General features: G+C 44.5%; 5 protein-coding genes across 5 annotated transcripts; 3 read left to right on the top strand and 2 right to left on the bottom strand.

Moving 5' to 3' along the window:
* The first annotated feature begins 9,134 nt into the window (after window positions 1–9,134).
* On the top strand, window positions 9,135–10,082 carry LOC124672909 (uncharacterized protein At5g39865-like). The gene has a single exon (XM_047209064.1). It carries the CDS (start codon window positions 9,135–9,137, stop codon window positions 10,080–10,082), a length of 948 nt encoding a protein of 315 aa, XP_047065020.1.
* Window positions 10,083–16,377: 6,295 nt separating this feature from the next.
* Window positions 16,378–17,571, top strand: LOC124675643 (thiosulfate sulfurtransferase 18-like). Its single transcript, XM_047211705.1, has 5 exons — window positions 16,378–16,507; window positions 16,574–16,770; window positions 16,960–17,033; window positions 17,112–17,165; window positions 17,268–17,571. The coding sequence occupies exons 1-5, from the start codon at window positions 16,482–16,484 to the stop codon at window positions 17,406–17,408; spliced, it is 492 nt and encodes a 163-aa protein (XP_047067661.1). The 5' UTR covers window positions 16,378–16,481; the 3' UTR covers window positions 17,409–17,571.
* Window positions 17,572–18,548: 977 nt separating this feature from the next.
* Window positions 18,549–22,226, bottom strand: LOC124674483 (E3 ubiquitin-protein ligase DIS1-like). The gene is made up of 4 exons (XM_047210522.1): window positions 22,117–22,226; window positions 20,566–20,787; window positions 19,681–20,067; window positions 18,549–19,317 (listed from the first exon to the last, which is right to left on the bottom strand). Exons 2-4 carry the CDS (start codon window positions 20,761–20,763, stop codon window positions 18,997–18,999), a joined length of 906 nt encoding a protein of 301 aa, XP_047066478.1. The 5' UTR covers window positions 20,764–20,787; window positions 22,117–22,226; the 3' UTR covers window positions 18,549–18,996.
* A 19,663-nt stretch (window positions 22,227–41,889) lies between these two features.
* Window positions 41,890–44,184, bottom strand: LOC124678011 (F-box protein SKIP5). The gene is made up of 5 exons (XM_047213946.1): window positions 44,070–44,184; window positions 43,225–43,369; window positions 43,076–43,154; window positions 42,899–42,957; window positions 41,890–42,373 (listed from the first exon to the last, which is right to left on the bottom strand). The coding sequence occupies exons 1-5, from the start codon at window positions 44,182–44,184 to the stop codon at window positions 42,028–42,030; spliced, it is 744 nt and encodes a 247-aa protein (XP_047069902.1). The 3' UTR covers window positions 41,890–42,027.
* A 3,350-nt stretch (window positions 44,185–47,534) lies between these two features.
* LOC124677199 (putative disease resistance protein At1g50180) lies at window positions 47,535–51,132 on the top strand. Its single transcript, XM_047213198.1, has 4 exons — window positions 47,535–47,655; window positions 47,730–49,485; window positions 49,593–50,611; window positions 50,853–51,132. Exons 2-4 carry the CDS (start codon window positions 47,919–47,921, stop codon window positions 50,862–50,864), a joined length of 2,598 nt encoding a protein of 865 aa, XP_047069154.1. The 5' UTR covers window positions 47,535–47,655; window positions 47,730–47,918; the 3' UTR covers window positions 50,865–51,132.
* The last annotated feature ends 19,876 nt before the right edge of the window (window positions 51,133–71,008 follow it).

Raw genomic sequence — 71,008 nt, 5'->3', positions numbered from 1 at the left:
GAGTGATAAGATTGATGTTATTATGTCTATGCTTGTGAATGATAGGACTAATATTGATCCTAATAATGTTCCGTTAGCTTCATTGGTTGCACAAGAAGAACATGTTGATGTAAACTTCATTAAAAATAATAATTTCAACAACAATGCTTACCGGAACAATTCTAGTAACAACTATAGGCCATATCCTTATAATAATGGCAACGGCTATGGTAATTCTTATGGAAATTCTTACAACAATAATAGGAACTCACCCCCTGGACTTGAAGCCATGCTTAAAGAATTTATTGGTACACAAACTGCTTTTAACAAATCTGTTGAAGAAAAGCTTGGGAAAATTGATATACTTGCTTCTAAAGTCGATAGTCTTCGTTGTTGATGTTGATCTTTTGAAATCAAAAGTTTTGCCTAATGAGAATCATCATAATAAAATTGCTACTACAGCAAATGCCATTCAAGTTAGAATTAATGAGAATATAAGATTAATGGCTGAACTGCGTGCTAGGTGGGATAGAGAAGAAAATGAAAAACTAGCTAAAGAGAAGAATATAGCTAAAGTTTGGACTATTACCACCACTAGTAATGCTAATGCTACACATGTTGCTGCACCTCCTACTCATACTAATAAAAGAATTGGTGTTAGCAATGTTTCCACTTCTAATGCAAAGCGCGAAAAACGCACTGAAACTGCTAAAACTGCTGAAACTGCTCGTGATAAAGCTGCTGAAATTTTTTCCAACATTGGGGATGATGATCCCATTGCTTTAGATTATAATGGTTTGAATTTTGATGATTGCCACATCTCTGAAGTTATAAAGTTCTTGCAAAAACTTGCTAAAAGTCCTAATGCTAGTGCTATAAATTTGGCTTTCACGCATCATATTACAAATGCTCTCATAAAAGCTAGAGAAGAGAAACTAGAGCGTGAAGCCTCTATTCCTAAAAAGCTAGAGGATGGTTGGGAGCCCATCATTAAGATGAAGGTTAAAGATTTTGATTGTAATGCTTTATGTGATCTTGGTGCAAGTATTTCGTTATGCCGAAGAAAATTTATAATATGCTTGACTTGCCACCGCTGAAAAATTGTTATTTGGATGTTAATCTTGCTGATCATTCTACAAAGAAACCTTTGGGTAAAGTTGATAATGTTCGCATTACCGTTAACAATAATCTTGTTCCCGTTGATTTTGTTGTCTTGGATATTGAATGCAATGCATCTTGTCCAATTATATTGGGAAGACCTTTTCTTCGAACTCGTTGGTGCTATTATTGATATGAGGGAAGGTAATATAAAATATCAATTTCCTCTCAAGAAAGGTATGGAACACTTCCCTAGAAAGAGAATGAAGTTACCTTATGATTCTATCATTAGAACAAATTATGATGTTGATGCTTCATCTCTCGATGTTACTTGATACACACTTTCGCGCCTAGCTGAAAGGCGTTAAAGAAAAGCGCTTATGGGAGACAACCCATGTTTTTACCTACAGTACTTTGTTTTTATTTTGTGTCTTGGAAGTTGTTTACTACTGTAGCAACCTCTCCTTATCTTAGTTTTGAGTTTTGTTGTGCCAAGTTAAGCCGTTGATAGAAAAGTAAGTACTAGATTTGGATTACTGCGCAGTTCCAGATTTCTTTGCTGTCACGAATCTGAGCCCACTGCCCTGCAGGAAGCTCAGAAAATTATGCCAATTTACGTGCATGATCCTCAGATATGTACGCAACTTTCATTCAATTTGAGCATTTTCATTTGAGCAAGTCTGGTGCCATTTTAAAATTCGTCAATACGAACTGTTCTGTTTTGACAGATTCTGCCTTTTATTTCGCATTGCCTCTTTTCGCTATGTTGGATGAATTTCTTTGATCCACTAATGTCCAGTAGCATTATGCAATGTCCAGAAGTGTTAAGAATGATTGTGTCACCTCTGAATATATCAATTTATATTGTGCACTAACCCTCTAATGAGTTGTTTCGAGTTTGGTGTGGAGGAAGTTTTCAAGGGTCAAGAGAGGAGTATGATGCAACATGATCAAGGAGAGTGAAAGCTCTAAGCTTGGGGATGCACCCGGTGGTTCACCCCTGCATATATCAAGAAGACTCAAGCGTCTAAGCTTGGGGATGCCCAAGGCATCCCCTTCTTCATCAACAAATTATCGAGTTCCTCCCCCGAAACTACATTTTTATTCGGCCACATCTTATGTGCTTTTTCTTGGAGCGTCGGTTTGTTTTTGTTTTTGTTTTGTTTGAATAAAATGGATCCTAGCATTCACTTCATGGGAGAGATACACACTCCGCTGTAGCATATGGACAAATATGTCCTTGGTTTCTACTCATAGTATTCATGGCGAAGTTTCTCCTTCGTTAAATTGTTATATGGTTGGAATTGGAAAATGATACATGTAGTAATTGCTATAAATGTCTTGGGTAATGTGATACTTGGCAATTGTTGTGCTCATGTTTAAGCTCTTGCATCATATGCTTTGCACCTATTAATGAAGAAATACATAGAGCATGCTAAAATTTGGTTTGCATATTTGGTTTCTCTAAGGTCTAGATAATTTCTAGTATTGAGTTTGAACAACAAGGAAGACGGTGTAGAGTCTTATAATACTTTCAATATGTCTTTTATGTGAGTTTTGCTGCACCGGTTCATCCTTGTGTTTGTTTCTAAATAGCCTTGCTAGCCTAAACCTTGTATCGAGAGGGAATACTTCTCATGCATCCAAAATACTTGAGCCAACCACTATGCCATTTGTGTCCACCATACCTACCTACTACATGGTATTTTCCAGCCATTCCAAAGTAAATTGCTTGAGTGCTACCTTTAAAATTCCATCATTCACCTTTGCAATATATAGCTCATGGGACAAATAGCTTAAAAACTATTGTGGTACTGAATATGTAATTATGCACTTTATCTCTTATTAAGTTGCTTGTTGTGCGATAACCATGTTTACTGGGAACGCCATCAACTCATTGTTGAATTTCATGTGAGTTGCTATGCATGTTCGTCTTGTCCGAAGTAAGGGCGATCTACACTAAGTTGAATGGTTTGAGCATGCATATTGTGAGAGAAGAACATTGGGCCGCTAACTAAAGCCATGTTCCATGGTGGAAGTTTCAGTTTTGGACAAACATCCTCAAATCTCTAATGAGAAAAGAATTAATTGTTGTTGAATGCTTAAAGCATTAAAAGAGGAGTCCATTATCTCGTTGTCTATGTTGTCCCGGTATGGATGTCTAAGTTGAGAATAATCAAAAGCGAGAAATCCAAATGCGAGCTTTCTCCTTAGACCTTTGTACAGGCGGCATAGAGGTACCCCTTTGTGATACTTGGTTAAAGCATATGTATTGCGGTGATAATCCAGGTAGTCCAAGCTAATTAGGACAAGGTGCGAGCACTATTAGTACACTATGCATGAGGCTTGCAACTTATAAGATATATTTTACATGATGCATATGCTTTATTACTACCGTTGACAAAATTGTTTCATGTTTTCAAAATCAAAGCTCTAGCACAAATATAGCAATCGATGCTTTTCCTCTATGAGGACCATTCTTTTACTTTCAATGTTGGGTCGAGTTCACCTATTTCTCTCCACCTCAAGAAGCAAACACTTGTGTGAACTCGTGCATTGATTCCTACATACTTGCCTATTGCACTTATTATATTACTCTATGTTGACAATATCCATGAGATATACATGTTACAAGTTGAAAGCAACCGCTGAAACTTAATCTTCTTTTGTGTTGCTTCAATACCTTTACTTTGAATTATTGCTTTATGAGTTAACTCTTATGCAAGACTTATTGATGCTTGTCTTGAAGTGCTATTCATGAAAAGTCTTTGCTTTATGATTCACTTGTTTACTCATGTCATACATATTGTTTTGATCGCTGCATTCACTACATATGCTTTACAAATAGTATGATCAAGTTTATGATGGCATGTCACTCCGAAATTATCTTTGTTATCGTTTTACCTCGCTCGGGACGAGCAGAACTAAGCTTGGGGATGCCGATACGTCTCCAACGTATCGATAATTTCTTGTGTTCCATGCCACATTATTGATGTTATCTACATGTTTTATGCACACTTTATATCATATTCGTGCATTTTCCGGAACTAACCTATTAACAAGATGCCGAAGTGCCAGTTCTGTCGTTTTACGCTGTTTTTGGTTTCGAAATCCTAGTAAAGAAATATTCTCGGAATTGGACGAAATAAAAGCCCGGAGGCCTATTTTCTCACGAAGCTTCCGGAAGACCGAAGACGAGACGAAGAGGGGCCACGGGGGAGCCAAACCCTAGGGCGGCGCGGCCCCCCCTGGCCGCGCGCCCCCTTGGCCGCGCGGCCCCGTGGTGTGGGCCCCCCGTGCCGCCTCTCGACTTGCCCTTCCGCCTACAAATAGCCTCCGTGACGAAACCCCCGTACCGAGAGCCACGATACGGAAAACATTACCGAGACGCCGTCGCCGCCGATCCCATCTCGGGGGATCCTCGGAGATCGCCTCCGGCACCCTGCCGGAGAGGGGATTCATCTCCCGGAGGACTCTACGCCGCCATGGTCGCCTCCGGTGTGATGTGTGAGTAGTCTACCCCTGGACTATGGGTCCATAGCGGTAGCTAGATGGTTGTCTTCTCCCCATTGTGCTATCATTGCCGGATCTTGTGAGCTGCCTATCATGATCAAGATCATCTATATGTAATTCTATATGTTGCGTTTGTTGGGATCCGATGAATAGAGAATACTTGTTATGTTGATTATCAAAGTTATACATGTGTTGTTTATGATCTTGCATGCTCTCCGTTATTAGTAGATGCTCCGGCCAAGTAGATGCTTTTAACTCCAAGAGGGAGTACTTATGCTCGATAGTGGGTTCATGCCGCATTGACACCGGGACAGATGACGTAAAGTTCTAAGGTTGTGTTGTGTCTGTTGCCACTAGGGATAAAACATTGATGCTATGTCTAAGGATGTAGTTGTTGATTACATTACGCACCATACTTAATGCAATTGTCTGTTGCTTGCAACTTAATACTGGAGGGGTTCGGATGATAACCTGAAGGTGGACTTTTTAGGCATAGATGCAGTTGGATGGCGGTCTATGTACTTTGTCGTAATGCCCAATTAAATCTCACTATACTCATCATGATATGTATGTGCATTGTCATGCTCTCTTTATTTGTCAATTGCCCAACTGTAATTTGTTCACCCAACATGCTTGTTCGTCTTATGGGAGAGACACCTCTAGTGAACTGTGGACCCCGGTCCAATTCTCTTTACTCGAAATACAATTCTATCGCAATACTTGTTCTACTCGTTTTCTCTCGCAAACAATCATCTTCCACACAATACGGTTAATCCTTTGTTACGACAAGCCGGTGAGATTGACAACCTCACCGTTTCGTTGGGACAAAGTAGTTTGGTTGTGTTGTGCGGGTTCCACGTTGGCGCCGGAATCTCTGGTGTTGCGCCGCACTACATGCCGCCGCCATCAACCTTCAACGTGCTTCTTGGCTCCTCCTGGTTCGATAAACCTTGGTTTCTTTCTGAGGGAAAACTTGCTGCTGTGCTCATCATACCTTCCTCTTGGGGTTGCCCAACGAACGTGTGAAATACACGCCATCAACGAGCAGGAACTAAGCTTGGGGATGCTGATACGTCTCCGACGTATCGATAATTTCTTATGTTCCATGCCACATTATTGATGATATCTACATGTTTTATGCACACTTTATGTCATATTCGTGCATTTTCTCGGAACTAACCTATTAACAAGATGCCGAAGAGCCGCTTGTCGTTTTCTGCTGTTTTTGGTTCCGTAAATCCTAGTAACGAAATATTCTCGGAATTGGACGAAATCAACGGCCGGGGTCCTATTTTGCCACGAAGCTTCCGGAAGACCGAAGAGGAGTCGAAGTGGGGCCACGAGGCGCCGCCACACTAGGGCGGCGCGGCCCGGGCCCCGGCCGCGCCGACCTATGGTGTGGAGCCCTCGTGTGGCCCCCGCGTTGCCCTTCCGCCTACTTAAAGCCTCCGTCGCGAAACCCCCGATACCGAGAGCCACGATACGGAAAACCTTCCGCAGCCGCCGCCATCGCGAAGCCAAGATCTGGGGGACAGGAGTCTCTGTTCCGGCACGCCGCCGGGACGGGGAAGTGCCCCCGGAAGGCTCCTCCATCGACACCACCGCCATCTCCATCAACGCTGCTGTCTCCCATGAGGAGGAAGTAGTTCTCCATCGAGGATCGGGGTTGTACCGGTAGCTATGTGGTTCATCTCTCTCCTATGTACTTCAATACAATAATCTCATGAGCTGCCTTACATGATTGAGATTCATATGATGATGCTTGTAATCTAGATGTCATTATGCTAGTCAAGTGGGTTTTACTTATGTGATCTCCGGAGACTCCTTGTCCCACGTGTGTAAAGGTGACAGTGTGTGCACCGTGTGGGTCTCTTAGGCTATATTTCACGGAATACTTATTCACTCGTTATGAATGGCATAGTGAAGTGCTTATTTATATCTCTTTATGATTGCAATGTGTTTTGTATCACAATTTATCCATGTGCTACTCTAGTGATGTTATTAAAGTAGTTTTATTCCTCCCGCACGGTGTAATGGTGGCGATGTGTGCATCCGTGTTAGTACTTGGCGTAGGCTATGATTGTGATCTCTTGTAGATTATGAAGTTAACTATTGCTATGATGGTATTGATGTGATCTATTCCTCCTACATAGTGTGAAGGTGACATCGTGCATGCTCGTGTTAGTACTTGGTTTAGTCGTGTTGATCTTTCATGCACTCTAAGGTTATTTAAATATGAACATTGAATTGTGGAGCTTGTTAACTCCGGCATTGAGGGTTCGTGTAATCCTACGTAATGGTGTTCATCATCCAACAAAAGAGTGTAGAGTATGCATCTATCTATTCTGTTATGTGATCAAAGTTGAGAGTGTCCACTAGTGAAAGTCTATTCCCTAGGCCTTGTTCCTAAATACTGCTATCGCTGCTTGTTTACTCGTTTTATCGCGTTACTACTGCTGCGTTACTACTCGCTTGTTTACTCGTCCCGGGCAAAACACTTTTCTCGGTGCCGTTGCCACCGCTCATACTTATTTATACCACTCGTATTTCACTATCTCTTCGCCGAACTAGTGCACCTATTAGGTGTGTTGGGGACACAAGAGACTTCTTGCTTTGTGGTTGCGGGGTTGCATGAGAGGGATATCTTTGACCTCTTCCTCCCTGAGATCGATAAACCTTGGGTGATCCACTTAAGGGAAACTTGCTGCTGTTCTACAAACCTCTGCTCTTGGAGGCCCAACACTGTCTACAAGAATAGAAGCTCCCGTAGACATCAAGTGCTAGCAAGAAAGACCGAAGCCTTAGATTACAATCGATGTGATATGATCCATCCATACACAAAACCAAAGAAATGCAATCACTTGGCATCTTGGGTTCAGCCCGCGCCCGCACATACACACACTAGGGAAGGGAGAGAGAGATAGGAGAGAGAGAGGGAGAGGGAGGTAGGAAAAGAGTAAGGGGAACTCTCATTTGCAACTAGTTACACCCGCACCCCTTATTCGGATGTTACACTTCCAAGTTTTCAAAAAATGCGAAAAGAAATCTAGAACATATATTATGTTGTGCATTATTATGCGTGTGCGAAGTTTCATCAAAATATTTGAAAATGTGTAGACTGCACAAAAAAGACAAATAATATGTGAATAGTTATGGAACACTATTCACTTTGGTCTTTTCTTTTTCATAGGTCAGAGGAGAGAGAGAGTGAGATGGTGGGGAGGGAGAGATAGATAGAGAGGTTTGGGCCTCGGAGGAGTGATACACCCAATTCAGGCTAGGTAGGTTAATATAATAATAATAATAAATGTCTAAACAAAGCAGTTGCTTTGCCACATGCCATCTTACTTGTTGGTCTAGGGCTAGTCAATCTAAAACGCGAGGTCTGGTTTTTTTTTTTGGAACATCTTACCGAACAATTGTAGTGGTTAGACTGCTCATAGTGGAATTAACATAGCTAGTAACATCACACATCTCAAGGCATTTTGGTGACATGTCATGCGAATAAATGAAGAAAGAGAGTGAGGTGGTAACTAGCTATGTTACCATAACATCACACACTCCAAGGCAAAATGAGTCTATAACATAATAAATGACACAGTGCGTGACACCACATATAAGTTACTACTCCCTCCGTCCCAGTTCACAGGGCTTACGCGTATCCCTAGGTCGTAAATTTGACCATGATAATGCAACATATGTATTACAAAATATATATCATTAGAAAGCTTAGATGTTCTACTTTTTAATGATATAATTTTTGTATTATACAAATGATATTATGTGTTGACCAAATTGATAATCTAGAGATACGCGTAAGCCCTATGAACTGGGACGGAGGGAGTACCCACTATGAAGGTAGTAACCTAGACTAGTAACATGACATATGTTACTAGTCTAAGTTACTTCCCACTATGAGCAGCCTTATGTGGAACCAACGCTCCAATAATCATAGTATTGCGAAATTTGATCTTTCTGAAAAGCCGGCGGAATTTGCCGCTCCAATAGGTGATAACTTGATACTTGTCCATCTCAAGACTCGCCAGATCAGTTTCTTGGATTTAGTTCCTCGAAGGAGCTCATATGGTAGGATGTGGATACGTGTATTTATATGGATAAGTGTATGTACGCATTTGTGATCGTCTGCCTCTATGTTGTGTTTTGCAAAAAAAAAACTTAAACGCAACAAAGTGTTTTAGAAGTTGGCACGGCCTGGCCCGAGAAATGGTCGGGCTTGGCAGCCCATAGAGAAACGGCCATGTTTGGCAGTCCGTTCCAGGTTAAGACTTTTGAGAGCGTGTGTGTATGTGCGGGCGCGGGCCTATCGAGGTAGGTGTCGGCTTTATTGAGACTCTGCACTCTTCTGCACTGCAGCCAGTCCCGCCCGCCGCGCCGTCCTTAATTATTGCTCCTCCCACTCTTCAGTCTCTCAAAGTTGAAATTTTGAATCCTCGAGGCACGAACCCTCTCCCCCCACTCCCTTCTTCTTCTTCCTCCGTCCACCGCCACCACCCAGCTCCGAATCCTGATCGACTCCTCCGTCCATGGGGTGCGCCTCGTCGACGTTCCTCGAGGACGACGACCGCCGCATCATCGGCGTCTCCGCCTCCTCCTCCTCCCACATCGTCTCCCTCACCTCCTCCACCTACGGCATCCTCACCTACAACCCTACCTCCGACGCCCCTACATCCACACCTCCACCGCCACCACCGCCTCCCCCGCCCTCCAGGTCCAAGCCCAAGCCACCCGCCGACGCGCCGCCGGAGGACGAGCCGCAGCCGCAGCCGGAGGCGGAGGTCATCAACTCCTGGGAGCTCATGGCGGGCCTCCACGACCCCACCACGCCGGCCAAACCCAAGCCCACCGCCACCGCCTCCCCGCGCCGCCCCACCGCCGACGGCAAGCCCCCGCGCTGCATCCGCTTCCCGCTCCGCCCCATCGACGGCAACACCCCACGCCCCGCACCCACCCCCACCCCACCTGCCCCCCGCTGCCCGCCGGGCGGCGCGCACTGCGCGGTGCTCTACACCACCACCCTCCGGGCCCTCCGCGACACCTTCGAGGCCTGCAACGCGGCGCGCGCGGCGCTGCACGCGCACGGCGTCGCCTTCCGGGAGCGCGACCTCTCCATGGACCGCGGCTTCCGGGACGAGCTCCGCGCGCTGCTCCCGCTCCCGCTCCCCCTCACCCTCCCGCGCCTCTTCGTGCGGGGCCGGCACGTCGGCGGCGCGGAGGAGGTGCTGCGGATGGACGAGGAGGGCGCGCTGGGGCCGCTGCTCCACGGCCTCCCGCGCGCGCGCCCCGGGGGCCGGTGCTGCGACGGATGCGGCGGGATGCGGTTCCTCCCCTGCTTCGACTGCTCCGGCAGCCGCAAGGTCGTCGTCGCGGCGGCTGCTGGGGCGGTCGTCAAGGGGCGCAGGGAGAGGGGCGTGCTCTTGCGCTGCGGCGAGTGCAACGAGAACGGCCTCGTCCTCTGCCCCATCTGCTCCTGACTCGCGTTGCATCTGCTCTTCAGTTAGGTTCAGATTGGGGTTCAGATGATAGCTGGTTCTTGTAACAGCGAGTGACTCTGTCTGCTGGATCGATTGACTTGTGATCTTCTGTCATGATTCTTCCTTTGGAATGCTTGGCAGAGTCGAATAAACCGCATTGGATCGATATCATTCACGAATCCCTTCAGCTAGTTTCAGATTGATCTGAGCTAAGGTCATTTCTCAGATGCTTGTGTAATTGGGGGGGAACTCTAGTGGAGCAATTGGGTAATCATTTGGAAATCTTCTGTCTGTCTGAAGTTTTCTTTTGAAATGTCCCCAATTTGAATGGTTTGATCCACACTGGATACAGTGTCATTCACCAAGAAAAGATTTTGCCACATTGCAGACCAATGTTCAGAAAGGATGGTGTTCTGCAAATGTTGTGCACTCCAAAAAAAAAAAAAAAGCAAATGTTTTGCAAGTATTTTTAGATGTGCGCTGCAGAAAAGATATGGTCTACATGCCCGGGAGAAACCAGCTTCTGTCCTAACTTTTTTCCTTTTAAATGCTTGACACGAGTTGAATTAAACCTAAACAGATAGATTATCCTTCACGAGGGAGAGATCGCCAGGGTTGCTATTGCATCTGCTCTTCAGCTAGTTTCACAATGATCTGAGCTGAGATCAGTCAGGTGTATCTGTTTCTACCCTTTTCCAAACAAAGCAAAAAAATGTTTCTCATATGCTTCTGTAATGGGAACTCTGGTTGTAGGTTTTTTTTTCGATAAAGGGAATATATTAATATCAAGAGATAGCAATTACATCCAGCCTCTGCAACAACGCACCACCCAAATGACACTACGGATGCACACAGCCAAAAAAAGGAAAAGAAAACTAAGAAATAAAAGTCCCGCTACAGTATCTCGGGCCTAACAACAGCACTACATCCATCGCCATGATAACACCTGAATTACAGACTCTCCAAAAAACGACGCCTCCAAGAAGGGAACAGTGCTCAAACACCGTTGTCGCCCGATCAAAGATCTTAGGTTTTCAACCTGAAGATAGTCTCCACTCTCAAAACAATGCCTCCACCAAGGTCACTGTCAGACACAACCAGTTAAGGCCAGACCTTGGGTTTTCACCCTGAAAGGTAGGACTCGCGCTTCACATGTGTTGTCGCCCCACTTTCATACCGCTGCCGTGAAGCCCGGACACCAAGCAAGCCCCTCAACAGCGCGGAGACTTGAACCTCCCTTAGCTAGTCCTCCCCTCCGGCCTTCATGAAATTCTCTTCTTCCGACTTTCATCATGGATCCATAGTCACTTGATGTCAACACAGAAAAAGAGCTTCGCGCCGCTCCCTCCAGAACCAAACGGTCGGAATAAACACATGGGTGTGCACGACCGAATACCTTCGATCCAGCAAACTCCAGGCAAATCACTGTTACATTCGCCGGCGGAATCTTACGGAACTCAACCCTCCGGCCAGATCACGAGTCCAGGCCTCCGGTAGGTCCTCCTCTTCACGCAAGAGAGGCCCTAGGACCGCCGCCTTTATTCAGGTCGGACCCCCACGTCGGCGATCATCCCGGGCTGGCCAACCCAACCCTCCACCCGCGACACCATTGCCGGCTTCCATGCACCTCCATCTCACCGCCGGATGGCGGTGATAGATAAAAAAAATCCACCACCACCACCCGCAGGCCGACCCTCTCTGGCGAAGAAGAGGCCACCTCCTCCGTCGAACCCAAGGCTGCTGCCCCGGGCGCCCTCGTGTCGCGGAAGATGCCCGAGATCGCCTCCACGCACCGATAAGAGGCGGGGGTGGATGGCATGGCGCAGACCGAGGGCCTGGCCGCCGCCCACCACCAGCCCCTGCCGGAGTGCTGCGGGAAGCCGACGAGAGGAGGGAGACCGCAGCGCCGCCCATCCCAATCACGCCGGTCGGTCCGCCAGGGGACATCCGACGGGAGGAGGGCCGCCGCCGTCGTCGCCCATCCCACGCGCGTCTGCTCCGCCATGCATCGAGGAGGTGGGATCCGGCCCCGTTCTCCACGCAGCGACGAGGAAGGGCCCCCGACGCCGCCACGCCCCGAGGTACTTTGCCCCGACGGCGCTACTGGCGGCGGCGGCGGAGGAGGGAGGGGTGCGGGAGAGGTTAGGGTGTGTTGGTTGTAGGTAATGATGCTGAAACCTTCTGTCCATCTCAAATTTTCTTTTGAAATGGCTCGAGAGATTTGAATTGAACCGAACTAAATATAGTGTCTTTCACGAAGAAAAGATTACCATATTGCCAACAAATGTTGATGCGGTGCGGCGAGTGCAACGAGAACGGCCTAGTCTTCTGCCCCATCTGCTTTGGACTAATTCCATTCACCTCGCTCAACTCCATTGCATCTCCTCTTGGTGCCGTGAGAAACCCATCAGCCACCCCCGTGCGGCGGGGCCCCGCGCCGCACCGGGTGCCCCGCCGCCTCTCCTCCTCCTCTCCTCTTCGGTGCCTCTCCTCCCACCGCTGTTGCCGGATGCGTCACCGGGCAAAGCCCGTGTGGCGTGGCGGCGGCGGTGGAGATCCGCGGTCCCCATGGAGGCGCAGCGGCGGCGCCCGCTCCGGCCATCTGCGATCATCTGCAGGCGACGGAGGCGGCCTGGGATCCCGGGGGTCTTCCGGTGATGGGTGCGGCTTGGGGCAAGAGGGCCTGATCTGAGCCCAGATGGGTTTGGCCGGGCCATCCGCACCTCGACGACCTCGACGTTGGCAGGCGGCGGTGCTCCTGGGGTGGTCCTGCAGCATGAGGAATCATGGCGGTGGTGGTCTCCTCTTTCACCGGAGGGGATCGGCCAGTTTGTGGCTATTTTGGCGGTTCTCGTGATCCGGCAAATAGTCCCCGACGGCGAGGTGTGGCTGCCGGTGAAAGCCGGCCCTGATTTCGGTCATGGCGAACGATGGCGGCGCCTCTTCGTCGCTACCTTGTTGAAGGCATTGCCTCTGCAGTTTATGTTTTCTTCTTGCCTGGGCTGCTCCGGGGGAAACCCCAGACCCGGGTCTCCCGGATCGGCTGATGGCGGCGCGTAGCGTCGTTCTACCTGTTGGGGCATCGTTTTTGGAGCAGACAACGGATGGTGGTGGTGCTGAGGTGGTGCGGTGTGTTTCTGCTGTGTCGGCGTCGTCGAGTCGCGACAGCATACTTCCTGAAAGAATCTAATAAAGAAAAGTTGTGTGCATCCTTTGAATGGAAAGGCTGGAGCTATGCTCCCATTTCGAAACAAAAAAATAATTGCATCTGCTCTTCACTTAGTTTCAGATTGGGGTTCAGATGCTAGCTAGTTCTTGTAGCAGTGAGTGTTTCTGCTGGATCAATTGAATTGAGATCTTCTGTCATAATTTTTTGCTTTCAAATGCGTGGCACCGGCCAAATTAAACCGAATTGGATAGATTATCATTCACGAAGCAGAGATTTCCACGGTTGCCATTGCATTTGCTCTTCAGCTAGTTTCATGCTGATGTGAACTGAGGTCAGTCAGGTGTATCTGTTCATCAGATGCTTGTGTTATGGGAGCTCTGGTTGATCAACTGGGTAATCGTTTTGAAATCCTCTGTCTGTCTCATGTTCTCTTTTGAAATGCCTTGCACAATTTGAATTGAACCGATACAGTGCTGCTCTGAAGAAAGTATTTACCACATTGCCAACAAATGTTCAGAAATGATGATTATCGGATCTGAAAGAATGGTATGCGAAAATGGCGGTGTCCTCGAAATCTGCACCGATGTGAAAATCCAACCATCGTAGTGGCAAACAGGTGCTTAATTACTCCAAACAAAGATTGGCGTGACAATTAATAAATGAGATAGATGTGTATGAGTAGCATTGTAGGGATCCTTGTTTCCCATTTGCATTATTCATAGAAGCAGTTTCTTTCTGTTTTGACGGTTTACACAATCTTTCTTCCTAGTACTTCTAGACAAACTGAATAACAGCCCCACACAAAAAACACAGATCTGCCTCAAAATTTGTTGGTCTTTGTGCATCGTACTGGACTATGTTTTAGAGATAGCGTTCACATACTTCCTGGATTTCTACTGCAGTCGTCGAGGTACGAGAGCCAAATTGAGCTCTTCGGCAATAAAAGCTCCTAGTCGCCATCTCCTGAAAATTTTACGCGGATTGTGTTTTGTTCATCTTCTAGACCGACAAGTTTGGGGAAGTGAAAAGCCCTGTTGATGACCGTTGTCGAGGATCGTCTGTTCGTAACGTTGGACTGTTGGAGTCTTTTTCAACAACACTGAGATGATCCCTACTTAGTACCCCATGATCTATCCTAAATTATATTGCACATGATTTATAATCAAACTTAAAATTTATAAAGTTTGATCAAATATATATATAAAATATCAACATCTATAATATTAAATTTATATTGCGAGAAATATTTGACGATGATGTGCCCGCATTATAAATTTCATGATGTGCCTGCATTAGATATAGCAAAAATTAATATATTTGTCTATGCACATAATCAAACTCAACAAACTTGACTTTGACTAAAAATTATAGGGTGTGATTAGTTCTCAATTTACTGATGAGAACTGACTTAGCTATCCGTAGAATGACAACATCGAATCTTAGTTGCAATTCATGCTGCAACTCACTACTAGCACGGATTATGAAAAAATCTAACGATTTTGAGGCATTTTTCATAGTTACAATCTCACTTCCAAGTGAAAATTTTCAGTTGCAACTTGCAACACCACTTTCAACTGTTGCAACCTAACTTGCAACTCAAGAGCACAAGCCAACATGCAAATCCGACATTGGAAGAATCTATTGAGCACTAGCTTAGCAATTTCCAAAATTGTATGCAACATATTTTGGGATGGAGGGAGTAGTTTATATAGCTTCTTACTCTACTAATATAATACTTCCTCCATCTAAAAAAATATGTCTCAAATTTATCTAGATATGGATGTATCTCTAACTAAAATGCATTTAGATACATTCGTATCTAAACAAAAGTGAGACGCCTATTTTTAGACGGAGTGAGTAGAATTTATAGCAGATCGATTTTCATTCTATCCATGTTTGCATGTGGTTTTCTGAACTGAACCATGAGACTGAATCGGCAATTATCTTTCCTCTATTGGTCAAAAATAAGATGGAACATGGATAGGTATGTGAAGAGATACATTAGTTGCAACAAGTTTAAGTTCAAGCTGAAGCTTAGCCGTGTTCGCTCTTTTGATTTTTTTCTATAATTTTTTTTTGTTCCTTTTGGATACTCGAACGGCTGCGTGCATCCTAGTTATGCAAAGGCTATGTGTAATGCTTAAAGTTTTTGAGTAATAAAGCATCCTTTATCGGAAAAAAAAGAAGAAGATTCAACTTCTGGCAACTCTACAAGTCAAGCTTGGAGACGATCGATTCTTGTTCAGTTGGAAGTAATGTCATTGATGTCAAGTTCTTTTCATTTCTTCATTTCGCCTCGGAGGCTTAATTTGCATTTATTTTGTTGGGGTCTATAATAGAGCTCTCTCTTTCTCTCCACGCGATTCTAAATGGTATCGTGTTCCATTATCAGTGTTACAGCGGAACACACAAACCAACCATGTCAGTATTTGACGTGCTTCACACAACGCAAAAGGACAGTAAAGGGTTCTTGCACAAAGGTAACTCACCGCCTATTGCTAGCGTTCGTAGTAACTCTCTCTTAGTTTCGGTATAATTTGAACATCATTTTCTGGCGCTCAATTTCTCCAAGTGGGATGAAGAAATGATATGCTGTAACAGTAAGGATACACAGCCATGTCATGTATTCCCTCTAGGTAGGATGAGGATGATTGATTGCTTGATTCCTGCCACGAACTGGTCCAAACACGATGGGTGGATGGATGAACACACCATCACTACAGCTGGTCATTATGGTATGATATTAAAGCTCGTGATGAAAGTTTATAACTCTTCATAAATAGACCAATATCCGATGATTGAAAAAAGGCATATATTCTTTCCTATAAGGGTCTAGAGATCAATTATGCATGTTGGAGCATGATGCAATGGATGATATCATCCACATAGCACTGAGGTGATCTTCTTTGTCCAGAAACAACAATGACCAGAAAATGGCATGGAAGTGACTAGATAAATTGCTTTTTTTTTCCCACAATCTCATTCCATGCGATATACTACACAAATTGGATAGCTTCTTGGTGCTAGTTATCGTTTTGGTGTTGTACAGCCAGGTCACAACTGACATAGTGACATACACATATTAATGCATACAATTGATTGTTGAGCTACTACTAGTGAGCATACTATATGAAGGTAGCCTGCGCCGTGAGGATCAACGTAGTGCTCCCAAGTCCCAACACCCGAGGGACTGACTGATCAAGAGCACTAGCTTGCAGCAGCTCAAGATCATGGCGCCTCCTCCCGAAGAGATCAGGTTCTCCGTCGTCAGATCATCCATCCGTGGTAATCAACGCTTTGATTGATCTTAACTGATTTGCAGGTCGGAATCAGTGCCGGCACCAGCGCCGGCAGAGGTAGTGACGGTGGACGTGCTAACGGCGAGCGAGCTGAAGCAGCAGCCGCAGGAGGATGAGAAGCAGGTGTGGAAGTACCTGGATGTGAGGACGGAGGAGGAGATGGCCAAGGGTCACCTGCACAACTCGCTCAATGTGCCCTACATGTTCGTCACACCCCAAGGCATGTCATCCAAATTAATTAGCCTATTTCTTGAGCTTGTAACTAATTAATTCAGTTTAATTTAACACATCCATTTGCTACTACGTCTGTATGCGTCCGTGTACCTGGACGTGTAGCCGTCCAACTTGATCCCTAATTAAAGTTGATGAACTAAATAATAAGGTTAGCTAATGGGTGTTCCATCAGCAGGGACCCGGGAGAAGAACCCTTTGTTCGTGGAGCAGGTCGCCTCGCTCTTCACCACAGACCAACACATACTCATCGTACGTCGTCTTACACTACTGGAAAAGCATCTATACTTGTCTGAATTTCCATCCTATTTATCAATGGATGTTGAGCAGGGTTGCCAGAGCGGCAAGAGGTCGGAGCTAGCATGCGTTGATCTCCAAGCAGCAGTGAGTAGCCAGACCAACGATTAAACTGGTTGTGCTATGATCAAATTGTAAAAGACAAGAAAAAAATGAACTGACATGAATGAATACGATGGATGGATGCAGGGTTTCATGAATGTGAAGAACGTGGGAGGCGGCTACATAGCGTGGGTGCAAAACGGACTCCCAGTCGTAGAACCAGTCCCCACACCACCAACAACAGCACCACCAACACCAACACCAACACCGGCTGAATTTGCAACCTGAATGAAACTGTAAACTACTGGTAGTATTGATTCTTCAGCCACCGGTTAATAAGTGTGCTCTATCTGTACTGTGATCCTTACTTACTACTGTATGCAAGCCCAAGTGAATGAATAAAACATCCATGTAACAGAACAAGTGATATATATGCCACCCTTTTTATCTACTACTGCCTTCCAAATTTGCACCCAAGTTGTGAAAATCTACCTAACAGAAAATGTGATGTACTGATAGTCCGATATGCCAGCAAGTAGCAATGCTCACATGCATCTTCATGTTTCAAACGCTGAACAGATTCTTTAGTGTCAGTTGTCATTAGCTTGACTAATTTAAACGAAGAACAGATGTAAGTACTCAAGCTTGGAGTGATTAGTTCAATGTTTCGATCAATTTATTCATGAATCCCTCGAGTAATACAGTTCGATACAGCTCGATCCTCATCAAGAAAGGAACCAACTGTGCCAACTTGAAGTCATTTAAGGCCATAATTTGTTGTACTCAACTGTACTCATTAACTGTAACTTACTATACCTGGACCCTGTGTTGTAACCTAAAGCCACCTCTTCTGTTCTTTATGAAGATCACCTAAAGTAAAGAACAAGTCTTGAGTTTGTGGCTGATTAATTCTTGTCTAGTTCTTGCTTTTCCCTCCTCTTATCTTTACTTGCTTTAATCCATCTTATCTACTGTTTGATTTCTTCATGCACATATGGATCTTAAGGGTCCTTAATCATGTCGTCCTCTATAGCTGTTCTCTTCATGCAGTCGTTTGATTGATGTAGCACTCCCACACAGAGCGATCAATTCACCCAGGACATTTGATGTCTCAAAAGAGAGGAAAACTTTTGATTTATAGTTGACTGTGTTTTGCATGATCTTAGTAAACCTCCTTCCTTGCGTTTTTTCCTCTCCATTTTATATTAATGTAAGCCTGGTGAATAGTGATCAATTCATCCAGGAGAACTCTTGATGATCTCAAGAGAGAAAACGTCTTCTGATTGATGCAGCTAGAAGTTCATTATATTTTTTTTTTTTTGATGATCTAGTAAAGCTGCGCGGTTGTGGCCAACTGATGCACAAAAGAAAGAAAAATTCCAGTCCGAGCAGCCTCAGAAGCGGCGTCTCAATCACCAACACCAGGGATTCAAAGCAATCGGAGGGGCTGATATCATTAGAGTCTCATACGGAGGGGAGCTACATGATTTACATTCCACAATCACCAACAATATCTCACCCAAAACGGCGGCGCAGTGGCCAGCCAGCTCTTGTAAAAAGCAAAAACAGGAGATTTGCTTTCAGCTCTACCACATCACCACCTCGGTTCACATGACAACCAGCTCTACTACACCAGTACCACCTCAGTTCACATGACAACCAGTTCTACCACATCATCAGTACCACCTCGGTTCACTGAACAACCATCCATTAAACCATTTTGAACTACTACAAGCTCACTGGCATAAGACAAATCTACACACCATTACTTAGTCCTAATTAAGTCCTCGCACCGATTTGCTTACGCATTTAGCGCTTCGGTTTGTCTTGGATCGCCGGAATGAAGGAGCGCATCGTTTCAGCATGCAGTTACAATTCATTGTTCCTTCCAAATCCTCCCAGTGACCCGCAGTTTGAGCTCCTTCCTGTCGCCACCAGAGAAGCACAGGGCCATGTTCCGCTGGATGATGAGCCCGTCGTAGCTATCCCGAACTTTCCTGTGGCTATCTCTGATGCTTCGAGGGATACCTTGCCAGGTCATTTTACGATTAATGCCTCCAACCTCCAGGCTGTAGGTGTAGTTCTTAGCTTCAGCATCGTCTCCCATGAACCTGAGGAAGGCGATGTAGACAGGCGCCATCCCCAACTGGAAGGCCTCAAAGTGCAGGCAGAAGTACTGGCCAAAGCAGCTGAAAACCTGTACAAATATTCCAGAGTTAGTTACCATGGAGAAAAACAATAGACAGAAGCTGCAAAACAGTAGTTCAACAATGTTGAGCAATAAGCTGAAGCTAGCAACCAATCATGCACTGTCATGAGCAGCTTCAGCGCGCCATTAAGCACACGGGCACTTCGCGAACATAATCAGAAATCCATACTCATGTTGTCAAATACTATCATATATACTGTATAACTTTGCAGTGTCTGGGGTAATTGACAGAGGGTCATGAGTAGTAATGTACTATTATCCAAGGTAAATAAAATTTATAGGTCCAATCAATTTAATCTTAACTTTCTGTAGTGTTTCAGATCACAAAATACAGAGATAGGTGATAATTACCGTAAGCATCCATGTGGCGTTCTCAACTTCGTGAGGATTTGACTTGACGTAACGATGATTAAATGTGCTTCCACTGTGCATGTCAACCTTATGATCATCCTTCAAGTGATTCACTAGATATGGGATGTCACCAGCGACAGTGCATTCAGATCCCGCATATGGGCAAGTATAGGGTCTGTATTGGCACTGGGATTCATGTTTCAGCTTGCAATAATAGGGATATATTCCCAAGCATCCAAAGTTTTGGAACTTGCATGGAACTTCTAGAGACGCAGCAACCTTCTCCAGAGCAAGGCATCTTATGTTACCCAATTCACTCCTGCAAGTTGGGCAGCGATTATGAACCCTTGGCTTGCATCCAGAACATATGGTATGGCCATTGGAGCACTGCACATACAAATGTGACAAAATTGTTAAAGAACATGTGGACAAATTCATATTTGAATTTCTTTTCTGAGCTTAAGAGTATGTAGTGAAAATTCAAAATAATCAAAACAGTTATCAGGCCTCTCCTAGGAGAATCATTTGACAAGGAACAATCTGAACAACGTCGAAAATGAAAAAGAAGAGCATGGTGATGTCAAGTTCAAAATGTTATCAAGAGCTAAGCACAGGTGGTCTTGATGCATCGGATGGTTACCAGAAAGGAAGGGATGACACTTGTTAGCGGCAGCATGAAAGAGGATTTTATGATAAGTTACCAACAGAAAACATATATTAGCTCTGCCTAGGTTTAAGGTAAACCAGCATTTTCATGTTCTAGCATAATACCATGATAACATGTATACAGGCATACACATGACAAGTTAAAATCCTAGAATAATACCAGTATGATGCAACCAAGATGCTGCAGCTAAATGAAATCAGTTCAGTAAAAAGGCAAACCTGATGGATTGGAGGATACATGGCAACCAAACACACAGGGCATTCCAGTAGCTCACGCACATTGCTAGAAACTATCATATTTGGTTTCGGTGAATGGTTGATAAGATCACCGACAAGTTCGGCGACATCTAACATCTCATTCTTTGGAGGGTCAATAACTTCAGCATCGGTGTCATCAAGATAAGCAGCTGATGCCATGGTCAACCCTATAGATGCAGAATCCTGTTTGGAGGAAAAAAAGAAATTAAGGGGAAACATTAAGCTTGGAAGTAAATGAGAACGAGATACATTATTTTTTGAGGATAGAAATCCTTTTCATTCTCAGACATCATTTCTTTATCAAGTTAGCTCACTTTTATATAGATTATGTAAAGAAGATTATGACCTATGCAGAAATCATGAGCACATATATGGCTTGGAATTCAGAATAGGCTTGTGAGATTTGACCTGCAAGTCTTGTTAGATTAAAAGACTACACACTGAACAAATAAACATAAAATGTTTTTTCAGCAAAAGATTTAGTGGCTTTCAGTCATCAGTGCACTTTTGGTTCAACTTTTCTGGCCAGTTAATTGCTCTATTTTTTTCAGTTTCTGTCCATGTATGCCAATCAAATTCAATTACTGCTTACAAACTTTACTTTGCAAAAAAAAAAAGCCAGTGCCCAGCCGTAGCAGAAAACCACATCTGGTACCACATCCCCATTTCCAGAAACATATCAACTGAAAGTAGGGGAAATGTTGGTTTGGCAGCTAATCTTGCTATATCTGCTTCACATGAAAATAGCAAGTTTGCCAGAGGAGGAAACCGGAATGATGGCGTGGAAGAATATGGAAGAGGAAGGCCGAGAAGGTGGTGACATTCCCATGGACCTCCACCACACCTTGCATTGCACTCAAAGCCAACAAACCGCTGCATAAAGTTGCAACGGACAACCCAAACAAGAAGTGCTGGGGCAGTCCACCACACAAAGCATCTTTCCAACCCATGTAAGGAGATGCTCGCAGCATGCAGGAACTCTAATGATTGTCAATCAACGGAAGCCTGAATCTTTTGGTTTTTCTTTTTAGACTAGGAATCATGAGCCTTGGCAATGGGGAATGCAGAAACAGTACAGCGACCAAATCATGAGCCTAGAGCATTAGAGAGACAAATGCACGGGTCTAGAATCCAGATACAGCATGAACACACACACTACACCATTTTGTAACAGAACAGAACTTGGCGGACTGAACTTGAGCAAACTCCGGCAGATCAGCCGTACGAACGCCTGCGGTGAGAACCCGATAATGTACAACTAATTGACCGTCTCCCGAGCTGAAGTGCCCCACCAGGTAGATCAGCGACACGAATAAGCCCCGTCAGCCCCCGGCGCCGCAAAAATCCCCAAACTCGGACCTAAAACCCTAGCCGGCGGCCGGCAGCCACCACCCCCGCGCCAGGCATTCCCCATCTCGCGCGCGCATCCGAACCAGAAACCCGCACGCACACCTGCAAATCCCAGAGAAACCCAACCCCGCATCCAAGAAACAAGGAGAACAAGCGCTTTACCTCAGCAGGGATGGCAGGGACGGCGAGACGGCGGCGGCGATCGGAACGGGGAGGAGGGGCCAAGCAAGCCGGCGAGGAAGAGGGGATTTGACCTCGCTCGGATGGGATGGATTTGGCGTGATGTATACTGCGGCGGAGGGCTCGAGAGGGGAGGAGGCGAACGCGTTCGAATTAAAGCCTTCCTTTTTCCGTCTCTCTCTGCGGAGCCGAGCTTTGTGAAGAGAGTTTTCGTCCTCGGGGTTTGGAGGGAGAGGCGCTGTTTATATCTGGCCAAATCTCTGTTCATTAATACTAGTGATCTGAAGGCGCGTGGGCCCGCCGCCGGCCTGATCGCCAAGGGATCAACGGTCAAGAGGAGCAGTTACTCCTCCGTCTCCCTGCTGACCTACTGAATGAAGACTGAAATTAGACCGGGTGAGAGTTCAAAGCAAAAAAAGATGCGATTTTTATGTTTTGGAAGATATCAGTTGAGAAAGTTGAAAGAAGTCAAGCGGGAGGTGACAAAATACAGGGGTCGGAAAAGCAGGGAAAATAGCAATGCGTGTCCTCCGTGTGTGTTGTTCCTGTCGCCTCGGTCTCAGGCCTGCTCCGGTGACATGTCGGATGGCATCTGCCGGCCGGCGAGAAAAGAAGTTCCGAGTTCAACTTCTTTTTAAATGGTGGGAGTCAGCTTTGGCGCTTGCCAAAGAGACCACGCAGAGACCCAGCTTTAGCAGAGCAGCAGCAAAAAGAGAGGAGAGATTTGAACGCTCGAAGCTCGGCGAGCCGAGGATGAAAAACTCCATCAGAACAAAATCAATCAGCAGGAAGACAGTCAGATAGTAGATGTCGTTTACTATGTCGACTGAGCAACAGTAATTCTTGCTTGGGAGGGAGCCACCGTTGTTATGTTAGCAGAGCAGTACACGTGAATTTGTTTCACTGGTCCAGTGGGAGTGGGATTACCGACCGTTGAGGCCGGTTTGAATTGCTACCTGCCAACAACCTATTTAAGCTATTGATTGAATGACACACCCCGATAACTGCACCGGATCCAGCTAACCCTTCTTTTTTTTTACCTGGGTGGTTTACCTCATTTGAGCCGGCAGTAACAAGCAGAAAATCCATCAATCTCGAAAGGTTAAAAAACAATGAGGACAGTACAAGTGTGGGTTACCTTCTGTACTGTACGTTCCCCCGCTCCGGTACAAAGGCAAAGGACATAGATCGGTGTGTGATCAATCCCAGAGTAATTACACGCTTAAGTGTACTGGACAGTACTTAACGACCATGTCTTAACTAGGCACCGCTGCTTCAGACAGTTCGCGGTGTCACATCGACAGTCTGCAGTGCCAATTAAAGTATGTACTCCTCAGCATTTTGCCGTCAGCATTTTGCTTACTTTCACAATTTGGCTCGTCAGCCTTTTAGCTACGATACTGGATTAAAATACTAGCAGTGGAGCCTTTTTTTTTTTTGAAATTCATCCGGGCGTAAACCCGACAAAGCTGCATTAAAAAACTGGAGTATAAAGAGACCCAGAAAGATACGTAAAAATTACACAGGGGTCTAAGAAATGCAAAGAGGACCCTAAGGAAAACCAGAAAACGCGATCCAGTCCTCCGCCTTCCTCCTCCAGATCATGCTCGACCGACGGACTGCGACGTCATCTCCGGGGACGCACCACTTGGAGACGAAGCACAAGAGAGCTCCATCAGCCGGAGCAAAGCAGCGAGGGAGCGACAGCCATACTGTCATTCGGTCCAACGCCAAACAACATCGGAGAGGAGCTCCACAACAAAGTCGCCGCCGACGACAAGCAACTCCCGCAAGAAAGCCACCACCATGGGGCTTGAGCAAGCAAGAGAGAGAGCCGGCCGCGACCAATACAGCGTCATCAGCAAGAAGAAGAAGCAGAGCTGCGTGGCACCTTCCGCCTCCTCGCCTCCATGGCCGGCCAGGCCAAAAGAGACCAAGCAGCCCACCTCCCTCGCCACCATGGCCGGCCAAGGAGGCAAGGGGCCATCTTCTCTCCAGCTGACGACTCCTAGGCACCTTATCCAAGGGCGTAGTCGTCGACGAGCTCCAGACGAAGATCCACCATGGATCTGGATGGAGGTCGCCAGCGACGGGCCACCTGGTGCCGCGCCAGAGCACCAGAGAGGCAGTCAGCCCCTGCCACCTCCAGATCAAGCCTCTGCCAACCACTCTGACCGCTCCCCCTCACCACCAAGGTTGGCCAGCTGATGAAGAGGTGTGATGACCCAGCGTACCACTGCATGGTGTAGTACACAAGTCGTTGACATAACACAAGTGAAACACCGTTCCACTCATATTACATCTCTCAGAGTGGTACAACAGAAACATATGCGAGTCCAAGGTATGTCTATAGAAGTACACACGAACTGTTTACATAAGATCAACACAACCTCCTACTTTACAGTGAGGTAAAACTTCAAATAAAGCTCCAGAAGAACGGCTTGTAGTCTATCTTATTGCTAACTCAAGATTATGAGCTACTTGGCTTGCTATAGAAATCTAGCTACTTAGGTGCTAGGATTAGGAAAGGTTCCCTTCTATTACTCGACTAGGTTTCCATTATAGCCGATGCGTAAGTTGACTCCATTGACTTCTTTGATTGGATTCTTCATCTCGTTGCGGTTGACTCCTTTGTCTTCGAGTTCCACGATAGTTTCTCCTTCGGTGCCTTGCTCTAAGAAGGGGGTTCAAATGGGATAGAATGAGTACGAGCGTACTCGGCAAGTTCATATTAGGAAATATGTGTATCATGCACTAGCTACGCCCATAGACCGTAAAGTCATAGGCCAATGCAAGTTTTCATAATCATTTCTTAAAAAGGTTTATTTTATTCTGAAAACTATGCCCGTCGGCCTTCACAGAGTTGACTCGAACTTCATGGAGTTCCTTTCCCGCCGCGTTCGTAGTTCCCTTCCCGAACGAGGAGTGACAGCCACAATTTGATACACTCGCAGAGGTGCGTTACTTTTCCCACAAGAGATCTCACCCTTTTTGCCATCCGCAGGACTTGCCCCCGTTCACACTTCCTTTGGTGTGAGGCCGGGTATAAAGATCCAAGCCCACACCGCCTTCTCCGCGACCGCAAACCCACCCTTTTGTCCAACCGTACACCCCGGTAGACTTCCCGATAATACGGCTTTACTCACGGTGTACTCCGGACAATCCTTCATAGATCGTAGAGCCATCATCACTAATGGATGGGGATTTAAAAGGCTATCCCAACCTACGGCAGGTGCCTCCAACACCCCGCCGGCTCTACCAATCCGTTGGCGTGCGGAAGGGAAAAGATACGGCTGGCTTCCCTGCAGCCATTATAGATCTCATGGTCAACGCGGTTTGTACGGCGCTAGAATCACCGGACGGCATTGGTAATTAATCCTAGGGTGATATAACCCATGCAATGGAACCTCCACCATATCAACACATACCATGGTTCCATTGCCCACCACATAGTCATATTCATAATTGTAAAATAATACTTTGCTTTTCAATGCATGAGTGATAAGTATAGTACTTTGCATATAATTTGATAAAAATAATCAAATGACATGAGCAAGCGATGAACTTGCCTTTCTTGACTGCCAGATTATGCAGGCAAAAGCTTCGATACGTGAGAACTCCAAATGCTGAAATACCATCATCGTCCGTAAGGACAATGTTTAAAGAATCGGCAAAAATGCTATAATGCATAGTATGAGATGCAATCGTCCCGAGCGTAACCTAACCTCGATGATTTAGGATGTATGAGTTGTAAAGATTTCTTTAGGGTTGGTTGCACTTTTAGAATGGTTCTCAAACAAGGTTCTTATTAGGGTTTGGTTATATTAGCATCATAATCAAGTGATATAAGACATCATAACAATCATACACATAAAGAATAATGGTGGAATAATAGATAAAGAACAGCTTGTTAATTTTAAGTTCTACGTAACATGGTTGATGATTACTTATACTATACTTCAAAAGAATAACTTTTGAAGAACATGTTGTTGAAGTGATAATAGGTATTTCAAAGAAGGATTAGGGCTTCTAAGGTTTGATTGACATCCGTACTTCAAAAGAATAACTTTTGAAGAACAGAGTTAAATAAGGGTATGAACTACTATACATAGGAGCTATGTAACTCTAGGGTTTACTATTGGGTTCATTTAATTTCACTAATAGGAACTAGTTGGTTCTTAACTTGGAAGGGGTTTCTATATAACAAGTATTGGTAGGTTTATTGCTATGGTTTCTTCTAAGCATTATATCAAAGGATGGTTATTTAAGATGGTTCTATAAATTAGCTATTAGGGTTTACTATGGTTTCACAATTGCTTTACTAAATAATCTCTAATTGTTTCTAAGCTAAGAGGTTTATCATTTCCTAAGTAGGGTTGAGTGGAATAGGAGCATGGGTTGTGAATTACTACACAAGGTTGATACTAGGGTTCATCATTATAGTTCTACTAGGTTTTGATGGTTAAGGTTTATCCTAATGGTGTGGTATAATGGAGTGGTAATTAATGGTACTAATCCAATTAACAAGCTAGGGTTTATATTTAGGTGGCACTAGTGGATCATATAGGTTTTAAATTGGAATTAGAGACATGAAATGATGACTCATGTGACTTGGTTTATGCTAATGGATCATGAGTAAGCATTAATTGGCTACTTATCAAGGTTCTACAATTTAAGGTGAAGTTCACATGATCAGATGTGATAAGCAACTAGGGTTTTAGAGTTACTACTAAAGTGTAGTGATCACATGGGTTAAATCCTTAGGGTTTTAGGTTTGCAACTACTACGGATGAACACATGAAATAATGAGATCAATGTCTTACTTAAATTGAAACTAGGGTGTCTAAATTATGGCACAACTTCTAAAATGATAATTGGTAATAGAGTTGTGGTTACTAATTACTTTGAATCACAATTAGTAATGGTTTAACATTTTATTAAATTTTGACAAGATTTAATAATTAGAGTAACTCTTATTTAGGTTTAATTGAGAATTAGGGTTTAACAATTGTTATTAGGTTTAAAGTATTTAACTTGTTAACTTAAGAATGTTTAAGTAAATAAGTTTTGATTTACCAAAATAATATTGGCTTATAATATTTTCTTGAGTTATTACTATTTAAAGAAAAAAAAGAAAAATAGTAATTTGCAATTAGGGTTTATGAATTACCACTAATAATTAAGTTAATGCAAATATGGTAAATAAAATTAATCCTAACATTTTACTTAGTTACTGAATAGTTAAATTTTAGTTTTTACAACTTCACTAATTATTGAATTCAAATTGCATGTTAAATAATTGAAATGGCATAATTAATAGGGTTAAAAATAAGTGAATTTTATTTTGACACACATTTTTGTTTTATATTTTATTTGAGTAGAGTTTATTTTTGTGAGCATTTTGATATATTATTTGCATTTTTCTGAGTTAATATGAATTTTCTAGAATTTTTCAAAGTTTCAGATATTTACTGGTTTTTGAAATAAAGTAAAAATACTAAAGATACCCGGTACAGATCTAACCCTATGACTGACTAGTGGGGCCTTTGACCAGTCAACTGCCACGTGGGCAGAAGACCAGTCAAAGTTTCTGACGTGGCGGTGGACACGTCCCTCTCACCGTCGGCTCGACGCCGGCGACCAGACGAGGACGACGCCGCCGCTACAGGGCTTCCGCGGACACGCCGTTTGTACCGCTCGGACCAGGAGACGATGGTGAACCATCTGGTGGTGGCGGAATCGACTAAAGGTCGTCGGAAATACGTCGGAGAACATGCCCTGCGGTGGTGCACTCCGGCGAACTATTGATTGAGAGCTACAGAGAGATCTAGGAAGCGAAACTTGGTTCATCAGATGCGCGAGCTCACCGTGAAGATGATGGTGTGGTCGGCGACGTTGATGGCCGCCGGAGTTGGGCTTGATTTCGCCATTGCCGGCGATGCTCTGAGAAAGGGAACGATCAAATTCGTCCCGTACCTTGCTCCCCCGGACGATTGCTTGCACCCGCATGCTCTCCTCGACGATGCGCTCCTCCACGACCAAGCGGCAGCCTCCGGGGTGACTCCAGTCGACGGCACCGTGGTGGTCACCGGCGACCAGTGAATGGAAGATCGTGAGGAATAGGGGGCGTCTGAGAGATATTGGATGGGCGGCGTAGAACAAGGACTACACGGCGGTTCTCCCCTCCTATTTATAGACCATGGCTAGGTCGGGACCGTCGGCGCATCGCCGGAGACGGTGCGGATATGGCGACGAGGATGAACTCGAACCGGGCACGAATCTTGGCACATTTGGGATAGGCTCGGACGTGAGAGATATTGGAGAAGGTTCTGGGAATGTCCGACGACGTCCGAGGCGTCCTTATCGTCGTCGAGGACGTGGCTCCGAGCTCACCTCTGCTGCTGTCGACGCCGGGAAGAGAACGAAGACGATTTCCTCTCGCACGATCTTTAAAGCATCGAAACGGTAAGTGGTTTGGGTCGTTTCGTTCGTGGGCTGAGTTACTCGGTGGGCTTGGTGTTGGGCTTCGACCGGAGAGGTGCCTGGGCCGCGACGGTCCGGTAAGTTTCCCTCCTTTTCTCATTTCAAACTTTCTATTTTCCGTTTTTATTTTCTATTTGATATTTCTATTTGAATTCAGATCTGATTCTATTTTGTTTTGCAGGTTCAAAATTATTTGAATATCAACATAAATTGATAATAATGCTTATCGTATCATTTTGTTGTTTAAATAAACATTGAATTTTTGATTGGATTGATATGTTGTGAGGTTTAATTAACATAGAAATAGGTTTAGATTTTTATCTCAATTCTTTTTTTTATTTGAGAACCAAATCTATTTAAGTGGTTTGGAAATTTATTACTTGTGCATAATGAACACATGATTAGGTTGATCTAGTACTTAACAATATAATTTGTTCCCATAGTTATAATTATGGCTAGGGTTTAGCAAATGGTAAAGGAAATGTGATTGGTTCATGATTTTATGTGAATAATGGTTCTTAGGGTTTAAGAATTTGATGATGCTTCATTAATTGAAGTATAAAATAGGCATGAGGATTGGTTTGGGGTTAACTACTAGTGATATACTTATTATTTTATGTGATAGATGAGATCTAGTGATCCTATGGGGTTAACTTATCATTTATATCTACAAGGTATAATCATGCATTAGACAAGATCCACTCATTCCTCACTAATCCCTCTTTAATATTCCTCTCATCACACTCATCCTAGATTCTTAGGGTTTATAATTAATACCAAGTTGTGATGATTATAGAATTGGTTTGCTAAGGTATTGTTATTGAAATAGGGTTCTCACTTCTAAGATCAAATATTGACTTGAACAACTAGGATTAGTACTTCTCTAATATTCTTGTATGAACATGGCTATGGTTAGTATTATAACTTCTCTCACTTCTCAATGTCTTGGAATATCCTAAGGTCCTACTCAAGAGATGATGATATGATCCTTTAAATAGATGGTTTGCCTAGGAATTCTACCTTGGTATCTTCTGTAGCTTGTTCTTCAGGAAATCTGAATAAACCTGCATCTTATGGTATGCCTCCACCTCCTAGCTTCTTCATCTTGATCCTAGCTAATGCATGGAGTGGCTCTATGTGTGTGCTTCCTTGTTTCATGCTACAAGATGATGAAATGGATGAAGGGTATGGCTCTATTTATAGGCTTGGGCAAGCTCTAGTATCATGACACATAGGTGGTGACTCTTGTGTTGGTTAGATGAGTAAGGTGCTTGGTTGTCATGCCCTCATCCATAGCAATCCTTTGAGCATGAGGTGGCATAGCTTGGAAAGCAAGTCATGTAGATATTTTCATCACATGTGGCATGATCATTATCCTCTCATATGATTTATTTTTGGATAGCCAAGTGGCATTTGTTACTAAATATCTTGTGGATGGTTTTATTATTGTGGATGAGTCACTATATCATATTGATTGGATTTACATTATAATATTGGTAAAAAGTTAAAGTTGAAGGTTATTCCTCAATTTTGGATAGTTGGGTTTGATTTCACCAAGGCATGGTCATATGAGTTTCAAAATACTCATAGTTAGTTTGATTCAAATAGTTTGAACTATAATTCGTAATGTAAATGGATTTAGTTTTATGATATTCCATGTATTTAATAAGTTATGATTTAAATAAGAATGTGTGGCTTTTATGCACTTTAGACCCCGTGGTTTAACTTATTTATAAGTGAATTAATTTACACACAAAGGTAGTTGCTAACTTTTAAGTGTTAATAAGTTAGGGTTTGATTCTTAAAGAATGTGTTGTGGTAAATCTAATTCCATTTGATCTAATCCATAGATCAAATCATCTCTACCCAAAACAAGGTTTAGCAAAGATCACGAGTGAAGTTTATAGCGCTTGACTTGATGATCTACTTCAATTCCAAAGAAGTCAAGTGAAACTTCGACCATCGTGGGAAGTTTTATTTGAAAGCGCGAAAATTCCCCGGATTTTCTATGCATGAATGCAATGCACACTTTGGTGTTCTCTCATTTTGTTGCCTCTAAACCTGGGATATTACGGCCTCTCCCCTTAAATCGAACTTCGTCCCGAAGTTCGAACGCTCTCATGTTTCGAATGTTGAAATGTCTTGAACAGATCACCATCCTTCAACTCCATGGTGATCACACTAGATATAGTGAAATATATCCCTTGTCCAGATCCTTCCGGATTCTTCTGATATCTGGCACTGATACTTTCTTCAATTCTATGATTTCTTCCAACACTCTAAGCTTATAGGCTTACTATCCAAAAATTCTTGGATTAAGACATCTTATTGTGTTAATGGACTTTCCTAATGGTTGTGGTGACATCTTCCTATTTGGGTACTCAAAGCTTGGTTCTACCAATTGCACGGTAATCCAGCTGCGGTGTAATATGGCACTACGATTTACCAGCTGCGATACTCAAACCTTAATTTTAAAATATTTATTTAAGGTAGGGTATTGTTTTCCCTCACTACCAACGAAAGTAATGGTACTTGGTAAGGTATTACGATAGGCATGGTCCTGGTTGTTTAGTCCTACGAATGGATTAGACTCATTTAGTCCATCCAATCATGGCTTCTAGTTCATACTAGTTATCTTCCTTTTGGTTTCTTTAGGTTCCATGAAAGGAATCTTTCTAATAAAAAACAGTTTTGGTATGGTCAAACCCTTCAGTCTTTTGTTTTCTTAGGCTTTGATTGCCCTCCGATATCTTCTTCATCCAACTTCATTTTCTAATACTTACTTAAGTTCTCTTGGTTTTGAGTAATTACAATTACCCACTCAAGTTAAGGTCTAACCCTTACTTCCTCGAGATATGAACCTTGGCTTCTGGTCTGACATCCTCCTGAGAGTACTATTATATGGGTACTTCCCAACAACCTTATCAAAATAAGATCGGACTTCCTCTCAGTTCAGACCTTCTTCCTGGTCCATCATACTCCAAATATTATATCTTAATACTTCTCATTCAACCTTCCTCTCCCCCTTGGAGTTTACTAATGATCTTCCAACTTCCTTTCTTCTAATCATTAAACTCCAAGGTTAGAAGTTTAGTCTTGGTCTAACTTGTAGTTTGTACTTTTCTAGAGTCTCACGAAGAATTCTTTGTGGTGTATCCACTCAGTTGTGGGTATCCATTATGAATCCTCCAATTAAAAAAAAATTACCAGCTACGAGATACCAGCTGTGAAATACTAGTCATGCGAATCCCCCTTTCTTTTAGGTAAAGAAATGTTCAAGTCGTGGCTATCTGGTACCAGCTGCAGACTACCTAGTACCAGATGTAGCTTATTGGATACCAACTGTGGCTATGTTGTGGTTGTCAATATCTACCTACCAGCTGTGGCTACTTACATAGTTTTTGTTAAGATATACCTCACTTAACATTATTTCTCTTCATGGTTATCCTATATCAGCTGCGGTCTTATCATACCAGCTACGACTTCACTTGTCTATTTTCCTTCTTCCAGGGTTTGTTTTGCAAGGTAACCACTTGTTGACACTATGAAAATAGTATCGTAAGTGACTCTACTTGCAATCCCTACTTCCATAATGAATATGGCTCCATTACTACTGCTCCATAATCACTGTTTGTCCCACTTCAATGGTACTTCCATGTTGAAGTACCCCTTAATTGAGGATAAAAGTGAGTTTTAATTGATCCTTCCTTCAGATTGTTGTGGTTACTTCCCACACTTTACTTCCTTCTTCTAGTGAGCCTTCATCTGGTCTTCAAAATCTTCAGAATTCGTCACTTCCTTACACGAATACCTTTACCCTCTAGACCTATAACATCAAGTAATAAGTTGATATTGCAACATGCATTTGCATATCAAAGTCAAACTTCATGTATGGATCTAGTCAAACAATGAAAATCCAATAAAATCCAAGAAGATTCAGCTTTGTGTTTATAATACACATCCTTATATGCCTGAATATAAAAATTGGGTAAGACATCCCTAAACATCAGGATCAGATGTGTAGTATATCACACCACATAAGATAGGTTTAGGTCGTGATACTTAGCACGAATACGTGAATTTCTACTATTTGTCTCAACATTTATCTCCATTGAACATTTGCAATGAGACAACTTGAAACAAAATGGCCTGGGATAGTTGGAGTTAACCTAGTTTTCTTTGGAAGTACTAACAAAATAGTATACCATATATATGTGCGATTGAGGACTACTTCCTATAATACAATTAGTTCTAACATGAATACACTAAACACATGATTGTTTAGAATATACCACCTATAACTCTAGGATTTCTCTATGTGATATGCTCTAAATAAGCCTTCTTTAAATTAAGGACTATGGTTCTAACATACTTGGTACAGTTATTAGGATTTTAAGGCCTAAGCTTTCGAACTATTCCTTAAATCCTACTCCTTATCCTCCTTTTGCTATCATACTTATGATGGTCTACTCCATCACATCATGACTCTCAAGTGAATCATATATGATTACCAACTCTACCATGAAAAGTAGACTTATATACTCCTATCACTCTTCCTTACCTCCTATGATTGACTCATCATAGGTATACACTACCTCATATTACTTATCTACATTACTTAACCTCAGTCATTTTGCATTTTAAATGACTCTTACTTAACCATAATTGTATTGGTATACTTCTTCCAATAGGATATCTTCCTTATGGTTGTATCCTCTCTTTGGACTACCATGTGTTGTATACCAACTGGGGTCTACTACCACCCATTATCTTAAGCTTCAATGGTTTTCTAGTTATTTGGAATGAAGCAAGATAACTAACTAAGTTTACTTAAGAAAGATAGATAAGAACAATTGACTCAAGTGTGTCAGGATTATTCTCAAGTGAATACCCATCTCAAGTCAAAAGAATAGTTGATTTAACTAAGATACTTCCTATAGACACTACCAAACCTATAGGTCTCCTTTAAAGGGTTTTAATCCTAGGGTCAAAGCATTTGCTCTGATACCACTCGTGATGACCCAAACGTACCACCGCATGGTGTAGTACACAAGTCGTTGACATAACACAAGTGAAACACCGTTCCACTCATATTACATCTCTCGCAGTGGTACAACGAAAACATATGCGAGTCCAAGGTATGTCTATAGAAGTACACACGAACTGTTTACATAAGATCAACACAACCTCCTACTTTACAGTGAGGTAAAACTTCAAATAAAGCTCCAGAAGAACGGCTTGTAGTCTATCTTATTGCTAACTCAAGATTATGAGCTACTTGGCTTGCTATAGAAATCTAGCTACTTAGGTGCTAGGATTAGGGAAAGGTTCCCTTCTATTACTCGACTAGGTTTCCATTATAGCTGATGCAGAAGTTGACTCCATTGACTTCTTTGATTGGATTCTTCATCTCGTTGCAGTTGACTCCTTTGTCTTCGAGTTCCACAGTAGTTTCTCCTTCGGTGCCTTGCTCTAAGAAGGGGGTTCAAATGGGATAGAATGAGTACGAGCGTACTCAGCAAGTTCATATTAGGAAATATGTGTATCATGCACTAGCTACAGCCATAGACCAGAAAGTCATAGGCCAATGCAAGTTTTCATAATCATTTCTTAAAAAGGTTTATTTTATTCTGAAAACTATGCCCGTCAGTCTTCACAGGTTGACCAGAACTTCATGGAGTTCCTTTCCTGCCGCGTTCGTAGTTCCCTTCCCGGAACAGGGAGTGACAGCCACAATTTGATACACTCGCAGAGGTGCGTTACTTTTCCCACAAGAGATCTCACCCTTTTTGCCATCCGCAGGGACTTGCCCCCGTTCACACTTCCTTTGGTGTGAGGCCAGGTATAAAGATCCAAGCCCACACCGCCTTCTCCGCGACCGCAAACCCACCCTTTTGTCCAACCGTACACCCCCGCAGACTTCCCCGATAATACGGCTTTACTCACGGTGTACTCCGGACAATCCTTCATAGATCGTAGAGCCATCATCACTAATGGATGGGGATTTAAAAGGCTATCCCAACCTACGGCAGTGCTCTCCAACACCCCGCCGGCTCTACCAATCCGTTGGCGTGCGTAAGGGAAAAGATACGGCTGGCTTCCCGCAGCCATTATAGATCTCATGGTCAACGCGGTTTGTACGGCGCTAGAATCACCGGGACTGGCATTGGTAATTAATCCTAGGGTGATATAACCCATGCAATGGAACCTCCACCATATCAACACATACCATGGTTCCATTGCCCACCACATAGTCATATTCATAATTGTAAAATAATACTTTGCTTTTCAATGCATGAGTGATAAGTATAGTACTTTGCATATAATTTGATAAAAATAATCAAATGACATGAGCAAGCGATGAACTTGCCTTTCTTGACTCGCCAGATTATGCGGGCAAAAGCTTCGATACGTGAGAACTCCAAATGCTGAAATACCATCATCGTCCGGTAAGGACAATGTTTAAAGAACTGGCAAAAATGCTATAATGCATAGTATGAGATGCAATCGTCCCGAGCGTAACCTAACCTCGATGATTTAGGATGTATGAGTTGTAAAGATTTCTTTAGGGTTGGTTGCACTTTTAGAATGGTTCTCAAACAAGGTTCTTATTAGGGTTTGGTTATATTAGCATCATAATCAAGTGATATAAGACATCATAACAATCATACACATAAAGAATAATGGTGGAATAATAGATAAAGAACAGTTGTTAATTTTAAGTTCTACAGAACATGGTTGATGATTACTTATACTATACTTCAAAAGAATAACTTTTGAAGAACATGTTGTTGAAGTGATAATAGGTATTTCAAAGAAGGATTAGGGCTTCTAAGGTTTGATTGACATCTGTACTTCAAAAGAATAACTTTTGAAGAACAGGTTAAATAAGGGTATGAACTACTATACATAGGAGCTATGTAACTCTAGGGTTTACTATTGGGTTCATTTAATTTCACTAATAGGAACTAGTTGGTTCTTAACTTGGAAGGGGTTTCTATATAACAAGTATTGGTAGGTTTATTGCTATGGTTTCTTCTAAGCATTATATCAAAGGATGGTTATTTAAGATGGTTCTATAAATTAGCTATTAGGGTTTACTATGGTTTCACAATTGCTTTACTAAATAATCTCTAATTGTTTCTAAGCTAAGAGGTTTATCATTTCCTAAGTAGGGTTGAGTGGAATAGGAGCATGGGTTGTGAATTACTACACAAGGTTGATACTAGGGTTCATCATTATAGTTCTACTAGGTTTTGATGGTTAAGGTTTATCCTAATGGTGTGGTATAATGGAGTGGTAATTAATGGTACTAATCCAATTAACAAGCTAGGGTTTATATTTAGGTGGCACTAGTGGATCATATAGGTTTTAAATTGGAATTAGAGACATGAAATGATGACTCATGTGACTTGGTTTATGCTAATGGATCATGAGTAAGCATTAATTGGCTACTTATCAAGGTTCTACAATTTAAGGTGAAGTTCACATGATCAGATGTGATAAGCAACTAGGGTTTTAGAGTTACTACTAAAGTGTAGTGATCACATGGGTTAAATCCTTAGGGTTTTAGGTTTGCAACTACTACTGGATGAACACATGAAATAATGAGATCAATGTCTTACTTAAATTGAAACTAGGGTGTCTAAATTATGGCACAACTTCTAAAATGATAATTGGTAATAGAGTTGTGGTTACTAATTACTTTGAATCACAATTAGTAATGGTTTAACATTTTATTAAATTTTGACAAGATTTAATAATTAGAGTAACTCTTATTTAGGTTTAATTGAGAATTAGGGTTTAACAATTGTTATTAGGTTTAAAGTATTTAACTTGTTAACTTAAGAATGTTTAAGTAAATAAGTTTTGATTTACCAAAATAATATTGGCTTATAATATTTTCTTGAGTTATTACTATTTAAAGAAAAAAAAAAGAAAAATAGTAATTTGCAATTAGGGTTTATGAATTACCACTAATAATTAAGTTAATGCAAATATGGTAAATAAAATTAATCCTAACATTTTACTTAGTTACTGAATAGTTAAATTTTAGTTTTTACAACTTCACTAATTATTGAATTCAAATTGCATGTTAAATAATTGAAATGGCATAATTAATAGGGTTAAAAATAAGTGAATTTTATTTTGACACACATTTTTGTTTTATATTTTATTTGAGTAGAGTTTATTTTTGTGAGCATTTTGATATATTATTTGCATTTTTCTGAGTTAATATGAATTTTCTAGAATTTTTCAAAGTTTCGAGATATTTACTTGGTTTTTGAAATAAAGTAAAAATACTAAAGATACCCGGTACAGCATCTAACCCTATGATCGACTAGTGGGGCCTTTGACCAGTCAACTGCCACGTGGGCAGAAGACCAGTCAAAGTTTCTGACGTGGCGGTGGACACGTCCCTCTCACCGTCGGCTCGACGCCGGCGACCAGACGAGGACGACGCCGCCGCTACAGGGCTTCCGCGGACACGCCGTTTGTACCGCTCGGACCAGGAGACGATGGTGAACCATCTGGTGGTGGCGGAATCGACTAAAGGTCGTCGGAAATACGTCGGAGAACATGCCTCGCGGTGGTGCACTCCGGCGAACTATTGATTGAGAGCTACCAGAGAGATCTAGGAAGCGAAACTTGGTTCATCAGATGCGCGAGCTCACCGTGAAGATGATGGTGTGGTCGGCGACGTTGATGGCCGCCGGAGTTGGGCTTGATTTCGCCATTGCCGGCGATGCTCTGAGAAAGGGAACGATCAAATTCGTCCCGTACCTTGCTCCCCTGGACGATTGCTTGCACCCAGATGCTCTCCTCGACGATGCGCTCCTCCACGACCAAGCGGCAGCCTCCGGGGTGACTCCAGTCGACGGCACCGTGGTGGTCACCGGCGACCAGTGAATGGAAGATCGTGAGGAATAGGGGGCGTCTGAGAGATATTGGATGGGCGGCGTAGAACAAGGACTACACGGCGGTTCTCCCCTCCTATTTATAGACCATGGCTAGGTCAGAATCGTCGGCGCATCGCCGGAGACGGTGCGGATATGGCGACGAGGATGAACTCGAACTGGGCACGAATCTTGGCACATTTGGGATAGGCTCGGACGTGAGAGATATTGGAGAAGGTTCTGGAATGTCTGACGACGTCCAGGGCGTCCTTATCGTCGTCGAGGACGTGGCCTGAGCTCACCTCTGCGCTGTCGACGCCGGGGAAGAGAACGAAGACGATTTCCTCTCGCACGATCTTTAAAGCATCGAAACGGTAAGTGGTTTGGGTCGTTTCGTTCGTGGGCTGGGTTACTGGTGGGCTTGGTGTTGGGCTTCGACCGGAGAGGTGCTGGGCTGCGACGGTCCAGGTAAGTTTCCCTCCTTTTCTCATTTCAAACTTTCTATTTTCTGTTTTTATTTTCTATTTGATATTTCTATTTGAATTCAGATCTGATTCTATTTTGTTTTGCAGGTTCAAAATTATTTGAATATCAACATAAATTGATAATAATGCTTACTGTATCATTTTGTTGTTTAAATAAACATTGAATTTTTGATTGGATTGATATGTTGTGAGGTTTAATTAACATAGAAATAGGTTTAGATTTTTATCTCAATTCTTTTTTTTTATTTGAGAACCAAATCTATTTAAGTGGTTTGGAAATTTATTACTTGTGCATAATGAACACATGATTAGGTTGATCTAGTACTTAACAATATAATTTGTTCCCATAGTTATAATTATGGCTAGGGTTTAGCAAATGGTAAAGGAAATGTGATTGGTTCATGATTTTATGTGAATAATGGTTCTTAGGGTTTAAGAATTTGATGATGCTTCATTAATTGAAGTATAAAATAGGCATGAGGATTGGTTTGGGGTTAACTACTAGTGATATACTTATTATTTTATGTGATAGATGAGATCTAGTGATCCTATGGGGTTAACTTATCATTTATATCTACAAGGTATAATCATGCATTAGACAAGATCCACTCATTCCTCACTAATCCCTCTTTAATATTCCTCTCATCACACTCATCCTAGATTCTTAGGGTTTATAATTAATACCAAGTTGTGATGATTATAGAATTGGTTTGCTAAGGTATTGTTATTGAAATAGGGTTCTCACTTCTAAGATCAAATATTGACTTGAACAACTAGGATTAGTACTTCTCTAATATTCTTGTATGAACATGGCTATGGTTAGTATTATAACTTCTCTCACTTCTCAATGTCTTGGAATATCCTAAGGTCCTACTCAAGAGATGATGATATGATCCTTTAAATAGATGGTTTGCCTAGGAATTCTACCTTGGTATCTTCCGTAGCTTGTTCTTCGGGAAATCTGAATAAACTCTGCATCTTATGGTATGCCTCCACCTCCTAGCTTCTTCATCTTGATCCTAGCTAATGCATGGAGTGGCTCTATGTGTGTGCTTCCTTGTTTCATGCTACAAGATGATGAAATGGATGAAGGGTATGGCTCTATTTATAGGCTTGGGCAAGCTCTAGTATCATGACACATAGGTGGTGACTCTTGTGTTGGTTAGATGAGTAAGGTGCTTGGTTGTCATGCCCTCATCCATAGCAATCCTTTGAGCATGAGGTGGCATAGCTTGGAAAGCAAGTCATGTAGATATTTTCATCACATGTGGCATGATCATTATCCTCTCATATGATTTATTTTTGGATAGCCAAGTGGCATTTGTTACTAAATATCTTGTGGATGGTTTTATTATTGTGGATGAGTCACTATATCATATTGATTGGATTTACATTATAATATTGGTAAAAAGTTAAAGTTGAAGGTTATTCCTCAATTTTGGATAGTTGGGTTTGATTTCACCAAGGCATGGTCATATGAGTTTCAAAATACTCATAGTTAGTTTGATTCAAATAGTTTGAACTATAATTCGTAATGTAAATGGATTTAGTTTTATGATATTCCATGTATTTAATAAGTTATGATTTAAATAAGAATGTGTGGCTTTTATGCACTTTAGACCCTGTGGTTTAACTTATTTATAAGTGAATTAATTTACACACAAAGGTAGTTGCTAACTTTTAAGTGTTAATAAGTTAGGGTTTGATTCTTAAAGAATGTGTTGTGGTAAATCTAATTCCATTTGATCTAATCCATAGATCAAATCATCTCTACCCAAAACAAGGTTTAGCAAAGATCACGAGTGAAGTTTATAGCGCTTGACTTGATGATCTACTTCAATTCCGAGCAAGTCAAGTGAAACTTCGATTCTTGTGGGAAGTTTTATTTGAAAGCGCGAAAATTCCCCGGATTTTCTATGCATGAATGCAATGCACACTTTGGTGTTCTCTCATTTTGTTGCCTCTAAACCTGGGATATTATAAGAGGCAGCAAGAAGCTCGAAGGAGATGACGCCGGCCTTATTGCTGAGATTGGTCGAGGAGGAGCTCCCTGGGCTCCGGCCGCCGGAGCAAGAGGGATGCCTCCCGAACTCGGCCCGCTCTGGATCTGGCCCCGAACCAGAGCTTCTACTCCAAACCTAACCGGCAAAACGCCGGGAAACTACTCCTAAACCTAAGAAACTAACTCTGGCACCTCACCTCCGCCATCTCCGGCCGGCAACGCCGCCGGAGAGGCACGGGATCGGGCCAGATCTCGGGGGAGAGCCTCTGGTTACTGTAGTGGGTGGAGAGAGGGGAAGGCAGCCGTGGGGTGGCTCTCCTCTAGCAGTGGAGCCTAAGAGCAACTTTAATAGGGAGACCGAAACCCCCCTGGAACCGTATTTTTTCGGAGAGCTTACGGATTCGGGTCGAAAGTGGCTCAGACGAGAGCCTGAACTTGTGACCTGGCCCGTAAACATAATTCGGGGGCTCAAGAAACGCGACGCGCGTCCTGTATTAAAACGGGCGCGGAGGGGAGTTCTGTTTTCAAACCCTCCCCCCCCCCCCCCCCGCGCCGCGGCCGCTGCTCCGTCCTCTTCCTACACCTCCTCCGACGAGAAATCTCGCCACCGCCAGCTCCGCATTCGCTCCACCACGATCTTCCCATGGCTAGCCGCGGAAGATCCGCGAGGGGAGGCGGTTGGTTGGGCGGAGGAGACTCGCCGCCGCGGCCCCACGTTTTCCGCTAGGAGGCAGAGCGTCGGAAATGGAACCGGTCCGAGGGTGCACGCATGCACAGTGCCCGCCGGTGGACGAACTGGGGGCTCACGCCCCCGGGGAAGCTCGCCCGCTATGCAAACGGCGGCGAGGACTCCTCCTCAAGCGGGTCGTGCCCCCCTCTCCTGCCGGTGAACGACTGCAGCTCGGAGGACGAGGAGGACGCGCCGTCGGCTCCGACCTTCTCCCCCAGCGAATACGTCCACGACGACCAGGAGGGGGAAGCCGTGATCGCGGCCATGTCTGAGGCGGAGGCGCAAGCACGATTCCGTCAGGAGGAGGCCGATGCCGTCCGTCAGGTCCACGAATACGAGGCGGCGCGCCAGGAGGCACGCGTCCGCCGCGTGAAGCTCGAGATCGCCGAGCTCGACTCGGAGTAGACCGTGCGCCACCGTACGCTGCCTCGCCTTCCTCCGCCGCCGCGCGTAGCGGCCCTCGGGGCCGAATTTTGGTGAAATTAGGTCGCGCTGCGGAGGATTTTAAGTTAACTTTATGTTCGTAGTACAAATTATGTAAGTATGATGCTCAATCGAAGCAACAACTATTGTCTTAATATGTGTGCATCGCCGAATTCTCCCGCAAAAATTTAATTATATTTTTTCAGCTACGGGTTCTATTCTGCGCGAGTGCCAAAATCAACCGAACCTGTTCGGTGAGTTCAGTTTCTAAGAGATACAAACTACTTATTCCCTCCGTTCATAAAAGGATGTTAAAGGTTTGTCCAAATTCAAATTTATCTATATACTAAAAGGTGTCTAGATACATCTAAATGTAAAAAAACTTTAAACATCATTTTGTGGACAGAGGTAGTACTCCTGCGTTGGATTAACATTTTGTCATGTGTGTGTTGTGTATCAAATTACCACACCCAGCACAAGAATTTATACTTCCGCAAATGCATGAACCTCGCAGCAAAGAATCCATAGCAATCGGGTACCGAGGTTTTAGAATGGTCTAAATCTTTAGTACTCCCTCCATCCTATGAAATATATGTCTTAACTTTGTCTAAATTTGAATGTACCTAGACCCTAGTCTAAGTGATCCGCACAGAAATTAGTAGGTCCTCACAGAAATTAGCCATGAAGAACGGCATGAACAGCCAACAAATCGAGGTGCCACGAAACTTTTCACAGTTCACTTGCAAAGGACAACATGCCCTTGATAATTCAAATGTCAAGTACAATCTATCATCATAGTTTACAACAGACAACAGTTTGCAGAACACTAGTTTTGATACATAATACAAAAGCTTATTAGTTTACAGAGAATCCCTACGTTTCTCCTACTTCGAACCAGAAGAAAACAGAGCTACGGGCGTAGATGGCCCGCACATGCTGCAATGCTAGGGTTCCGTTGGTTCTGATAGCTTTCGCACCCCCTTCGATCCGGGTGCGAACGACAGTCAGGCCATGTCCTTGCTCCTTGAGCGACGATAGAGAATTGAATTCGATCGCTGTGCTAACTATAGGGAAGGACAGATAGTCCAGAGGATTTTCCTCGCACTGCAGCAAGCATTCCTCAATAGTCAACTTGCCGCTTCGATGAAGCAAGCAGCATCCCAGCTCTGCCTTAATAGTGAGGTTCGCAATCTTGCAGGTGGATAGGAACTCCAAGGCACTGCTTACACAGGTTAGTGCACAAAGACATGAGATAAAGTGGGGAAATGGCAAGGTATATAGGCAACACATAGCAGTTTGCAGACTTTCCTAAGCAAACTGAACTTCTATACAACTTAGTTTACTGACATATAAACATAATTCCCAGTTTCAACATTCCACATTGTTAGTTTAGAGCAATCTAAATTCAGGTGTATCTAAAAACATTTTCCTTTCTACCACAGCACATCCCACAAGAGGTGTTTTCAACTAAGTGTGACCAAAAAACAGAAGGAAGAAAGTGCTCTGAGAGAGAAAACTGCTATGTGAAACAGAGCATCCCTTATAAGTGTGGTGTCAGCAGCACTAGCATATAGCACCCTAGTCATCCGGTCGGGTAAAGTGAATGATACGAATCTGCATAATCGAGTATATCAATTGCACTCTTTGTGTGTGTGTGTGTCTGGGTGGGTGGGTGGGTGAGTGGCAGCAGCAGTAGCTAAGTACAAAAAACAGGGAAATACAAGAACAGAAGAAAGAGACGTACTTCTCAGACCCACGGGAACATGTTAATATAGTGTCATCAGGAAGCTCACCTCCGCCAATCTGATCGAATAGAAAATGACAAACATAAGCACACAATTGCACCGACAGTCACAAGAGAACATTTCACAAGAGAAAAAAATCTACTGAGATAACAAGGAACGTGGATAGCAAAACTTACAATGCAAAGAGGCTTCTTTATTTGGATATTGCATGCCAGATAGGTGCTACCGGCAGCAATTAGAATAGTGTCACCAGGCCTTCAGCAAAGTAGAGGTCATCTACAACATCCTTGAGTCCGCAATGTAAAATCAGATGGATAAAACTAACCTAGCAGCAGAAACAGCAGCCGCAAGAGTCGTATAAACTCCAGGCTCCGTTACATTTCTAAGTGGCCTCTCAACACGCAACCACAACCGAGGATGGCATGCAAGGTAGCGCCATCTGTGGCAAACGAGGGCGGTGTTATACCTATCTGCAGGTTCAAAAATGAAATGCTAAAAAATGCTCATATTTGATGGAACAGAAATGATAGCAGCAACACAATTAAGGACATCACCAGCAAGTTAAGGTTTTGCTATCTAGAATACAATGAGCAAATTTTCCAAAATCACCAAATCAATTTCCATTGTGGCCTATATATATTCAGATTATTTTGTTTTCCTTCCACGGAACCAGCAACTAACCAATGGGCATGTAAGAACAGTACCTAACTCTAATCCCCTCCCCGGCAGTCCACAAAAGCACATTAGGTTGGACAATATGTTGTCAACCTATAAAGTTTGTCAATCTCAGACTGTGAAACGTGATCAAACTCTGGCAGTTCGCTAACCACTTGAGCAAAAACTCCCTTGTCTTACATCCAATCCAGGATCTAATTTAGAGACATATTTCATTATTGAAGGTATTTATCTCATCACGTCCAACAGGAATTCCCCAAATCCCACTAATTAGCAGCACGGCTGCGTGAAATGAGTGTCCAATATAACAAGTTCGCCATATAATCCTATCTTGCTCCCCCAAGAAGCAGGTCAAACTCAGTTTTTTTTTGTCCAACCTCCTACCCTCCCACCAACCCTCAACCCAAATCCGAAGTCAATCAGGCGGCGAAGCGACCACACATGCAAAAACATCTGCCGATTCTCTGCTGATAAGGCGAGGGGAGCGAATCGAACCTGGGATCGGGGAGAGGAAGCTGAAGATATGCATGAGGCAGCCGTCGTCCAGGCTGCTCGCCGGCGAGCCTGGCGAGTCCGCCCACGGCGCCGCCTCACGCAGCCGCTTCGCCATCTCCTCTCGGAATCTCCCCACTCCACTCTCCTCTACGGCGTGCGGTGCCGCCGTCCGTCCGCGTGGTCGGCAACGACGGCGAGAGCACGGGAAGCGACAGGATATCTTGGACCACTTGATTTTTAGTTTTTTTACCTCTCTCCACGCATTTTCGTGGGCCCCACCTATCACTCGTGTTTCTTGGCCCAGACCTGAACTACATGGGCCTAAACAAAAGTTTAATCTGATCCGGCCTTAGCCAGAGTTTGGGTTCAGCAGTCCAAACGAAACCAAGATGTTGTGAATAATGTTGAAATGCCAACACATAGGCATTTGACATACGAAGATTTCCATAGCATTTGCTTATGCAAACCAGCAGAAGAACATTACCACTGATTCATTGTTGGTGTTGATGCTTGCTTAAATCCGATCAATTCAAGCAACCTTTTACACAACAAGCTAGTGTGATGCTGAGTCTAAAATCAGCACAAATATCCTATAAGACGAATCAGAGTTTTGTTTCAAATTCAGAAAAGAAAAAAGACAAATTCAGAGAATTTGAAATAACAGAAACAGCATAATGTTCTGTCAGTACATAGTTAAAGAACAAAGCTTCATTTCTGGGTGACAACCAGAACCGCACCCAGGGTGCAGTAACCAGCCGCCTCTCATCAAGTATGGCCAGATCCCAGCAGAACTTTAATCTACACAAAGAAATGGTCGGTGCACTAAAACGAACAAGTCAGTAAGTCGACGACAATTTTGTTTCTTTCCTTGCTTTAGAGTTGTGCTTCCTAGAGTCAATCCACAAGTGAAAGAAAAAATGTGGTCATGTATGTAATTAATCCTCGTGTAGTTTCCCGGTGCTTTCCAACGGAGCACCAGGGATGAACATGCACGGTCAGCACCAATACGTGTGCAAGAGAACATCATATGACAATGACAATGACGATGATGACAAAGACTCCATGCTGGGGGTCAACGCTTGGATCAGTTTCTTCAAGGACAACAACTTCCGATATATGGACACCTGTATGAGGAAGTGAAGCACCTGGTCAATATCACTTAATATTGTTTCGATTAACTGAACCATGCAGTAAATTCCTGCGTTTTGATAGGTTCTGTGACATTGGTACATGCTTGGTCTAATAGGTACTACCTTAGAGCATCTCCAATCGCGTCCCCCAAATGAGCCGCGGACAAGAAATGGGGAAAAAAGTCGTCCAGTCGCGTCCCCCAAAGCTAATTAGAGCATCTCCAGTCGCGTCCCCCAAACCGTCCCCCAAAGGGATTTGGGGCGCGCCGGACAAAAAAAGCGTTCCAGCCGCGTCCCCCAAAGCCCTTTTTTGTCCGGCGCGCCCCCATTCGGTGTCCGGCGTCCCGAGCCCGTCCCCGTCCCACAGGGGACACACCGGGCACGCCGGACACAATGAAATGAGAGGCGAGGAGGCGCGGGGCCGACCCGTCAGCGGCTCGGACGCTCAACCGCCACATACGTAGCGACGGTGCAGTTGACAGGAAGCGGAACCGTCGCATTGGCAAGCGCGTCGACGACGCGCCAACCCCGCCGGAATGGAGCGCCGACTCCTCGGAAGAGCAACCGCCGCTCTCTTCGACTTCGCGCCGCCGTTCATCCGCGCTCAATAAGACCCGTACGTACGCCGTACGCACGCCACCATTCATCCAAGCCTTCATCCGACACCTCCGGCCGACGATGAGCTACATCTCCCGGCTCCCGTCCGACACCTCCGGCCGAGGGAAAGCCCGGCCGGCCGGCGCCATTGGTGGGAGAGAGCCGGGACGCCGAGCGGCGGCGACGATTCCCCGCCGCCGGCTGACGGCGAGGAGGAATGGGCCGGGCCGGGAGGAGAGGAGGAAGAAGAGAGCGAGGCCGCGGCGGCGGCGTGGCCCGTGCGAAGGCGAAGGCGGCCAAGGCGAAGGCTTCCAAGGCGAAGGCCGCCAAGGCCAAGGCCAAGGCCAAGGCCAAGGCCAAGGCCAAGGCCAAGGCGAAGGCCAAGGCGCAGCCGACGAGCACCGGCGACGACGACGCGTCGAGCGCCGACACCGCCTCTTCGGAAGAGGTGACGAGCGAGGAAGCGCCACCGCGATGACGACGACGAGGCGGGGCCATCGGCCGAAGAAGAAGAAGTAGATAGTTTATATGTACTTAATTATATTTTTTCGAAGTTTTATATATAATTTGTTTATGTTCAACCGATTTGAATATTATTAAATAGTTTCTTTCTAGCTAAAAAAATACTTTTAATGTTTGGGGGCGGCGTTTGGGGGACGCGGGCCGGGAGCGACGTCCCCAAACGCGGCACGAACGAAACACGTCCCCAAACGCTCGATCCGGCGCGGTTTGGGGGACGGTTTGGGGGACGCGGCTGGAGATGCTCTTAGCGCCTCATTTTGTGCCGGCGTCCCGGTAGAGACTCTATGCATAGAGTCTCTACCGGGGACGCCGGACACAAAATGAGGCGTCCACATGCATGCATGTAGCCCCTAGTCCCCACATGCTAGTCTCTTTCCCCACACTTTCTCTCACCTACTTTTCCCACATGGGGTGGTCCCCTCTATTAAAATGCATGCATCCGGACGCTGTTTGAGGGACGCGGCTGGGAAGGGTCTCTTTTTTTACAGATTTTTGGTCTCTTTTTGTCCGGCGCGGTCCCAAACGTGCTCCAAATCATTTGTGCCGGACGCTTTTTGAGGGACGCGACTGGAGATGCTCTTATTATCTGAGAACCACCCATACCTGTACTTTATTCAGATGCAACACCAGTAGTAACATGGGATTATATGAATTATGGCAGTACCAGTTGCTGCAAGCACCAATCAGGTCTTACTAGATAACTAGTCAAATGCCCTTTCTTCGTCAAAGAACGGTTCAATTGAAAAGGTTTACCTATTAATGACTGGAAATGCAAGTGGGCAAGTGACTCGCTGCATACCTATTACTGGCTGGATATGTAAGTAGTTGAGAACAACATCAAACAACTCCTCCAACGATGACAGAGGAGCTGCTGCTGCTGCCGCCCAAGCATTGCGTCTGGTGCCACAGATATGCCTAGATTGGGGCTTCTTCTTCCCTCCTAGTCAAAGATAAGCAACTGGTGACCGATGATAATTATCGAATAATATCTCAAAGGAACTGGTCTATCTTCACCAGTTAGTCATTCCACAGTCATAGGTCTCAGTATTTCCTGATGACGGCATACTTCGCTGTCAAAACATTACTACTTGTCAGAAATACCAAGCTTTGATATGTGTCTCTCCAGCAGCAACATGCTCTCTCTACTACGACTTGGATGATTAAGAGAGAGAGAGAGAGAGAGAGAGGAGGGAGAGAGAGGGAGAGAGAGAGCTTCCGAGCCAGGGACTTCCCTGACGCTGGCCGCCGTTGAAAATTTTGTGGGAGCAGAGTAGCAAATCACAGTGTGCAGACCAAAAGAGCAAGCTTAAAGGAGAAGGCAGGCATCCCCTCGATCGGTGAGTACCTCCCCTTTTCTATTCTCCCCCTAAGTACAAGTGTCCGGCTAACCTTTAGCTCTCACTCCCGTCAGGTCCATCGGCCATGAAAAATTTGTAGTGGAGTTGGAAGCTCGGGTGCAGTCATAATCATGCTAAATGGAGGTTCTCCAAATAATTGCTCTAGCTATTGGTTCTGCGAAAATTTACAAATAGGAAATTACCAATATATACTGGTTCTAGAAACAAGCTAAGTTGGGAGCAGATATAGGGAGGAGCAATCAATGGCCGAGTCCGCTGTTAAAGCCGTGGTAGGGAACGTGAGCAATCTTGCAGTTCAGGAGACCTCATTTTTATGTGGTGTCACTAATGAAGTAGGATTCTTGAAAGATGAGCTGAAGCGGCTAAAGTGCTACCTGAAATCTGGTGATGCTAAATGGAGATCAGGGGATGAACGTGTGGCTACCTGGGTCAGCCAGATCAGGGACGCAACATATGAATCTGAGAATGTCCTTGAAGTTGCAGATTACATGGAGAAGAGAAACAGACTGAAGAGAGGATTCATGGGTGCCATTTCAAGGTATGCTCGCTTACCAAGTGACCTGATTACCCTTCATAAAGTTGGTGCTGAAGTCCAACGTATAAGAAGGAAGATCAGTGAGATATTTGATAGTGCGAACCGTTTGAATATTGATTTGGATACTAGTGTTCTAGACAAGGGTCATGTTGAGGATGTGTTTCCACGAGAGTATGGTCTCATGCATCAAAACTTTAAAGATGATGCTGTCATTTTTGGTTTTGAGGATGAGTACAAAGAAATAGTGGATAAGTTAGTTGACAAAGAGAACAATACTCTTAGTGCTATTTCCATAGTTGCCATGGGTGGAGCAGGAAAAACAACACTTGTTAGAAAAGTCTACACTTCATCAAGAGTAGAACGACACTTCGATACAATTGCTTGGGTGACTGTATCTCAAAAATTTAAAGGCATTGATTTACTAAGAGATATTATGAAACAAATAATGGGAGCCAGAGATGATTTTCAAATGCATGAGTATGAGGTGGGAAAGGAGATACATGATTATCTGTCGAAAAAAAGGTTTTTGGTAGTTCTTGATGATGTTTGGGAAACAGATACATGGGAGCAAATAAACAAAACAGTTAAAGCCTTTCCAGATGTAGCTAATGGTAGTAGAGTACTGTTAACCACACGAAAGCAAGATGTTGCAAATCATATTCAAATGCCAACCCATGTTCATCCTTTGAAGAAGTTAGATGAAAAGAAAAGCTGGGAACTTTTTAGTAGCAAAGCTTTGCCATCCTATAACAGGTTTCTTGTATGTGATGTGGATGAGTTTGAAGAGCTAGGGAAAAAGCTTGCAAGGAAATGTAATGGATTACCACTTGCACTTGCAGTTTTTGGGGGTTATCTATCAAAAAATCTGAACAAAGATACATGGTGCGATATACTCTTGAGTTGGCCATCAACCAAAGACGGACAGATGATGCGAAACATACTAGCTCGCAGTTACAACGACCTACCAGATCATTATTTAAGATCGTGTTTCCTCTATGTTGCTGCTTTCCCTGAGGATTATGAGATATCTATGTCGGACCTTATTGAATTATGGATAGCAGAATGCTTCATTCCACACACACCAAAGCATAAACTAGAAGAAACAGCACGTAAGTATATAACTGAGTTGGCTCAAAGAAGTTTGGTCCAAGTTGTTGATACAAGCAGGGCACATGGATGGATTGAAAGAATAAGGATCCATGATATCTTACGTGACTGGTGCATAGAAGAAGCAAGAGAAGACGGTTTTCTCGATATGATTGACAAAACTGCATGTGAGGCTCCCTCTCCTCTCTTTTCATATAGCCCTTATTTCTGTGTCAATATATACCTTCATATGTGGCTTCTTGCTTACTGTGCATGCACTGTACAAAAAATGCAGGTCATATGGGAGCGTCATCATCCGATAGCATGATATCATATCGTGCTTCATTCCAAAACTTGAGTGATCAGGTTTTACAGCCAGCAACTCCTAATTTACGAACTCTGGTTGGCTTTGAACTTTCATCAATATCCCTACCTAAGCTGAGATTCCTGAGAGTTCTTCACATGGCAAACTCAGACCTCAAAAATTTGTCTCTGGCAATTGGTGGGTGCATTCACCTAAGATGTCTTAGGTTGACAAGATGTGAAAATGTAGCACTCCCTTCTTCAATTGGTAAACTCCTTTACTTGCAGATTATAGATCTCAGAAAAACAAAATTGGACTCAATGATACCAAACACTCTTTGGGATATCCCTACTCTACGGCATGTTTACCTGACCACTGCATTTTCATCACCAAGGAGTGTGCAACAGAAAGATCTCCAGACCTTGTGGTTGACTTGTGCATCGGTTGGTACTAAATATTGCTATCATGACTTGGTGACGTTTTTGGAAAAGATGAGACAATTGACAACCTTGTTCTTGGTGATGAGGCCCATGCATGTGGAGATGCTGAATATATTTGCATACATGCCTCACCTGGTTGATATTCACCTGGCCAATTTCGGTGTGCTCAATAAGTTTCCTGAAAGCAACCACTTCCCACAAAGACTACGGCATCTCTATCTAGAAGCTGATGTCATTGAATTAGACCCGATGCCGATCCTGGAGAAGCTTCCCTGTCTTGTGGTTTTGGAGTTGTCGGGGTATGAAGGCCGAATCATGTCATGTTCTGCCCAAGGGTTTCCTCATCTGCAAGAGTTAAAACTTGATAGGTTCTCGATTAAGGAGTGGAGGATGGAGGAAGGGACAATGCCAAAGCTCTCCCACCTAAAACTTTGGTTGTGCAAGAAGATGAGGAAGCTCCCTGAGGGGTTGCTGCACCTTCCGTCCCTCAAGAACCTGAAACTGATTAGTAAGCCCCTGATTTCTGGAGATGACACAACACTGAAGGAGCTTGAGCGGAGAGGGTGTGAGGTAGCTTTACTATGTCCCTCACACCATTCTTTCATGTTCTTTGTTTTACTACTATTTGCAGTCATAAGTTAGAGTTTACCGTGCACATACTTTTAGTACAAGGAGCGAGATGCTCACAACTAAGTTCATTTTAACTTATTTGTGACTTGCTCTATATCCTTACATGCCTTGTTTGTCTGGAATGATTAGTTTTAGGATCAACAACTTGCGCTCAAGTTATTTTCTGGCTTATTCCTTGCAGGTGGAGCGTTAACAAGATTTATAAGCACATGTTTTAAGCATTATTACTCCTAATTCAGATGCCATCGTGTGCACCCTTGTTGTTGTGGCGGCACGAGACAAGGACACATCCATCCTTCTGCGTGTATCTAAGTATCTTTTATCGCCATTATCGAATACATAGCCGTCCTTCCTGCGTGTAAGTTTAACTGAATGTAATAATACAAACGAAGGACCCATCTCCCACTGGTCAATCCATATGATGATGTGTGTATCTATATTTTCTTATTTCAATGATGGATCGTGAGTTCCATAAACAAACTCCTGTGTTACTAGCTGATGGTCCACAACTATTTTTCTCTTTTCATGGTGGGCAATCACTTATCAGCTCATGCAATGTTAATTTGGTAATTTTACTCAATGCCAAGTTCTAGACTCGCATGTCCAAGGTGGTTCTGCTTCCTGTTTCCCCCTTTGATTTGTACCTGACGTCAGGGGGTACAATAACTTTGCAGCTACAAACTACAACGAAAGTAGTCACGGCACAAATGCAACCACTTCACTTCAGTCCAGAGAGCATGCATGTGTAATTAATGTCCCACAATTTCACATGTCAAATGTCCTTCAGGAAATTCATGCATGTAATTCATTCCATATCATCTGCACCAGCCAAAATTCATCAAATACATACCCTTTTTTATCATTTTTTGCAGACACACATGAAGTCCTGAATTGGCAATTGGCACAACTTATAAATACGAACCAACAGGAGGAGGCACCCCGTTGTTTTTTTATTAAGATAGAAGTGAGTCTCGAACTCAGGCTGCCTAGCAAACCATCACCAGCAGTCGCGCTAGAATAGCGCAGCGCTAAAAAACCCGTCAATAAACCGCGCCAACGCGGCGTTTGCTGTAAAATCTTTACCGTGCGCGGGCGTTTGTACTATCTGGCGCCCCAAATCTCCCGCGCTGAATGAAACATGCGCTATAAGACGAGCCGCGTGCCACACTCCGGAACTTTCAGCACCGTTGTTCCCCTCCCCATCGACACTCTCGCGCGCGTGCCCCGCTAGTCCCCTCCTCTTCCCCTTCCGGCGCCGGCATGCTGCCTCGCCGCCGCGGCACCTCTGGTTTACGAGGCGCGCGCCCGCGCCCCAACGGGACGTACTACGTTGAGCTCCACGCCGGCGGCTTCCGGCTCACCCTCGGCATGTACAACTCGCCGGAGGAGGCCGCCCCCGAGCATGTTGCCCGATTTACTTTCAAAACAAAACACTAGTATAGTAGTAGTATTGCACCCAAAAAGCTAAGATTAACACTTTGCGTTGAGCCACTAGCATGATTGGATATGCTGCTGATAACCACCCAAAGGCAGTAGCTAGCTTCACCATCCGCAGTTAACTAATTTTAGGAGTTCTACTTAATGGTTTTTATAGCGTTGCAAGGATTGCACGGATTGTGGAGGAGGAGGTGCGGTGGAGAAATACCGAGAGCCCGCAGCGTCCGCAGATCAAATACGTCGGCGAGGTGAGGATGTCTGGCGGTCTCCGCCTCACGGCCAGCATCTTTATACTGATAGTCGAATCCTGCACACCACCACCATCAACCTCTCTAATCAGGAAGATAAAAGAAAATATTAAGAAAAAAAAGGAAGATAAAAGCAGAGAGAGGGAGGCTGGGAGAGAAGAAAAGGAGGGGGACTTTACGAGCTCGGATGCGGAGACTTTACGATTGCCTCCTGATGCTCCGTGCTGCTCCAGCCAGGCTGCCACTGCGGCTGCCGGAGGTGGATTTTCGCCGGCACCATGACCGGCGGCGCAAGCGCGGCGTTGAGGCGAGGAAATGTATCTCTAGTTAGAGTTTGTGGGCTTTGGTGGCCCATGGGTGTGATTTTGAGTCACTCACGAGACCATGAAGCCCATCGTCAAAATGTCTAAATTGATGGTGTGATGAAGCTAAAATTTAACAAGCTAAAGAATATGAAAAATAAAATACAAATTATAATATATATTTATCTATTATTCCATAAATTCTGAGAAAGAAGCTCGATATGGAGCTTGAGAAACAAAAAAGATAAATTCACCGTCGATGGTGCTACTCAGCCTAATATTGACCCAAGTTTTTTTTAACACGAATACTGACCTAAGTTGAGCTGGACACACTCATACCTATGTTTGTCCATTGTTTTCTATACCCGTGTGCTCGAAATAAGATCTTTATTTCGTGATGTAATCCGCACGTACAAAATCTGTTTGTGTCAGCATATTTTCTTGCAGTTCGCTGGTAAAACTAGTTTGGGGTTACAAATGTGGGAGATAACCGACAACTCGTTCAAAAGTTGATGGAGTGATTGTACCAACAGACAACAGTCCATCCATGAGATGACCAGAATCAACCCCCACCCACATGCTCTTCACATCCAAAGATCGTAATTTTTTATCAAGGGGCAATATATTAATGTCACAAAGATACTAATTATACCTAATCCATGCACGCACAAAGAAAAAGGTCCTGTCATGGCGATCAACCACTCGAAAAGAAAGAAGAGAAAAAAGAAGAAAGGTCTACCTAAAATGGTTTCTCTAGACCTCTAGCTAGGGTAAATAATTGGTGACTGCATTCGCTTAAGATACCTCAGGTTAACTAGCTAGACCCAAATGCGTGAGGCCTCAACCTGTATTTGCTGTGACCTTTTTGCTTAACAAATATTGTCCACGCTAGACCTCCACTGGTTGCACACTTGCCGCTGCTTTAGTGAGACATGGGAAGAAAGGAAAAGAAATGGTATAGCTTCTTTTGTGCACTTTGGTAAAGCGTGGCGAAATAATAGAAACGCCAGATCATGGTACTAGTGGAAAATGGTGCTTGCACCGGTTGGTAAGGGCCATATGCACCGGATGCTCAACCGATGCAAAGCATCCGGTGCAAAAGGCCCCTCCTTTTGCACCGGTTCAGTTGCGAACCGGTGCTAAAGGGGCACCACGTGGCGGCTGTCGGGCGCCCGAGCGAGAGGACCTTTAGCACCGGTTCGTATTACGAATCGGTGCTAAAGAGTCTGCCGCGGCAGGAAAATGTCCCAAAATGCTGCCGCGGTAGAACCCCGCTACCGTAAAAAAATTTCGAATTATTTTTCACTCCCTCTTTTTTCCTTTTTTTCAGAATTTCTATTATTTCACAAGTTTAGTATCTAACTACCCTTATCGCTAGTCTTATTTCACAAGTTTAGTATCTAACTACCCTTATCGCTAGTCTAATTACTTACTCGTGCTTAGACTTCCCGCTCGGTCACCCATCCTCCCACTACTCTAGCACTAGCACGCTTAACTTCCAAGTTTCTTTCCATCCGTATCCAAGTGTTTCGCGCGCATGTATGTGATAGTAGTATCATATCAATCCTATTAACATATCGGTAGATGTCATATTTCTTTATTGTTCGAATTTCAAATCATTCTTTTAATAAACAAAAGTAATGATATAATAATAATCTAGACTAAATAAATAAACATTAACTTTATAGTTTGTATTATTTTTAATTATTTTTAATTTTTAAATTTTTTTGCCAAACCTAAAACCTGAAATTTTGAAAAACTTATAATTTTCAGAGTGTAATCTTTATGCAGGATGCAATTATTAATTTTAATTTTGAAAAATAAAAAATATATATAAAATCCTAAATTTCTAGGAAAAACTAAAATCTTCCTACTTTCATATTTTCATTTGGAATTTTGAGAATCTAAAAATTGGCTAACCTAGCAAACCCTGGTGAATTCGGATGTAACTTTTTCCCACGATGATTTTGATATATTATACGTTTTTTTTCGACATCGTATGCAAAAGTTAATGCGGTTTTACCATTCTTCAAACTTTTTTTTAAAAAAAATTGAAATTCAAATTTGTTAATTTTCCCTAATAGTATATTGTGTAACATACAGGAATCTCAAAAGATTTTATTTTTTGAATTTTCTATCATTTTATTTTCTATTTTACAGTGTTAAAAAAGGCGATCCACGGGGGGGGGGTGTGTGGAGGTGCGTGGGGAGCAGAAAAACTTTTTGCACCGGTTAGACTTTTAGCATCGGTTCGTAACACGAACCGGTGCTAAAGGTCCCATACGAACCGGTGCTAATGCTCCCTGGACGTCCAGACCGCACGAACCGGTGCTAATGACCCCTTTAGCACCGGTTCGTGCCAAATCCGGTGCAAAAGCTCTTTCGAGGACAGGATAAAAGCCCTTGTTTCTACTAGTGTGGATAGATTCTCTCCGGTGTTGCAAACGAGTTCTTTGAAGGAAGTTCCGCATGATAGCTTAGATCATCTCCAGCCGTGTTTTCAAAGTATTTGTGGAACGTATTTTCTTCGTGCCGCGTTTGGGGGACATCGTTCCCAGGCGCTTTCCGCAAAGAAAATTTGAGATTTTCAAAATTTAAGCGAAAACAGTTGAATTCGTTAAAACTTTTTATATATTACATAGATTCGAACGAAATTCGATGAAATTTAAATCTAAACCCTAAATCTAGTAGTACTTGAGGCAGCAAGAGGGGTTGTAGTACTGGTGCAAGTTGAACATGTCATCGTGGACGACGTCCTGCTTGCCGCGCTCGTCGGGCTCGTTGGGCCCAACTTCGTCGTTGCTGGTGAGGTCAACTAGCGGCATCCCCGCGTCGCGGATGGACATGGCGATGTCCGCGTTGGCGTCGCCCCTCCAGGCGTTCGTGTCGTTCATGGACGCTAGGAACGCTGGGCATTCCTCGGGGTCGTCGCTGCTGGCGATGAGGCACTGCTGTCGCTCGTACTCCGATAGCTGCACGGCCTTCGCGGCTTCCTCGTTGTCCCGCTCCTCCTTCACCTCCGGCTTCGGAACGAGGAGGGCTCCGCCTGCGCGCCTATGTTGTTGCCACATAGGTTCGCGGATGTTGACGTTGCTGCCGCCGCGCCTGTCGTTGCCTAATCGACGGTACCTCTGAGGAGGGATCCTCACGAGGGGGAGAAGAAGTAGGGGCCATAGGGCGGAGTGCACATGGGACGGTGGTACGCGAGTTACCCAGCTTCGGAACACCTGCTCGAGGACAGAGCCTACTGCTGCTTGTCTGGAATTATCTGGGCGCTTTCGCGTTGTTACAATGAGTTGTCGTTGTGCCTCTAGGGCTCCCAGGATCCGGCTTATAAAGGCGCACGGATCTAGGGTTTACATGGAGAGTCCTAGCCGGATTACAGGTTTGCCTAACTACAATACTATGTCTTGCCGTGCACGTCAAGGATCCGCCTTCCTCTATACGTCATCCCGGATCCGGGTTCCTACTGGGCCTTCATGGATCCGGGTTCCTCCTAAGGTCGGTCGGATCCGGCTCCCCGCTCCTGGGCCGGACATCTTCCGTCGGATCAACAGCAACCGGGCCGCCCGATGGGCCACACGCCTCATCACCATCTGTGGGCCACCCGGGCTTGCCGGATCTAGGCACTGTCGATGGTACACCCATGAAGTATACCCACAACAGTAGCCCCCAGAGTTCTCCGAGTTTCGCCTGCTGTTTCCGCCTTGCTAGTCCACCATGGTGTCCGACAATATCAGTAATGCGGAGAAACTTGAAGAACTCCAACTTCACATTTTCTTCTTTTCCCAACATTTAGCCGGAAAATGCTCTCATTCTGCGGGACTTCATCCATCGACAATTTGAATTTGTTTCCGGGTTACCCCCTGCTTCGAATGAGAACCAACTTATCCTCACGCAATTACCCGGAATCTTAAAAGACTCAAACGGTTCCGCCAATTCTGGCGCCATTTTCGCGTGATTTGTGCGGTAACTTATCTCTAGCCATTTTTACCGTTTAGGGTTTGGGACACGTGTCACGCATCCAACGGTGCGACGCTTGCGTTCCGACCACAGGATGCGGAGCACGAATCTCGTCCCTCCGGCCTATAAATATCCGCCGTCGACCCCTTTACCTTCATTCACCCCCCTTTCAACCTCTCTGCGCAGCGCCGCCTCGAGCTTCCTCTCCTCCGTGCCGGAATCTCGCCGGAACTTCGCCGGAGTTGCTTCGCCGCCGCACGGTGTTCGTCCTGTTCTTAACCTCAGCGAGCCACCGCGCAGAAACCTCATCGCCGGCGACTCCGACCACCGCGGACTCCATCACGGTGAGCTCTCGAACTTCGTTCTCACGCCGTAGTTGGTAGGGATGAACGTTAGGTTGACGATGCCGGATCCGACTAAGGAATGCTTCCGCCAATGTCTTTTCTTCAGATGTCTTCAACGACTCCGCCTCCGACCTCGGAACTTGTCATGGTAACCCCAATCTCCTCCGCCCCTCCACCCTTCGTCCCAGTCAGGCTGGATCCTTCAAAGGATTCCGGGAAGGAAGCTGAAGGGACTTCCGCTCACCCGGAAAAAGCCTCCGGGGCGGATCAGACGGAGCACCAGGCGGAAGAAATCGTCAAAAAGTCGAAGGCTCGCCAACGAGACTCCGAAGCCAAGGGAAAATGGTGGCCCTGTACCACCACTGAGATGGAGCTGAAGAACCTCGAGGCCGAGGGCTTCCTGCAACCCGGAAGCTGGAGGTCAGTTCCGAACGAACTAGCTCCAGCTCCGGAGGACAACGAGATGGTGCTGACGAAAGCACTGGTGGAGCGGGGCTTTTCATTTCCGCCTTCGGACTTCTTCCCGGAGATTCGAAGGCCTATGGGCTCCAACCCCATAACATTTCTCCGAACAGCGTGCTTGCGATCCGCAATCACGTCACCCTCGCGAGGGCCATCTCCGGGTAACTCCCGAGCTCTCCTCGTTCCAATATTACTTTACCGTCAAGAAGGAGAGGATCCGGCAATCCACCGAACTAGCAACATGCGGATTCATCACCTTCATGATCCGCCCGGGCCAGCGTCTACCCCCACACCGACCGCCACGAATCCGCGCGGTACCGGGTCCGGGGGTTTCTTCTACTTGAAAGACGTCTCCGACCTCGCGAGCGAAAGAAAACCGCCGCCGTTCAAGAACTGCCCCGCCACCGAGCTTCCGGCATGGTCGCACCGCCCCCACCTTTCCGAGTCGCTCCAGCTCACACGCGCCGTCGGCGGATCCGTAAGCCGACGGAGGAGGGGCCGACAGGGAAGGACCTCGACCCTTTCCTCGGTTCACCAAGCGGATCCAGCCGCTCCAACACAGGGACCGCCTGATGTTCCAATACACAGGGCGCGACGACCCAATGCGCGCCACAAAAGACAATCTTTCCGCCGACGCCATCGACAAGAGGATCCGGCTCCTCATCAAGATCCCACGTGAACTTCACGTTCACGTATGCAACAAAGACATTCACATGAATGGTTCCGGAACCGCGGTACGTCGTCTTGACTAGTCTATTGTTTCTCTTCGCATTCAAACTTTTTATCTAAGTGTTTAACTCTGCATTAGCTCGAGGCGCTTGAAGAAAGTGAACTCGGAACTATCCTCCGGGTTCCTTCCACCGGCAACACGGATCCGGAAGCCGCATCGGAGGCGGAAGCTCCCGAGGCTCCGCGCCCCGCTAAGAGGAAGTGGCCTGCTCCTTCCAGCCCCTACGCCAAGCGCGCCCGCGAAGTGCTTAGCACTGCGGCTACCCGGAAAGCGGAGGCGGAAAAGAAGCGCCTTAAACTGATTTTTACCAGCAACAAGGGGCAGCCCGCCATCCAGCACTTCTTCAAGCCTTCCGGGTAAGCGCCTGTTTCCGAGATCCAAGCTATGGTTTCACAAGCAAACCTTTACTTAGTTGTTATACTTTTTGTTTTTACTGAAGCTCTGGAAGCCAGCCCCCAAAGCTCCAAAGGTCTTGAAGAAGAGAGCCAAGCCGTCTCCGGCTTCAATTCCTGTTACTCCCGAGGTTGAGGTTCCGCCCAAGGCTTCGTCCGCCTCCAAGCCGGATCCCAAAGATGTCATCAACCTTGATGACCTTCCGGAAGATCCCGCTGACCACGGTGATTCCGCCAAGGGTGCCTCCTCGTCTGCTCCTCCTCAAGATCAACCAAGCGCCGCTTTCGCGGAGCCCACAGAAGAAGAACATGAGCAAAAGGTAAAGCTCCTTCAAGTCACCAACGCGACTCGGGTCGACCCTCGACCGACTCCATCCTTGCAAAAGCTTACCCTTGCACAGCGCCACGCGGAAGTTTCCGCCATGCTGAACAAAGTGTGGGGAAAGCCGGACGAGGAGATGCGAGAGCTCGCCGACCCGGAGGACGGCCCGAAAGTGTTTTTCGCCAAACACAAGGAAGTGCGGCGAGTAATACTAGCCCCCAAGCATTGGGTGATATATTTCCGTGTAACATCTATTAGCCGATGCTTTCCCAAGATGTACCTTAGGCGGAAATTTAAATTTTTTATACCTCCAAGACTTTGAATTCCTCGCCAGCCCCCAAGATTTTAAATATCCGGCTAACTCCTTGCGCGCCGCAGTACCACGCGGAAATTGCACGAAGATCTACGCGTGCATGTGCTGGAGCAGATCACGGAGATCGAGGTGCTGCGCCAGAACGCGGAAAACAGCCAAAAGGCTATCCAGCTTCTTGAGACCCGCCTTCAGGGTACGAGATCCGGGTTTGATTTTTTGTGCTGATATAATTGTTCAGGATGCGTAATATGTGCAACTTTCCGCCTACAGAAGAGTCTGCCAAGCACTCCAAGTTCGACGAGCTATCCTCCAAGGTCCAGGTGCTTGAGGCGGAGAACGAGTCCCTCAAGACCTTCATGAAAGAATCCTCCGACAAGGAGAATCAGGCGAGGAAGGAGCTCTCCGAGAAACACGCCCGCTGATACGTCTCCAACGTATCGATAATTTCTTATGTTCCATGCCATATTATTGATGATATCTACATGTTTTATGCACACTTTATGTCATATTCGTGCATTTTCTGGAACTAACCTATTAACAAGATGCCGAAGAGCCGCTGTCGTTGTTCTCGCTGTTTTTGGTTTCAGAAATCCTAGTAACGAAATATTCTCGGAATTGGACGAAATCAAGACCCGGGGTCCTATTTTGCCACGAACCTTCCGGAAGACCGAAAGGGATACGAAGTGGGGCGACGAGGCGCCGCCACCATAGGGCCGCGCGGCCGGAGGGGGCCCGCGCCGCCCTATGGTGTGGGCCCCTCGTCGCCCTCCGACTCCGCCCTTCCGCCTACTTAAAGCCTCCGTCGCGAAACCCCCGATGCGAAAAACCACGATACGGAAAACCTTCCGCAGACGCCGCCGCCGCCAATCCCATCTCGGGGATTCTCGGAGATCTCCTCCGCACCCTGCCGGAGAGGGGATTCATCTCCCGGAGGACTCTACACCGCCATGGTCGCCTCCGGAGTGATGAGTGAGTAGTTCACCCCTGGACTATGGGTCCATAGCAGTAGCTAGATGGTTGTCTTCTCCTCATTGTGATTCATTGTTGGATCTTGTGAGCTGCCTAACATGATCAAGATCATCTATCCGTAATACTCTATGTTGTGTTTGTCGGGATCCGATGGATAGAGAATACCATGTTATGTTAATTATCAAGTTATTACATATGTGTTGTTTATGATCTTGCATGCTCTCCGTTATTAGTAGAGGCTCGGCCAAGTTTTTGCTCTTAACTCCAAGAGGGAGTATTTATGCTCGATAGTGGGTTCATGCCCGCATTGACACCGGGACAAGGATGCGAAAGTTCTAAGGTTGTGTTGTGCCGTTGCCACTAGGGATAAAACATTGGCGCTATGTCCGAGGATGTAGTTGTTGATTACATTACGCACCATACTTAATGCAATTGTCTCGTTGCTTTGCAACTTAATACCGGAAGGGGTTCGGACGATAACCCGAAGGTGGACTTTTTAGGCATAGATGCAGCTTGGATGGCGGTCTATGTACTTTGTCGTAATGCCCAATTAAATCTCACTATACTTATCATGACATGTATGTGCATTGTTATGCCCTCTCTATTTGTCAATTGCCCGACTGTAATTTGTTCACCCAACATGCTTTTATCTTATGGGAGAGACACCTCTAGTGAACTATGGACCCCGGTCCATTCTTTAATACCGAAATACAAATCTGTCGCAATACTTGTTTTATCGTTTTCTCTCGCAAACAATCATCTTCCACACAATACGGTTAATCCTTTGTTACAGCAAGCCGGTGAGATTGACAACCTCACCGTTTCGTTGGGGCAAAGTACTTTGGTTGTGTTGTGCAGGTTCCACGTTGGCGCCGGAATCCCCGGTGTTGCGCCGCACTACATCCCGCCGCCATCAACCTTCAACGTGCTTCTTGGCTCCTCCCGGTTCGATAAACCTTGGTTTCTTTCTCGAGGGAAAACTTGCTGCTGTGCGCATCATACCTTCCTCTTGGGGTTCCCCAACGAATGTGTGAAATACACGCCATCAAGCTCTTTTTCCGGCGCCGTTGCCGGGAGATCAAGACACGCCGCAAGGGGAGTCTCCACTTCTCAATCTCTTTACTTTGTTTTTGTCTTGCTTTATTTTATTTACTACTTTGTTTGCTGCACTTATATCAAAACACAAAAAAATTAGTTGCTAGCTTTACTTTATTTACTGTCTTGCACTCTATATTGAAAACACAAAAAAATTAGTTACTTGCATTTACTTTATCTAGTTTGCTTTATTTACTACTGCTAAAATGGCTACCCCTGAAAATACTAAGTTGTGTGACTTCACTAGCACAAATAATAATGATTTCTTATGCACACCTATTGCTCCACTCGCTACTACAAGCAGAATTCTTTGAAATTAAACCTCGCTTTACTTAATCTTGTTATGCGAGAGCAATTTTCTCGGTGTTAGTTCCGATGATGTCGCTGCCCATCTCAATAATTTTGTTGAATTGTGTGAAATGCAAAAATATAAAGATGTAGATGGTGACATTATAAAATTAAAATTGTTTCCTTTCTCATTAAGAGGAAGAGCTAAAGATTGGTTGCTATCTCTCGCCTAAGAATAGTATTGATTCATGGACTAAATGCAAGGATGCTTTTATTGGTAGATATTATCCCCCTGCTAAAATTATATCTTTAAGGAGTAGCATAATGAATTTTAAACAATTGGATAATGAACATGTTGCTCAAGCTTGGGAAAGAATGAAATCTCTGGTTAAAAATTGCCCAACCCATGGACTCGACTACTTGGATGATCATCCAAACCTTCTATGCAGGACTAAATTTTTCTTTGCGGAATTTATTGGATTCAGTCTGCTGGAGGTACCTTTATGTCCATCACTCTTGGTGAAGCAACAAAGCTTCTTGATAATATGATGGTTAATTACTCCGAGTGGCACACGGAAAGAGCTCCACAAGGTAAGAAGGTAAATTCTGTTGAAGAATCCTCTTCCTTGAATGATAAGGTTGATGCTATTATGTCTATGCTTGTTAATGGTAGGACTAATGTTGATCCTAATAATGTTCCGTTAGCTTCATTGGCTGCCCAAAATTCTGGACCATATCCTGCTAATGGTAATTCTTATAGTAGATATGCTTCACCTAATGAGGAAAAGATGTTAGAAATTGAAAGATCCACCAAGAGCTTTATGCAATCACAATATGAGCAAAATAAATTATTTACTAAAACTATGAATGAACAATCTACCTTGTTGAAGAATATAGGAAATCAACTTGAAAATCTGAATAAAGAGATTTCTGGGTTGCAAACTAAACTTGCAAATGCTGAAACCCGAATCTCATACATGTCCGCGTCACAATCTTCTTTAATTAATAAAATAGCTGCCAAACCTGAGGATATTGAAAATAAAATTGTTACTACAGCAAATGCCATCCAAGTTAGAATTAATGAGAATATAAGATTAATGGTTGAACTGCGTGCTAGGTGGGATATAGAAGAAAATGAAAAACTGGCTAGAGAGGAAAATGTAGCTAAAGTTTGGACTATTACCACCACTAGCAATGCTAATGATTCACATGTTGCTGCACCTCCTACTATTAATGGTAAAATAATTGGTGTCGGCAATGCTTCTACTCCTAGTGCAAAGCGCGAAAATTACCCGAAACCGCTAAAACTCGCTGAAATTGCCTCGTGATAAAACTGCTGAAATTTTTTCCAACCTTGGGGATGATAATCCCATTGCTTTAAATTGTAATGATTTAGATTTTGATGATTGCCACATCTCTGAAGTTATAAAGTTCTTGCAAAAACTTGCTAAGAGTCCCAATGCTAGCGCTCGTAAACTTGGCTTTCACAAAACATATTACAAATGCTCTCATAAAAGCTAGAGAAGATAAACTAAAACTTGAAACTTCTATTCCTAGAAAGCTAGAGGATGGTTGGGAGCCCATCATTAAAATGAGAGTTAAAGATTTTGATTGTAATGCTTTATGTGATCTTGGTGCAAGTATTTCTGTTATGCCTAAAAAAGTCTATGATATGCTTGACTTGCCACCATTGAAAAACTGTTATCTGGATGTTAATCTCACTAATAATGCTAAAAAGAAACCTTTGGGGAGAGTTGATAATGTTCATATTATGGTTAACAATAACCTTGTCCCCGTTGATTTTGTTGTCTTGGATATTGAATGCAATGCATCTTGCCCCATTATATTGGGAAGACCTTTTCTTCGAACCGTTGGTGCTACTATTGATATGAAGGAAGGTAATATTAAATATCAATTTCCTCTCAAGAAAGGTATGGAACACTTCCCTAGAAAGAGAATGAAGTTACCTTATGATTCTATTATTAGAACAAATTATGATGTTGATGCTTCGTCTCTTGATGTTACTTGAGTTACACTTTCGCGCCTAGCTGAAAGGCGTTAAAGAAAAGCGCTTATGGGAGACAACCCATGTTTTTACTACAGTATTTTTGTTTTATATTTGAGTCTTGGAAGTTGTTTACTACTGTATCAACCTCTCCTTATCTTAGTTTTATGTTTTGTTGTGCCAAGTAAAGTCTTTGATAGTAAAGTAAGTACTAGATTTGGATTACTGCGCAGTTCCAGATTTCTTTGCTGTCATGAATCTGGGTCTACCTCCCTGTAGGTAGCTCAGAAAATTAAGCTAATTTACGTGCATGATCCTCAGATATGTACGCAACTTTCATTCAATTTGGGCATTTTCATTTGAGCAAGTCTGGTGCCCTAATAAAATCCATCTTTACGGACTGTTCTGTTTTGACAGATTCTGCCTTTTATTTTGCATTGCCTCTTTTGCTATGTTGGATGAATTTCTTTGATCCATTAATGTCCAGTAGCTTTATGCAATGTCCAGAAGTGTTAAGAATGATTGTGTCACCTCTGAACATGTTAATTTTTATTATGCACTAACCCTCTAATGAGTTGTTTCGAGTTTGGTGTGGAGGAAGTTTTCAAGGATCAAGAGAGGAGTATGATGCAATATGATCAAGGAGAGTGAAAGCTCTAAGCTTGGGGATGCCCCGGTGGTTCACCCCTACATATTTCAAGAAGACTCAAGCATCTAAGCTTGGGGATGCCCAAGGCATCCCCTTCTTCATCGACAACATTATCGGGTTCCTCCCCGAAACTATATTTTTATTTCGTCACATCTTATGCACTTTGCTTGGAGCGTCGGTTTGTTTTTGTTTTTTGTTTTGTTTGAATAAAATGGATCCTAGCATTCACTTTATGGGAGAGAGACACGCTCCGCTGTAGCATATGGACAAATATGTCCTTAGGCTCTACTCATAGTATTCATGGCGAAGTTTCTTCTTCGTTAAATTGTTATATGGTTGGAATTGGAAAATGCTACATGTAGTAACTCTACAAATGTCTTGGATAATTTGATACTTGGCAATTATTGTGCTCATGTTTAAGCTCTTGCATCATATACTTTGCACCCATTAATGAAGAAACACTTAGAGCTTGCTAATTTGGTTTGCATATTTGGTTTCTCTAGAGTCTAGATAACATCTAGTATTGAGTTTTGAACAACAATGAAGACGGTGTAGAGTCTTATAATGTTTACAATATGTCTTTTATGTGAGTTTTGCTGCACCGTTCATCCTTGTGTTTGTTTCAAATAACCTTGCTAGTCTAAACCTTGTATCGAGAGGGAATACTTCTCATGCATCCAAAATCCTTGAGCCAACCACTATGCCATTTGTGTCCACCATACCTACCTACTACATGGTATTTATCCGCCATTCCAAAGTAAATTGCTTGAGTGCTACCTTTAAAATTCCATCATTCACCTTTGCAATACATAGCTCATGGGACAAATAGCTTAAAAACTATTGTGGTATTGAATATGTACTTATGCACTTTATCTCTTATTAAGTTGCTTGTTGTGCGATAACCATGCTTCTGGGACGCCATCAACTATTCTTTGTTGAATATCATGTGAGTTGCTATGCATGTCCGTCTTGTCTGAAGTAAGAGAGATCTACCACCTTTATGGTTGGAGCATACATATTGTTAGAGAAGAACATTGGGCCGCTAACTAAAGCCATGAATCATGGTGGAAGTTTCAGTTTTGGACACACATCCTCAATCTCATATGAGAATAATAATTGTTGCCACATGCTTATGCATTAAAGAGGAGTCCATTATCTGTTGTCCATGTTGTCCCGGTATGGATGTCTAAGTTGAGAATAATCAAAAGCGAGAAATCCAAAATGCGAGCTTTCTCCTTAGACCTTTGTACAGAGCGGCATGGAGGTACCCCATTGTGACACTTGGTTAAAACATGTGCATTGCAAAGATCCGGTAGTCCAAGCTAATTAGGACAAGGTGCGGGCACTATTAGTATACTATGCATGAGACTTGCAACTTGTAAGATATAACTTTCATAATTCATATGCTTTATTACTACCGTTGACAAAATTGTTTCATGTTTTCAAAATAAAAGCTCTAGCACAAATATAGCAATCGATGCTTTCCTCTTTGAAGGACCATTCTTTTACTTTTATGTTGAGTCAGTTCACCTATCTCTCTCCACCTCAAGAAGCAAACACTTGTGTGAACTCGTGCATTGATTCCTACATATTTGCATATTGCACTTGTTATATTACTCTATGTTGACAATTATCCATGAGATATACATGTTATAAGTTGAAAGCAACCGCTGAAACTTAATCTTCCTTTGTGTTGCTTCAATGCCTTTACTTTGATTTATTGCTTTATGAGTTAACTCTTATGCAAGACTTATTGATGCTTGTCTTGAAGTACTATTCATGAAAAGTCTTTGCTTTATGATTCACTTGTTTACTCATGTCATTACCATTGTTTTGATCGCTGCATCCACTACATATGTTTACAAATAGTATGATCAAGGTTATGATGGCATGTCACTTCAGAAATTATCTTTGTTATCGTTTTACCTGCTCGGGACGAGCAGAACTAAGCTTGGGGATCCTTGATACGTCTCCGACGTATCGATAATTTCTTATGTTCCATGCCATATTATTGATGATATCTACCTGTTTTATGCACACTTTATGTCATATTCGTGCATTTTCTGGAACTAACCTATTAACAAGATGCCGAAGAACCAGTTGTTGTTTTCTGCTGTTTTTGGTTTCAGAAATCCTAGTAACGAAATATTCTCGGAATTGGACGAAATCAAGACCCAGAGTCCTATTTTGCCACGAACCTTCCAGAAGACCGAAAGGGATACGAAGTGGGGCGACGAGGCGCCTCCACCATAGGGCCGCGCGGCCGGAGGGGGCCCGCGCCGCCCTATGGTGTGGGCCCCTCGTCGGCCCTCCGACTCCGCCCTTCCGCCTACTTAAAGCCTCGCGTCGCGAAACCCCCGATGCGAAAAACCACGATACGGAAAACCTTCCGGAGACGCCGCCGCCGCCAATCCCATCTCGGGGGATTCTCGGAGATCTCCTCCGGCACCCTGCCGGAGAGGGGATTCATCTCCCGAAGGACTCTACACCGCCATGGTCGCCTCCGGAGTGATGAGTGAGTAGTTCACCCCTGGACTATGGGTCCATAGCAGTAGCTAGATGGTTGTCTTCTCCTCATTGTGCTTCATTGTTGGATCTTGTGAGCTTCCTAACATGATCAAGATCATCTATCCGTAATACTCTATGTTGTGTTTGTCGGGATCCGATGGATAGAGAATACCATGTTATGTTAATTATCAAGTTATTACATATGTGTTGTTTATGATCTTGCATGCTCTCCGTTATTAGTAGAGGCTCGGCCAAGTTTTTGCTCTTAACTCCAAGAGGGAGTATTTATGCTCGATAGTGGGTTCATGCCTGCATTGACACCTAGGACAAGTGACGAAAAGTTCTAAGGTTGTGTTGTGTTGTTGCCACTAGGGATAAAACATTGGCGCTATGTCCGAGGATGTAGTTGTTGATTACATTACGCACCATACTTAATGCAATTGTCTCGTTGCTTTGCAACTTAATACCGGAAGGGGTTCGGACGATAACCCGAAGGTGGACTTTTTAGGCATAGATGCGGTTGGATGGCGGTCTATGTACTTTGTCGTAATGCCCAATTAAATCTCACTATACTTATCATGACATGTATGTGCATTGTTATGCCCTCTCTATTTGTCAATTGCCCGACTGTAATTTGTTCACCCAACATGCTTTTATCTTATGGGAGAGACACCTCTAGTGAACTATGGACCCCGGTCCATTCTTTAATACTGAAATACAAATCTGCTGCAATACTTGTTTTACTGTTTTCTCTCGCAAACAATCATCTTCCACACAATACGGTTAATCCTTTGTTACAGCAAGCCGGTGAGATTGACAACCTCATCTGTTTCGTTGGGGCAAAGTACTTTGGTTGTGTTGTGCAGGTTCCACGTTGGCGCCGGAATCCCCGGTGTTGCGCCGCACTACATCCCGCCGCCATCAACCTTCAACGTGCTTCTTGGCTCCTCCTGGTTCGATAAACCTTGGTTTCTTTCTGAGGGAAAACTTGCTGATGTGCGCATCATACCTTCCTCTTGGGGTTCCCCAATGAACGTGTGAAATACACGCCATCACCCGCGACCTGGCGGATCTGAATGACAAACTCAAGAAGAACCAGAGTCGTGTGACTTCCTTGGTGTCGAAAAACAAAGTTCTGGAAACGGAGGCGGAGACCATCGACAAACTTATCTTCCGTAAGTATTTTTCCGACTACCCTTGTATGCTTTACTCTCCGAAACGGAACTGAGCCTCCTTCTCCCACAGCGAGCCTTGGCTTCGAGTGGTCAAAAGAGTCTAACCTGAAGAGGACGGAGGCATACGAAGAAGTGCGGACTTCCATTGGCGCGCTGTTTGAGGCATGTCGTGGAATCGCCAAGACTCTGTCTTTGAAGAAGGCCAAAACTTCCGTGATCAACACGATGACCCACCTAATGGAACAAGTGCCGGACTTCATCAAGGATTGGCAAAAATCTTCCACGCGCGGAGTCGCCTCCCTGGTCTTAGCCACCTGCAAGGCTCACTTCCCTTCACTCAACTTTGCGGATGTTGCGCGCGGAGCTCCAAAAGGTTCCGACATGGGCGCCATCCTCGCGGAAACCCAAGGGTACGAGCAGTTGTTTGTCAGGCGAGTGAATCACTCGTTCTGGTACAGCAAGCACGCTCTGCCCAAGGGATTTTCCGATGCAGAGGAGGAAGAAGGCGAGCCGGAGTATTACGGGGAGGGCTCCGGGTCAAGCATCGAGCGTTCCGAAGGAGGCTCTGGTGATGGCTCCGAGGCCGGCTCCGGCGACAGCGACGGCGACGGCTCCGCCTACCAGGAATCTGAAGAGGAGAGCTCCGAGTAGAGTTCCTGTTTGAATAATGAAACACAGTTGCATCATTTTGGCCCCGAAGTGGGTTTATAATAAGACTTTTAAATTCTTAAGTAGCTAGGGACGAAACGACTATGCATGGGGCGGAAACACTTATCCTGCTATCCGTTAATATTATGTGCATGTTTTCGTTTTGTGTCGGAAAGCAAGTGCTGACTTCGTTGTTTTCCGGCTTGCCCGCTTGACCTTCCGCGAGCCGGAAGACCTTAGCCTCGAAACGCTCGCCGGCGGCACGAAACCCAATGGTAATCCGTCAATAACCGCGGAAACAAGCCCCCAAGCATAGGTGCCGGAAATCGCTACTAGGAATCCACGAGTTCGCAACAGATAACAATTTAATCAGAAAACTTAAGCTTACGTCCTAAAGGACGATTTTTGAAAATCACAACTTTTTATACACGCCTAGGCGGAAATATCTAGCTTTGCGGTTTTAGTCGGAAAACACACATGATCTAAAAATGAACAAGTAAAGGAGGTAAAAGACTCGAAGAGTGAACCATAAGCTTTATTTCATTGATCATGTATAACTATTACAGAGTTTATAACTCGGAAAGAATACGCTAAGTGTGGAAAGGACGTAGGCTGTGCGATGTTCCAGGGCGATCTGTCTCGTCGTAGATGTCATCCGGATCCTCACGCTTGCGTTTCCGGTGCCAATTAGCAGGTCTGTCCCTCGGCTCTCGGAAATCAACAAGGTAGTACGATCCGTTATGAAGCACTTTGCTAACGACGAAGGGTCCTTCCCATGGGGACTGCAGCTTATGGTCTTTCACCTGCCGAAGGCGGAGGACCGGGTCTCCTGTCATGAAAGAGCGATTCCGAACTCGACGGCTCGTGATAACGTCGGAGCCTCGCTGGTAGATGGCGGAGCGCGGTCGGCCTAAATTCCGAGCTTCCTCGATCAGGTCCACGAGATAGGCATGTCGGCCTCGTCAGTTGTTTCTTCATTGTAGGCGGAAACTCGCGGCGAATCGTGGATGATGTCGGAGGGAATCACGGCTTCGGATCCGTATACCGGGAAAAATGGGGTAAACCCTGTTGACTCGTTAGGGGTAGTTCGCAAACTCCACAAGACAGCGTCCAACTCGTCGGCCCAAGCTCCAGCTGCTCGTCGCAGCGGTTCTTCAAGGCGTGGCTTGATTCTCGATAATATTAGACCGTTAGCCCTTTCAACTTGACCATTGGATTGTGGGTGAGCCACGGATGCAAGGTCCAATCGAATCCCCATTGTCTCACAATAATCCTTCAATTCTCCCTGAGCGAAGTTTGTGCCATTATCTGTGATTATGCTGTGTGGGATGCCGAATCTCATCACGAGGCTGCAGACAAATTTTAGTGCCGTAGCACCGTCGGCTTTTCTCACTGGCTTTGCCTCGATCCATTTGCTGAATTTGTCAACAGCGACCAAGAGGTATTCAAAACCGCCAGGAGATGATCTTTTTAACTTACCAACCATGTCGAGCCCCCAGACCGCAAACGGCCAGGTGATAGGTATGGTCTTCAGCTCTTGGGCTGGAGCGTTTGGTTGAGTAGCGTAGTACTGACAACCTCGGCATGTCTTGACTATCTTGTCAGCATCTTCTTTAGCTGTGAGCCAGTAAAAGCCTAGCCGAAAAGCTTTTGCAACGAGTGACTCGGGAGCGGCATGATGCCCGCAATCCCCTGCGTGGATCTCTCTGAGGATTTCAATGCCATCTTGATTAGAGACGCATTTGAGAAATACCCCTGTTGCGCTTCGTTTGTAGAGCTTTCCATCAACAATGGTGTAGGATCTTGCTCGTCTGATGATCTGTCGCGCGAAGACCTCGTCCTCTGGCAACTTCTGATCGATGAGGTAGTCCAGGAAAGGCTGTGTCCAAACCGGAATGATAGCCATCACTTCTCTAGCCGGAGATACTGCCACGCCTGGGTTTTCCGGGTTAGCGCCCTTCACCGAGGGTATCCGTAGGTGCTCCAGGAAAATACCAGGCGGAATTGGTTTCCTGCCGGATCCGAGCTTGGATAGCATGTCTGTCGCTGCATTGTCGTCTCTCCGGACGTACTTGACTTCGTATCCTAGAAAGCACTTGGCGATCTCGTCAACTTCGTCTCGGTAAGCCGCCATGATGGAATTTCTGGCGTTCCAGGTTCCGGCTACTTGCTTGTGCCACCGAGGTCGGAATCTCCGGCAGCGGATAATGTGCTTGATCCCTATTTCCTTAGCGATGCGCAGTCCGTGTAGTAGAGCCTCATACTCCGCCATGTTGTTTGTAGCTTCGAAGTGGATCCGCAAAACGTACTGCAGTTCTTCTCCGGTAGGGGACTTCAGGGTGACTCCGGCTCCTGAGCCTTGATGCTGCTTGGATCCATCGAAGTGCATAACCCATGTCTCTGGTTCCGGCTCTAGATTTGCATCCGGAGCTTCTGTCCAATCTGCGACGAAATCTGCCAAGACCTGTGATTTGACCGCGGTCCTGG

Source organism: Lolium rigidum, chromosome 7 (genome assembly GCF_022539505.1).
Source record: "Lolium rigidum isolate FL_2022 chromosome 7, APGP_CSIRO_Lrig_0.1, whole genome shotgun sequence".
NCBI classification, from domain to species: domain Eukaryota; kingdom Viridiplantae; phylum Streptophyta; class Magnoliopsida; order Poales; family Poaceae; genus Lolium; species Lolium rigidum.
Note: the sequence above shows the minus strand (reverse complement) of the source record. Positions and strands in the feature narration are given on the sequence as shown.

What these genes read in the sequence shown, in the direction of transcription:
- LOC124678011 (XM_047213946.1), bottom strand. Translation starts at nt 44,184, where the DNA reads ATGGCGAAGCGGCTGCGTGAGGCGGCGCCGTGGGCGGACTCGCCAGGC. An exon ending in TAAAGAAGCCTCTTTGCATT is followed by an intron (nt 42,958 to 43,075) that starts GTAAGTTTTGCT and finishes CTATTCGATCAG; the next exon opens with ATTGGCGGAGGTGAGCTTCC. An exon ending in TGTTCCCGTGGGTCTGAGAA is followed by an intron (nt 42,374 to 42,898) that starts GTACGTCTCTTT and finishes CTGTGTAAGCAG; the next exon opens with TGCCTTGGAGTTCCTATCCA.
- LOC124672909 (XM_047209064.1), top strand. Translation starts at nt 9,135, where the DNA reads ATGGGGTGCGCCTCGTCGACGTTCCTCGAGGACGACGACCGCCGCATC.
- LOC124675643 (XM_047211705.1), top strand. Translation starts at nt 16,482, where the DNA reads ATGGCGCCTCCTCCCGAAGAGATCAG. An exon ending in CCTCCTCCCGAAGAGATCAG is followed by an intron (nt 16,508 to 16,573) that starts GTTCTCCGTCGT and finishes ACTGATTTGCAG; the next exon opens with GTCGGAATCAGTGCCGGCAC. An exon ending in GCGTTGATCTCCAAGCAGCA is followed by an intron (nt 17,166 to 17,267) that starts GTGAGTAGCCAG and finishes GGATGGATGCAG; the next exon opens with GGTTTCATGAATGTGAAGAA.
- LOC124674483 (XM_047210522.1), bottom strand. Translation starts at nt 20,763, where the DNA reads ATGGCATCAGCTGCTTATCTTGATGACACCGATGCTGAAGTTATTGAC. An exon ending in TGTATCCTCCAATCCATCAG is followed by an intron (nt 20,068 to 20,565) that starts GTTTGCCTTTTT and finishes TTGTATGTGCAG; the next exon opens with TGCTCCAATGGCCATACCAT. An exon ending in ACGCCACATGGATGCTTACG is followed by an intron (nt 19,318 to 19,680) that starts GTAATTATCACC and finishes ATATTTGTACAG; the next exon opens with GTTTTCAGCTGCTTTGGCCA.
- LOC124677199 (XM_047213198.1), top strand. Translation starts at nt 47,919, where the DNA reads ATGGCCGAGTCCGCTGTTAAAGCCGTGGTAGGGAACGTGAGCAATCTT. An exon ending in TATGATTGACAAAACTGCAT is followed by an intron (nt 49,486 to 49,592) that starts GTGAGGCTCCCT and finishes CAAAAAATGCAG; the next exon opens with GTCATATGGGAGCGTCATCA.